Here is a 72,089-nt window from a genome sequence, read left to right on the forward strand (position 1 = left end):
ATTCATTCATCCCTCCACTAACTTAATGAATTTTGAAGGCCTTTTGTGCACTAGGGACCTGTGTTTGTTGTTAAGGGTACAGTGGTGAGCAAAAATAGACATAAGCCCTGCCCACATGTTGCTTGGTCCAATGGGTGAATAATATTGGCTGCCCTGCTAAGTTACAAATTTGAATTTTAAGAACGGTTGTAAAATGATCAGATCTGTGTTTTGAAATGATACATCTGATCATCATGTGGAGGACGGACTTGAAAAGGGACAACATAGAAGCAAAAAGCAGGGAAGTTACTGGTGGGGAATGAAGTTAGGGCAACATAATCAAGCATGCTGGCATATGACCATTTGTGACTATTTTATTCATTCACTTGGGAAATATGTTTTGAAAGGCAGCATAGTGTAGCAGTTAGAACATGGGCTTTGGAGATATACCTTGGCTCTGTCATTGATCATCTGGGAAAACTTGGAAAGTTATTTCACCTCTCTGTCCAGGTTTTTCCCTCTCTAAAACTAACATAATAGCAGTATCTATCCACTGGCCTGAATAATGTTCCCCAAAATTCATGTCTACTTGGAACCTGAGAATGTACCCGTATTTGGAAATCATGTCTTTGCAGATGGTATTGGTTAAATTAAAATTAGGTCATACTGGACTAAGGTGGACCTTAACCCAATGATTGGTGTCCTTATAAGAAAACAGAAACATGAGGGTGGGGTGTGAGGGGTCATCATGTGGCAATGGAAGCAGAAATAGGAGTGATGCAATTATAAGTCAAGTACACCAAGGATTGTTAGCAACCACCAGAGGCTGGACGAGGCAAGGAAGGATTCTCCCCTACAATTTCAGAAAGAATATGGCTCTGTTGACACCTTGATCTTGGACTTCTAGCCTTTAGCCTGTGGACTTCAGAACTGTGACAATACATTTCTGTTGCATTATGCCACCCACTTTTTAGTAACTTGTTATGGCAGCCCTGGGAAACTAAGACATAGTTTGTACAATGATTGCATTTGTTAATAGAGGTAACATGCTTAGGTCAGTGATTGCCATGTAATATGTGCTCAATATAAGCCCTTATTCTTACATGCCTGGCATTATTCTGTGAAGTTCCTGCTGGGATCACTTGACTAGGGAAATATTCCAACCAATTGTCAGTAGTTATGTGTGAGTAGGTGCTTGGGTGGGTAAAAATAGTGTTGGGCAATACCTTTATCAAGAAAACTTTTTTCAGAGAGATGGCCCACTTCACTGGGCATCATGTGCCTTTGAAATCAGCATCAACTCCCTCTTTCATTCACCCAATACTCTGTTGTCTCCTCATGGGCACAGAGGTTCCATTTCTCTGCTGCCTTCCCTGTTTCACTAAGGAAAGCAGCTATAATGACCCACTCAGACTGCCATAACAAAATAGCACAGACTGGGGGCTTATCCATCAGAAATTTATTTCTCACAGTTCTGGAGGCTGGAAGTCCAAGATCAAGGTGTTGGCAGGTTTGGTGTCTTTGGAGGACTCTCTCCTTGGCTTGGAGGCAGCTGCCTTCTCTCTGTGTCCTCACATGGCCTTTTATGCATGTGCATCCCTGTTGTTTGTATGTTCCCATCTCCTCTTTTTATAAGAATACCAGCCAGATTGGATTAGGGGCCCACAAGAATGGCCTTATTTTAATGTACTCATCTCTATAGAAGCTTCTACCTTCAAATACAGGCAGATTCTGAAGTTAGGACTTCAACATTTGAATTTTGAGGAGACACAGTACAGCCCGTGACATTCGGTTCATAGCAGTAGCCTAGGGACAGTTCAAGTTCTAAGTCTCAGTCATTGGCTGGAAATGGTTTGCTCATTCTATGAAGTTCTTATAGCTTAGAAAGGCCTGGTTTACAGATTTCAAGTCCTGTTCCTGGATTGGCAGAGAATGGGGTGTCAGCACAGGGAGGGACCCTGGTGTGGTTTCTGGTGAGGTTAGGGGGCTTCAGGGCCCTGTGTGGAAGAGATGGGACCCTGACCAGACCCCTTGCTGTAATTGCCCATTTCTGTGTCTGCATGCCTTCTAGACTGTTATTTTCTGGAGGGCAGGGATCATTTCTATCTTGTACATCTTCAAATTCCCCAATTCTTGGCACATAATTGACATATTTGTGGAATGAATGATTCAGTTTCACAGCCTTTCCCTCTGTGAAATTTACTTTCCATGTGATGAAAGCAAATTCTTTTTGCCTCTAGAAAGCTTTAGCATCCTCCTATCTTGATCTTAAAGGGCCCTTGTTTTGCCTCTTTGGAAACATTCAATGCTTGCAGATGTAGATACCATTTATGGAAGTTTTACCATGCTCCAGGCAAAGGGCTTCACAAACATCTCAATTAATCCTCTGTGGCAGGGGTCCTCAAACTTTTTAAACAGAGGGCCACTTCACTGTCCCTCAGACTGTTGGAGGGCCAGACTATAGTTTAAAAAAAAAAACAACTATGAACAAATTCCTATGCGCACTGCACATATCTTATTTTGAAGTAAAAAAACAAAATGGGAACAAATACAGTATTTGTATTTGCATGTGGCCCGCGGGCCGTAGTTTGAGGACCCCTGCTCTATGGCAACCCTGTAAGGTAGGTGTTTATAGGTAAAATATCCATCACTCAAAGAGGTGAGTTCCCTGCTCAGGTCACACAGTTGGTAAGTGACTGCTGGGTTGGGTTTGAAACCCAGTTCTGTCTGACTATAAGCTCAGGCCCTTACCACTAAGCTTTACTGCCTTACAAAGAGCATTTCTGTCTCATATTTGATAGTGCTTATAGTTCTTTGGATTCCCAAGGATAGCTGGGCATCCTAATGATTTAGATCAAGTGACCATGGAAAAATACAATAATTCAAAAATTTACTGATGAATCAACCAAGAGAGTATGTACATTGTTAAGCCAAATAACAGTCAAACTTGTTTGATAAAAGCCTTTGCTTAGAACCCAGAATGCTTGGGAAGAAATCTCCTAGTTGCACCAAGCTTCACTTCCCTTTCAGCATTTGATACTTTCTGGGTGTTGAGATGGGTATATAGGTTCACACGTGGTGATGAAAATTCACAAAAGGAGGCTGGTTTGTATTTTCTTTGTCAACCTGACTTAAACTACAAGATTTTTTTCTTTCTTTTTATAAACCAATTTGACTTATTGTCTCAATATTCTGAAGACACAGCCCTGGCGATACTTGTGATGAGTTTAGTATTCTGCAAGATCTAAACACAATGGGGGTGACTTAAGGACAGGGTTTCAGCTTTGCTTCTGACTCTCCTTGGTTTTGTGGTTTTAAGTTAATGTTATTTGAAAGTTTTTGTGTGTGTGTGGTTGAATATATACTATAACTTGTTCTTTTGTGACAACAAGATTTATACTGGCGGTGTCTCCCATCCCACTGGAAACTGGAAGGAAACCTACAACATGAACCTCGGAGAGTTTTAAAAAGACAGCAGCTGTTAGTGTTATTCAGCAGTGATGGCTTCAAGCTGCCCTTGAGCCCAGTTACAGGCTTGTGCTCCATCCTAGCTCATTGGTGAGGTCGGTGTGCAAACGGCCTGTCAGATATTTATTACATCACATATGCATTTAGACCAATTCCTTGTCTTCTTAATTAAGACTTCTTCAGTGAATAAGACTTCAGGGGAAAGAAAAGAATCTGATGGAGTTGTATTAAATACCAATTTACTTCCCAAATTTCTGATTTTTTTCACTTAAGATAACTTGGCCTGAAAGGCGAAGGGATTTGAACAAAGTATAGAAGCTGGCATTCCATTGTGTATATCATCTTGGCTCCAGGGAGCTGCTCTGGGTAAAAATGAGCCTGTGAGATGTAACTGTTTTATGCAAGGGCTAACAATACTAGTCTTTTATAAATCATAAATCCTCTTAACCTCAAACAGTTTGGAGCCACCAACTGTAATCTATAAGGTTACAACTCACTGGGATTCCATTTCTTCTCAGTGCCTTTCAGGCCATTAGGCAAATATTTATATGAAGTTCTCAGCTACTAGGGGATTTAAAATCATTTGTGTGGAACAGAAACTTCTTGTCTACACCTTCTCAGCTAAAATTTTTGATGTGAGTTTTATGCTTTTCCTTTTGTTGAATACTTTCTGTAATTTTGACTGCCATTTGATTTCATTTCTTTTGGATGGAATTTATAATAGATTTGATTTTATTTTTTGATGGGGAGAATGGTGAGGTGGACAAATTATAATTCTGTCATTCTTTCTTTTGGTTGTATTTTCCTGCACCGTGTGTGTTGCTTTTCTTGAAAATAAATAGGAATCAATGACAATTATAACTTGATAATCTTAGCAACGAGGATCCTTTGGTGTAAACAATAGTAAACAACTCTAAAACACTTGAGCAGAAAAGGAATTTATTAGGATGATATAGGGCACTTACAAAATCAAAGAGAGGGCTAAAGAGTTAGTAGTGAGTAGAGGAATCTGAGCATGTCTTTGGGTTGGGAACTACTGAACGGGCCCATCAGGATGCCACTGTGGATGAGACGACCAGTGGGCACCACTGATTACTTCCTGTCCCCTCCTGTTGCTATCACTCTGATAAGACTCACAGTAGACCTGGGAGGCAAGATCTGATGAGCATAGCTTGGTCACATGATCCATCCTTATCTGGGGAAAGGTGCAGCCTGGTTTTAGGGACACCTCAAGACTCCAACAATCCATGTAGTGGAATCTCCATGAAAGAAGACAGGACACTGTTGGGAATGAGAACTGAACAGTGGGCAGCCAAAAACAATATCCATTTCTCGATTAACATCACACCTAGAGAAAAAAGCAAAACAATTCCATTTTCTCTCGAACCTAATGTAGGAATTCCAAGAGATTTAATGTCTCTTTGCAAATTCATTATATATCTGATCATCTTAGATTCAAGTTCATTGAAATATTTGTGAAATCCTTTTGCTTCAAGATGGAGAAAATCCTGAGAATAATACCCTTGATTCAATTCCACACTGTAAGTTGGGCAGTTTAGAAGAATGGCCAAGGTTTTTCTCCAAGCCCTAATGAAAGTTAATGATGGAGAGCTGGGCTGCATGGTTTTATATGGTTGCCTATTATGAGCTATTGAACTTTTATAGCTTTATTTAACGTTTTATGAAAAGGTTTATTTCATGTTTTATTAGAGCTTTGTTGGATAGCCATATTTGGCCAAGAAGCCTGACAGATGAGCACAAATATTTTGTAGATATCTCTGGTAAGCAGTTTCTGGTTAAAATCATGTTTCATTTTGACATTTTGTGGAGGCGGGGTGGGCATGTTTCTCCTTAATGAAGCACAATAGAGCCCAGTGATTATGAAGGGAGGGGAGTGAAGAGTAGAAGGAGGAGTATGCTCAACATTCTAATTTCTTATGCAAAAAATAAGTTGAAATGAAAAATGTTATAGAGGTCTGCTTTGGATAAAAGTGAACATTTGAGTTAGAAGCCCCTCCCCCACTCAAAATACATCTAGTTGGTATTAAATATACTTTGCAAAACTAGAAATATTTTATAGTGTATTTATTTTACCTTTACAATAAACCTATGAAGTGGGTAATAAATAATAGCAGCTAGCGTTACTAGGGGTTTTAAGCCTTGTTCTAAGCACCATATAAGCAATATCTCATTTAATCCTTATAATAAGATACTAGATGAGTACTAATATGAAGCCCATTTTATAGATGGGGAAACTAAGGCTTACAAACATTTCCTAAGCATCTGACTCCAAGTCCAATCTATTTCTCACTCACAGAGACCTCATTGCCTGGTGATCTGATGCATGTCAGTCAAGTTATCAATTGACCTTTGAAACATCCTTTTCTTATTTTCCTAAAAACAGCATAGAAACTATTGAGGACATGCATTCTGATGTTATAGTCACATTGGCAATCTGTCCCCACTCTGAAGTTTGCCTTTTGAATGTTCTTTCCCCCCTTACCTGGCTTCAGGTTATTATCTTTTTAGAAAAGAGGTCACATCAAATTCCTGGTACCTATTTGTTAACTTTTCTGGGAAATCTGGGCTTTTTCTCCCTACCCCCAAAATTTAAATGGTTATGTTAAACTTCTCCCAGCAAAGCAAAACTCTTTTCTTCTGTTTGGAAATAAAAGCCTCATGCAAAGGATTTCTAAATCCATGACTAATTTGTATCAAAAATCCAAATTTTGATTTTTCCCTCTTAATTTTTTTAAATGTTTCAATGAGGAATCCAGCTGAAATGCCATTTCTTTATAGACCACACCATAAATATCCCATAGACAAGCTGACTTTGTATAACATCTCATGTTCTGTTGAGTATAATATGACATTATGTGTTCTATCATTAATTGAGAGCCTACTATGTGTCAGAGACTCTGATGGGTACATTATATATGTTTCATATTTCATTCTAAAACACTAAGTGGTGAATATTGTCTCCTTTTTACACATGAGGAAACTGATGCTGAAAGAGATTAAGAGGCAGATCTAGGCTGCAAACTTAGGTCTCCGTCTCCAGTTCAGTGGTCTCTCCTCTATTCCATGTGGTCTTTTACTGGGGTAAAAGAGAACCCTAAGCATGTCCAAGCTCAGCTCATCAGGAAATTTCTCTGAAATATTGTGACATCTGAGTCAGGAAGGCTTTTGTGGGAAGGCTTTTGTGATCTTGACTAGGATATTTTGTGGCTTCTGACTTTGTTATCAAGGAAGTTTCCATCTTTCTCATTGCTATGGTGCTGCCCTATTCCCCTACTTTAGGGTCGAAAAATCCCCCCAGCAATATCAGTCCCTAGGGTAAGTTCAAAGAATTTACCAGGCACATTCAGGACCTGAAAGTTGATATAACTCTTAATCATTGTGAAACTTGGAACAATTGTATGTGCTTATTTAATTAAAGAGGTGTGGGGTAGAGTATGAACAGAAGGAGAGGTGCTATCCAGAACATTACAAGTATGTCTTATGTGTCCATATGTGTCCTTCTGTTGGGGAAGGGGAGTAAAAAATCAAAAGATGTGTGTGTGTGTGTGTGTGCGCGCGCGCGCGCACGTGTGCACATGTATGTCCAAATAAAGTCTGTGTACACAAGGGATGATTATGCTAAGTCATATATCTATTTGTTGTGTTCTATATATACAAGCACTGAAGCAAGCATGGAAACTGGGGGGAGTACATGTGCTCAGGAGGAAGGAAAGAAATAACCAAATTCCAGGCTCAAAGTTTAATTGAGAAAAGTGTATAAATTCATTTAGCTCTAAATACATCTCCTAAAACACAAGCCATTTAAATTTACCCCAGGCGAATGGCGCAGGACTTCACATTCTTGGAGAAATGCACCTCATACTGGAAGTGAAGCTACTGTGAATAAAGCATGACCAGGGATAAGCCAGATCTGTTTTTGGACACTTCCCTGAGCAATTAGTACAAAAGGGACAGCATAATATGGATTTACTGCTCTTGAGACAAGTCTAGAGCTGTCTAGACATGAACTAATTATTTCTAGTTATCTTTCTTGATTTCTTAAGAGTGGATTAACTCTCTAATGGCTGTGGAGTCTTTCAATTATATCTATGTATTGGTTAACAAGGGGAGTAGACAGAGCAAAGAATAAAGATTTAGGTCTGTCACTGACTCACTTTGAAGACACCTGGGGAAGACACCTAGTCCTAGGGGAGCTCTTGATACCACCTAAACAGGCAGAAGGGTATTTGTCCAATCTACGTGCAGGGCTGTTGTATAAAGCAAATGAAAGGATGTGAAACCTTCTGAATAGCATATATATTGTAAACCAAATAAATTGTTACTGATATTGTTGTTGTCTGGGAACCAGGATGTTGAATGTATCTGTTACTTGGGTTTCTCTACTAACTGATGAAATGTAATGAGCACCTGAATTAAACATAAGCATTTAATATTTGAATTTGTGTACTGTTTTCATTGCCTTTTGGCAGATTTACGGTAGGTATCTTTGTGTATATTATTTTACCTCTTGAGCCTTAAAGGTAGGCATGTGATTCTCTAACTCATAGGATTGTTTTAAATATTATCTTGGATGTGAGAACAATTTGTAAGCTTCAAAATGTTATACAAATGAAGAGAGTGTTTATTAGTATTTCACCCTCAAGCTACTAGAAATATCCATTTTTCTCTTTGTTCTGGTGACAAAGGGAAGGCTGAAGAGCTTTGACAGTACATATTTTATTTAACTCCCTGTCCTGACCACATAATTAACAGCTGGCTGGGTTTCATGTCTCCAGATGTGTTCTTTTTAATTAGGATTAATAGACTCTATAACTACTCAAGCATCTTAAAAATTAATTGATCATATAACACTGAACAGTTGGCTAGTCAATTAATCATTTAACGAATGACTTTGACTTACTTTGCCAATTTTGTTTGTATACTTCAAGCTTAATATCTAGACCAGGGGTGGGCAAACTTTTTGACTCGAGGGCCACAATGGGTTCTTAAACTGGACCGGAGGGCCAGAACAAAAGCATGGATAGAGTGTTTGTATGAACTAATATAAATTCAAAGTAAACATCATTACATAAAAGGGTACGGTCTTTTTTTTTTTAGTTTTGTTCATTTCAAACGGGCCGGATCCGGCCCGAGGGCCGTAGTTTTCCCATGGCTGATCTAGACACTAATTGATTTGTTCATCAAATATTTGTGGAATTCTTACCTGGTTCCAAGAAGCCAGATATACAGAGATGAAAAATATGTGGACTCTGTCTCCAAGAGCTCCCAGTCTACTTAAGAAGCAGAGAAGTAAATACTAACAAAGTGACTCCAACAAGTTGCATAGAGACACTCATCAAGGTGTTGTAGGGTAAGTGACATGGGGGTCTAACTCTGACAGTTTCCCCAAATGTTGGAGGTTATGATGAGCCTGAGGCTGGCAGGCTCAATGGGGGTTCACCAGGCCGACAGAAGAAGGAAGGGAGGATGATTTGAGGCAGAGAGAATGGCTAGGTAATAGAAAGCAAGTGCATTATCTATACTGGAGTTGCAGGTAGATTATTATGATCTATTAGGATGCCCAAAAGGATATAGTTAGAGTTTCTCCCCTACGAGTGGGAGAAATGGGGGCCAATTTATTAAGGACTTGGAATTCCAAGCTAAGAAACTTGAATTCTTTCTGCATCTGGGGCACATTAAAGGAATATAAGTTGTCAGGTAAATGACATGATCAAATTTGCATTTTAGAAAGAGGCAAATTTAAACCTTTATTGAATATCTACTATATACTCTGTGAAACTCTGACAGATTAATGATTAAAAAAATCTTAAGGATTCTGATCTGATCTTCTGAAATGTGGAATAGGGTGCCTATTGGGGCCTATAGATTTTTCTGCCCTAGAGAGTAAGGGGGAAAAGCACCAGGGTGGAGAAATTCATTTATTGTCCATTAGAACAACAACTAAAAAGGTCCAGCAGATGATGGTATTTGGGCAAGAACTTCTTCACCCTAATTTGTGCCCCCTTCCAATTCCTCTCCATAGTATTTTGACTCTTCCAAACCTTGTGAGTGGGGACAAGTGCAAGCCACGTATTCTATTATTAACAATCATCAATTATTACATCTCTCCTCTTCCTAGGAGAAGAAAAGAGAAACCTTCAAGGAGAATAAAAATATACTTTGTAATAAAGGAATCCTCTAGGCCTATGAAAATTTATGACAGAAAAAGAAGACATTTCTGAAGATTGGAAGATGAAGATCATTATCTTCAAAAATGATTTTTTAATGGGAACCAGAGATTTTTTAATAAGATGCAAATAGAAATGGACTTTTAAAAGATAATCATGGAGAATCTTGAGAAAAGAACATTCTTTATACAAGATGAAATGTGTAAACAATAAGATGAGCTGAAAAGTGAACTAGGTGAGATAAGGAAGATGCAGCAGCCAGTTTAGTTACCTGTCTATACCTCTTTCCTAGAGTCAGTTCTCCTGTTCCCCATTCTCAGATTTGCCCTGCTCACAGTGGACCAAACCAGGGTAGACATATGACCTGAACTTGGCCAATTTCTTTCTCCTTGAAAATTGGAATAGTGACCCAGAAATGCTCTGCAGGCTCAGATCCAGCTGAAAGAGAAAGCATCTGCAGATCAGCATGGGGGACATTTTCTTTGAAGTATATGGAGAAATAGAGATCTATACTGCAGAGAAGGATGCATTAAGAAGATGAACAAAGAAAAAACAGAGATGAGAATCCATAGAGTCTGGAAAGAGATAGACACAGAGAGCAAATAGCTATCTTGGTCCTGACAATGTTCCAGTTCCTCATTCCAGTCACCCATGAGGCCTCACTAGACTTCCTGACTTTGGGTTCTATGAATTACACTTGTATTATTTAAAAAACATTCCACTCTTGGTTTACCCTAAATTGAATGGGATACTATTATTTGCAACCAAATAGTCCTTGACCGAAAAAGAAAAATTGCAAGAATGCTAAAAACAAAACAAAACAAAAAAACCCAGTCCTACTGTAGACTTCTGTTTTGAAAGTCAGCTGGAGAACAGCTTCTACTGCAGAATTTCTTGATAGCCCCCAAAATACATATACATTAAAGCAGGGGTCCTCAAACTATGACCCACGGGCCACATGCAAATACAAATATTGTATTTGTTCCCGTTTTGTTTTTTTACTTCAAAATAAGATATGTGCAGTGTGCATAGGAATTTGTTCATAGTTGTTTTTTTTTTAAACTATAGTCTGGCCCTCCAACAGTCTGAGGGACAGTGAACTGGCCCCCTGTTTAAAAAGTTTGAGGACCCCTGCATTAAAGGATTTAAAAACAACTCACAATAACATTGAAAATTTCGACTGGTAGTCAACCTACTTCCAGAATCTGGAGAGTTGATTTGCAATATTTATTTGACTTAACCTCTGAATGGCATTTGTCCCCTTTTTCTTGAAGCATTTTCTTCCTTTAGCTCCCATGACTCTACTCTTCTGATAGTTTTTGTACCTCTCTAGCTATGGTTTTGTCCATTTTCCTTGTTGCTTCTTCCCTACTTGACCCTTTAATGGTTTCCTTATGGTTACCCCCCGGCCTTCTTCTCTCTCACTCACTCTACTCAAGGTGGTTTCACTCATGGCCACGGTTTCTGTTATTACCCATATGCTGAGGATGTAGAAATCTGCCTACTGGAAATTGCTACTGGGATATGTTATGACAGGTAACCTAAATCATTTCCTTTCCAGCCAAACATGCCCCTTCTTTAATAAATACTACCTTCTCCATCTTCTCAGTCATTCAAACTAGGAACTTGGGAAACATCCTGAAATATTCCCTTCTCCTTAATATGCTGTCAGTCATCAAGTCCTGTTGTGAAGATGACAGGAAAAATTAGAATCAGCACCGACATTTGATTTAGTGTCAGCAACCTCCAAACATCATCTTCTTCCTCTGTCCCTCATCTCCTGTGTAACCCTGATAGGTTCACAACCCTCCCCCTCTGCAACTCACAGGTCCTGTCTAAATATAAGCATCTTTGTGCATGTGTGTGCATGTGTTTATGTGTATGTGTGTTAGAGGAGGCAAATGCTGAAATAAAGAATTCTAATAACTGTGGATGACGGAAATCGAGTTTTAAATAAATACTGTGAGGACAAAATATCAGAGAACAAGGTCTTATCTCTTTGTGGACTGGTAACAGTTTAGAGATAAGCATACTTATCTTATTGCTGAGCAGTGACAAATAATTGCAGTTTGTACCTATTTATGGACCACATTTTGCATATCACTGCCCTGGTTGTCCATTCTCATTGCTGTGCTTGAAACTATATGCAGAGAGATACAACAGAAAATCCTTCTGGAAGATCAGGCAGCAATTAAAATGTACAAATATGAAATTAGGAGAATACAGTGAAATATGACAGGATATGATTTAAAAAAATAAAAGAGAGAACTGAAGGAGATAAAAAGGAAATAATAAGATACAGATGTTGTTGAAACTTTAATTCAATAACAACCTTAAAATTCACACTGGAGGCAGTAGACAGTATAATTGATGCTGTACAAAATCCAGTAAGTGACATAAGATAAATCTGAGCTGTTCTCCTGGAGTGCAGAAAAAAAGTTCAAAGAAATTTAAAAATTGAAGAGAAGATAACAGATGTGGAAGCTAAATACAGAGAACCAAAAAAAATTATTCTTCTGGAAAAAAAGAAAAAGAGCACAGGTAGAACCAAATTTTAAAGATATAAGACAAAACAATCTTAACCAAAGTGAATTGAGGCACATTTAAAGATTTAAGGATTACTCCATTCCTGGAGAAAAATCAGCAAAAGTATAATTAAACTTATGTTTATCCAGGTAAGATTTTTTTAACCAGGAGGATAAATAAAAATCCATTGAAAATCCAGGTAGAATAAGCAATAATGGGGAAAATGTAGACTCATCTTTTTTATAGCAATAAATTATATGTCTACAGAATTTTGAGGGAGAAAAACAACAACTATTAACCAAGAATTTTGTATTCAATCATGCTATCTTACTCTTTCACATGGGAAAGTACTATAATGTTATTGAATTAATGTGTTCTACAAATACAATCATGTATTAAATATAATTATAACCAAGAGAGATATGTATGTTTATGTAAATATGCTGAAAAATGGACTGTATGCATATATAAATACTGAAAAAATTGACTAACTATGTATCCTTCTTAAAATTTGTATCTGAAGACATTCTTTAACCTACTGAAAAATGAATCCAAACAAAATATCAAGCCTGACAAAGTAACAATATAAATGTTTGGGGCATACGAATTAAAGCCAGTGAAAGTAGATAAGGCCAAATTACTGTAAATATTGTTATAAAAATTAATGTAAATTTCAATTTTTTCTAAACTGAACATTATTATATTATACATAATTTGTATTTAAAGTCCAAGATTATAGAAACTGAAATCATGAAATGAGGGAAGAATGAAGAAAAATTAGAGTATTGAAAAGATACTATCTCATTTCTAACCAAGATAAAAATTACTAGAGGTTATAAAAAGCTTTTGAAAATCTTATACATAACAATTTATAGAATTAATAACAAGAAAACTTCACAATAATACAGTACCACATTATTGCAGATCATATATATGTTATATGTTAAATATGTTGTAAATGTTATCTATATGTATTGTACATACATACATTAAGAAAATTACAGGTTATATATACCAGTTTTAAACAAAAGCATCATGAACCAATTTACTTTATTAAAAGACAGAGTCTCAAGGTAGATTTAAAAAATCTAATTATTCATTTCTTGATAAGGAACACATATAACACATCTTGAAAGTTTAAAAGCAGTCTTTTTAGCAATGGTAGGCGTTGCAAATCTAATGAAAAAAAAAGCAGAGATTGTAATATTAATTTCAAGGCAAAATTCAAGGAAAGTCATTAACTATTACAAATAACTGTTTTTGACCAATAAAGATACACCTAGCATGAGCTTCTTCTTGAAGAATACTGTCATATTGAACTAGATAAGGCAAAGGCATTTAGAAATACAAATAAAATTGAATGAGCATGCACTAAAATCTTTTCTACTCAGCCCAAACCTACAAAAACGAAGTAAAGGATATATTTAAATACTGAAATAATAAAATTGGTATTTGGGAACAGAAAAAGTTTTTCTTGGTTTATAGGCCAATGTATCAAAGAAAATGGAGAGCAGAAGTTACAGCACTAAATTAAGACTACTTTTGCAGTAAGTCACTTACTGGCAGGAACTCAGCCCAGAAAGCCACTTAAGCTCAAGACACAGGGATGGGAATTCTGTTGCAGAAGATGAACTCACAACCAAACATCACTAAACCCCTGAGGAAAAACTATACTTCAACAGGGACTAACACGCCTAAGTAATAAAAATACTCTTATCTCAGGAAGTAGCGTTAGTAATCCAATCAGAAAAGGACTTTAACAGTAAGATCTTTAAAATGATAATGGAAGAAATTATGAGATAAAAACAGGACATATAAGACAGTAACAGGTGAATATAAACAAAAATATTGAAGACTTGAGAGGATATATTTGTGTATGTGTACGTGTGTGTGTGTGTGTGTGTGTGTGTGTGTATACACAAAGAAAAGTAAAAATTCATTAGGTACAGTAAATAACATACTGGATAGATCTGAAGAACAAACCAACAAATTGAAATGAAAGCAAAATCTAATTTTAAAAAATGCACAAATACCAAAAGTTAGAGTTGATTAACAAAACTAAAAGCTGGTTCTTTGAAAAGTTCTGTAAAATAAACAATACTCTTAGACAAAAAATCAATGAGTAAAAAAAGCACAAATATACAGAATCTGGAAATGAAAATAGAGACAAACAAAAATGCTTAACAATATTTTTTAACTTATAAAATTTTATGGAACAACTTAGTACTAAGGAATTTGAAACCTAAAGAAGCAGAATATTTTAAGGAACATATAAATTATCAGATGAACTCAACAACATATGCCAATAAACATAAAAAATGGAAACAGAAACCAAAGATTTTTCCTAAGAAAATGCATCAGACCCAGCTAACTTTATGGGTGAGTTCCAGCAAACCTTCAAGGAACAGGTAATTCCCATTTTATACAAACTGTTCCAAACAATATTTAAAGAGGTGGGAAACCACCCAACATATTTTGTAAAGCTAGCTGAACAATGATATCAAAACCAGACCATATCTCTGGTGAGATTTGGTGTATGCTTTTCATCGTTTTTGTGTTTGTTCATAGGTAGTTTATAGGTTTTGTTGCTAATATGAACGGGAACTTTCTTCCTATTACTTGTTCTAATTTGTAGCAGTTCTAACTGCTTCAAATAAAATTTTAACTGTTTAATAAAATAATTCTGGCCCAGCTGGTGTGGCTCAGCATCAACCTATGAACTAGGAAGTCAGGGTTCAATTCCCGATCAGGGCACATGCCAGGATTGTGGGCTTGATCCCCAGTAGGAGGTGTGCAGGAGGCAGCCGTTCAATGATTCTCATTCTCTCTCTCTCTCTCTCTCTCTCTCTCTCTCTCTCTCTCTCTCCCACTCCAAAATCAATAAAAATATATTTAAAAAATAAATAACATAAAACAATTCTGAAATCAGCAGAGCCTGCTTGTGTTTGATAGAAGGAAAGTTTGTTCTTGAAGAGATTTATTAAGTTTCATGCTTAATTTCAATTGTTCTCCCATAACTTCAAGTTTATAGTTATTCATTTACTCCAATTTATGAGCCTTTCATTTGGAAAGGAATGAAAGGATAGGAAAGCAGTCTCTAAGGTCCCAAGCATCATACATCAAGATTTCCTTTCATGTTTCTACATTTTATGGATACCTCCATAAGTAAGCTATAGAAAAACTATACAGGTGTTAGTCATTACAAGAAAGGTCTTGCTGCCCTGGCTGGTTTGGCTCAGTGGATGGAGAGTCGGCCTGCAGACTGAAGGGTCCCAAGTTCAATTCCGGTCAGGGGCATGTACCTTGGTTGCGGGCACATCCTCGGTGGGGAGTGTGCAGGAGGCAACTGAATTGATGTTTCTCTCTCATCAATGTTTCTAGCTCTCTATCTCTCTCCCTTTCTCTCTGTAAAAAATCAATAAAATATATTTTTTTTAAAAAAGAAAGAAAGGTCATGCTGTTGTGACAGAATTAGGAAACAGTTCTGTCTCCAATCCCAGAAAACCATGTTTTCTCTTTATAGTTCCTTCTCTACCAATGTTTTCTGGGGCCATTGCTAGAAAGAGCACAGATATTTGACTGCTCATGAGTGACTGGGAGACTGAGGTGGGTACACACATTCTCTGAGCTATCACCACCTTTTCTTGCCATTTCTTGGTATTCATTTTCCTATAGACTCAGTTTTATAAGTCATGAGGTAACATGCATATACATGTAAAGTAGTACAAAGAGCACATAGCATCCATCCTGGGTTCGAATCCTGACTCCACTGTCCACTGTTTTCTAGTTGTGTGATCTCAAGCAAGTTAATTAGCATTTCTGTACCTCAAACTCCCTATTTGTGAGATGAGAACGTCTCTTATATTTAGTCACTACTTCATAATATGTTGGCTTCCTTACACTCAGACAATTTATAAGACAATTTGGACCCTGATCACTTAGACATAGTGTCCTATTGAAAAATTTGTTTTGAATTTCAAACAACTCATTGACAAATTAATTTTGGAAACAAACAACCAGGAGTTGCCAATAAAGTGTCCAGCATCATGGCACTTAAGAGGAAGGTCTAGCTTTGAAGCTAATTTGAAAAACATTAAATATAGTTATGAACCTATATGAGAATGAGCTGAGTTCTCATCTGGTGCCTGATATATAGTAGACACTCGGACATTTGGTGAATGAAGGTGACTGATTTATGTCTGTGTTTATTAACAAAAATAGTGAACATGATCCAGCACTTTCTAGTTTAGAAAACTCAATCACTATCACAGTTTTGTTTGTTCATTAAAGCCCAGGGGATAAGATCAGAACAGTATTATTATTCCTATTTTACAGTTGAGGAACTAAGACCCTGAAATTCTCGGTGACTGCCTTAAGGCCACATTAGAACACCGGTTTGCTGATACTCTTTTGCAAAATCCTGTTACTTTTCTCATGGTGCCTTGCGCTTTGGGAGAGTGTGTGGAGTGAACAGAGTAAGGATAAGAAGGTCATCCAAGAGTGATTTGGCACTATCCCGTAAGATTGAAAATCCATGACTCAGCAGCTCTGCTTCTAGGTATATACCTCAGGGAATCTCTACAGGTGCATAAGGACATATGAACAAGAATTTTTATTGCAGCATTGTGTGGTAATGGCAAAATTTGGAAGCAACTTAATGTTCATCTGTAAGAGAATGAATAAACAGGGTTCACTTCATATGATGAAATGTTATACAATTAAGATAGTATGTTAGCTCTCAGAAATGTGATATTGAGTGAAAAAAGAAATTTTAGAATGATACATGTAGCATGATAGCATTTACATAGCATTTAAAAATAAAATGCTAGATACTGTTTATTTAGATATTCCATATCTAGACAAATAGATGCCAGATACTATACATATTTATGCTAGATACTATTTATCTCAGAAATATATATATATATATATATATATATATATATATACACACACACATGACATATGTGTAAAATAGGAAAATGTGAAATACCAATTTCGGCATAGTCCTTGCTTCAGGGAAGGAAGGAGAGAGATAGACAAAAAGAACAAAGGGGGCTCTCTGCTCCTCCTGTTCATCAGACAGCCTCTCTTCCTGCCCTGTGCCAGCAGCCACAACCCTGAGACACGATGGTGAAGGTTGGAGTGAACAGATTTGGCCACATTGGGCGCCTGGTCACCAGGGCTGCTTTTAAACTCTGGCAAAGTGGATATTGTCACCATCAATGATCCCTTCATTGACCTCAACTACATGGTCTACATGTTCCAGTATGATTCTACTCATGGCAAGTTTAAAGGCACAGTCAAGGATGAGAATGGGAAGATTGTCATCAATGGAAAGTCCATCTCCATCTTCCAAGAGCGAGATCCCGCCAACATCAAATGGGGTGATGCTGGTGCTGAGTATGTTGTGGAGTCCACCGGTGTCTTCACTACCATGGAGAAGGCTGGGGCTCACTTGAAGGGTAGAGCCAAGAGGGTCATCATCTCTGCCCCTTCTGTGGATGCCCCCATGTTTGTGATGGGTGTGAGCCATGACAAGTATGACAACTCCCTTAAGATTGTCATCAATGCCTTCTGCACCACCAACTGCTTGGCCCCCCTGGCCAAGGTCATCCATGACAACTTTGGCATCATGGAAGGACTCATGAACACAGTCCATGCCATCACTGCCAACCAGAAGACCTCTCTGGGAATCTGTGGCATGATGGCCAGGGGCTGCCCAAAACATCATCCCTGCTTCTACTGGTGCTGCCAAGGCTGTGGGCAAGGTCATTCCTGAGCTGAATGGGAAGCTCACTGGCATGGCCTTCCATGTCCCCACCCCTAATGTGTCAGTTGTGGATCTGATCTGTCACCTGGAGAAAGCTGGCAAATACGATGATATCAAGAAGGTAGTGAAGCAGGCATCAGAGGGCCCCCTCAAGGGCATCCTGGGCTACACTGAGGACCAGGTTGTCTCCTGCAACTTTAACAGTGATACCCACTCCTCCACCTTTGATGCTGGGGCTAGCATTGCCCTCAATGACCACTTTGTCAAGCTCATTTCCTGATTTGACAATGAATTTGGCTACAGCAACAGGGTGGTGGACCTTATGGTCCACATGGCCTCCAAGGAATAAGAGTCCCCTGGACCACCAGCCCCAGCAAGATGAAGAGAGGCCCTCAGCTGCTGGAGAGTCCTTGCCCCAGAACAATCCCCCAACACACTGAGAATCTCCCAACCACCATTTCTATCCCAGACCCCCTAAAGAAGGGGAGGGGTGTAGGGAGCCCTACTTTGTTGTGCACTATCAATAAAGTTCACTGTACCCAGCCAAAAAAAAAGGAAAGAAAAAAAGAACAAAGGGGACTTTAATTTTATCCATAATGTTTTATTTTATGTACAAACTAGAGGCCTGGTGCACAGATTCATGCACCAGTACGGTCTGTCAGCCTAGCCTGCACCCTCTTGCAATTCAGGACCCCTCCAGGGATGTCAGATTGCTGGTTTCAGCCTAATCCCTGCAGGCCAGGCTGAGACCCCACCAGTGCATGAATCCATGCACTGGGCCTCTAGAATGCATATAAGATCTTTGGTTAATCTTTTCCCACCTTCCCTCTTCCCCCCTTCCCTCTGAGATTCATCAGTCTTTTCCATGTTTCCATGCCTGTGTGTTGAGCGTCTGTCCCCTGGTCGTCAGTGCACATCATAGCTACTGGTCAAATGGTCTAACAGTCACTTAGGCTTTTATAAATATATATAGATAAGAAACAAACATGACAAAATGTTAACATTTGTTAATTTCTGGCACTGGGTGCATAGATGTGTTTATTTCATTATTTTCTGTTTGTATGTGTTATTTAAGCTTTTCAAAATTAAGAAAAAATATTCATTTAAAAATGGAGCATTATGGCATAGATGAGTAAAAGCATAAGCTTCAAAGGTAGACCAGGTCTGAATACCAGTTCTGCCAATTTAAATGCTGTTGAAGATCTCTATACTACAGGATTTCTCAGTGCCTTTTTTAAAAAAATATATTTTATTGATTTTTTACAGAGAGGAAGGGAGGAGGATAGAGAGTTAGAAACATCAATGAAAGAGAAACATTGAGCAGCTGCCTCCTGCACACCCTCTACTGGAGATGTGCCTGCAACCAAGGTACATGCCCTTGACCGGAATCAAAACCTGGGACCTTTCAGTCCACAGGCCAACGCTCTACCCACTAAGCCAAACCGGTTAGGGCTCTCAGTGCCTTTAATAGGCTGATGTGTATTATGGACGATTAGGAGAAGAACATAGCATTTAGAATTTCCCAAACTTATTTGACCATAGAATGAGAGTTTCTTAGAATGGTTTGTTAAAGGCCCCTTTTAGAGATAATCCATATTTAAAGGGTAACTTGATCAATTGTCTTCAGACTGGAAAGGGTCACCCTTCTCCTCTTTTCTACTTAATTCGACTGTGTGTCCTTCCTACTCCCACTATATCCAAGCCCCCTCTCTTTGAAAAGGCAGGAATTCACCTTCCTTTTTCTCTTCAGCAAGTGGCTGTTCAGAAGACAGATTCTTCTGAGTAGCCCAGAGTTGAGATAGACTCTGTCAAGAGCAGCAGGGCTCATTTGATGCAGGCAATTTCCAAGGTCTTTTAAAAAAAATTCTATTTATTTTTCAGTAACATTGGTCATTTCCAGCTTTGGGCAATGTGTGGGCACAGCATTAAGTCCAATTCCCTCTCAGTTACTCACAAATCCATTTTTATTTTATTTTGTTCAGGGTCCATGTTTCATTTCAGCATGAGGACCTGCTTGGCTCAAGACTCCTGAAGAATATCTTAAACTAGTATCTTAAACTATGATTTTCCACAAATCTGCAGGTGGCTTGCCTATCCCTTAGGAATTTTTATCAGAGACACATGGCACACACAAGATATCATCTCATTCTTACCCCTCCAGCTCACTAAATCTAAAGGTCAATTGTTCAAAGATGGGAGTTTTATGAGTCATTGAACTTGTTTCATTTTACTCAAGGCTTACAGATTTCTGATACAATGCTTGTTTTAGCCTTGGGTGTAATCTTCAAACTGGGCCTGAGGCTGTAGCCTACCTATTGGGAATTAAGTTCTATTCCAGGTTCTGCCTCTGACCTTGGTATCCATTTGACCTTGGGTAAATTCAGATCTCCTGGAGGGCAAGCCATCCAGACAGGGAACATTTAGCCATGGTTTACCTTGGATTTGAAATGTTTCCCCTAGTAATTTATGTCTCTAATATGGTCTTATTTTATATAACCCCAAATAAAGCCTTGTTTGTTTCCCTTGGACTCTTCGAAATCACCAGAACTGCTTGGTCCATATAGTCAAGTTTTGCAAAATTCCCCAGGATGTATCCCCTTGTATGTACCAAAGCCAGCTCTGATTTATCCATTAGTTTAGAAATCTTCTGGGATTTCAGGACTTGCATTCTCATAATAAAATGTGCCAAAACTGATAGATAGAACATATAAATCATCTTTTCAGAACAGAAAGGGCCCCTGTACTTACTTGTTTGAAGTTGGGCTTTGAGCTCTAGGTATTTTTCTGTATTGATAAAAGAGTATGGCATGAACTACATTAGGGCTTGGAACTACAGTGACCAGGCCAAGTCACTTCTTCACTGGGAGTATATTATTACCCACAAAATGCCAAGTCCTTAGTTGCAAAAGCCGTTGTTAAACCCTTTGTCTTTTAAAATTAATTTGTCTAGTCGGGCCATATCCTGAACAACATATTGGGTCATGTCAAAGACAAGCATGTGTTTATGTTTACCAATTAACTCACACATAAATTTCATTGCACCTGTTTCATAAAACAAGTACTTTGCTAGAGAGAAGAAAAGTAAATAATAAAAACCCAGTCTCTGCATTCTAGGCCCTTCCAGTATGTTGGAGAAACTTAACCACAGGAGAAAATAGATTATCATTTAATATTATTTAGTACTGAGATTTGGTATGAAGAAAACAGATTTAGTCAGACATCTGAAGGTCCAATCTGACTGTCCCTATAGACTATAGATGATAAAAAAGTAGAGTTATTCTGTGGTAAAGTCCATTAACCATAGCTTTAAAAAATTTAAAACAGTATTGTCTGGCATGTATGTCTGTGTGTTTTTCCCCACCACCATCGGTTTCCTTTGTTTAAGAAGAATATTTCTAAACTTTATAACATACATTGTAAGCAAGTTACAAAATTTTTGCTTGTGAGTGAGATTTAAAAAATATTTTATTAACTTTCTTGGGGAGACATTGATTAATAAAATTATATGGGTTTCAGGTGTACAATTCTAGACTACATCACCTGTATATTGTATTGTGTGTTTACCATGCCAAGTTGAGTCTCCTTCAATCACCATTTATCCCCCCTTTGCCTTCTTCTACTTTTCCCCATCCCCCTTTTCCCTCTGGGTTGTGTACTTCTGAGTGAGTATTTTGGGCCATCAGGATACTTCCTCAGGACCTGGACAACTATCCATAGATGGTGTATGTTCTGGATGCCTTGACATTCTCCTAAATGTTGGGGTAGATGAGTGACCAAGGACTCTGAGAAGGAGGAGAAGAATGGCTAATATCCTGGCTTTCCTTGTTATAGTCTTTGACCTGATGTCCCTCAGTTGGATTATCTGTTCTCTGAAAATTCAAATATATTTGTGCCTTGACTTGTTCTCGAAAAATTCTTCTGAGATTCTTAATGCATTGTGGTGGGCTACATAATGGCGACCTTCAAAGACTCCATTCTTGTTCAATCTTGGATGACTTTCTTACTCTAGGCCCAAGTGACCAAATTCATTATTGATATCCTGGCAGGCACATTGCTCACATTCTTCCAGGTTAAATAGGATTTAAATGTAATCATTCAAGTTTTCAATTTTCTTTGCATTGGAGGGAACATGTTTCTGCTTCATGGAGATGGGGGATCTGTAGATACTCAAGAGTGACAGTAAAGTTAAAAGCATCTCATATCCCCTTTTCCTCTCCTATTGATTTTTCTGAAGCTGTTGAAAAAAAAAAAAACTTGGACTGTGTTGGGAGGTCCACTCCTCACCTCAAATGTTAAGGTTTTTACTTAAAGCAGTATTTCTTGGATAAATATAATTCAGAATTGTGTATATATAGTCTGGTGATGTGGAGAATTTCAGATAATGCAAATAGTAAATGATGTTTCCCTCAATCATCCAAATATTTTAGGTGAATGTATTTTTTTTAAAAAAATTGGCTGAAATCATGTAGATTAAGAACTCAGTGAGCCACAGTACTTTGTATAAATACAGGGTGTATAAAACTTTTATTAAGGGTTATTAATCATAAACAATCCATCATTGGAGTTTTAATTCATTGTTATTCCAGTTTCTTGTAGAAAGAATTTAGCAAAGTATTTTGTGTTCCTTCTTTACCTCATTATATTCTCAGAAGCAGCTGCTGTTGCCTTGGCCACAGTACAGCATTTATTTGCTGATTTGGGGACATTTATGTCCAAAGTTGGCTAAGCTGTGGAGATGCTGATTTTCTTGGAATATAAAGCTACAAGCCATGGGTCTGGGCCTGTGCACACCCATGAGCATAATACCCTTGCTCATCTGTAAGCACAGACCCCTGGTTTTCCACTGACCACGGCTTAAACCAAGGGGAGGTCCTGGTGGCTTTAAGTATAATTAAGATGGATAGACTAAGACCAGGCCCATGAAACAAAAGACTTCTCCAAAGATCTACCTACAGATGCTTACTTTGTCTGACCAGCTTTTGGGCTTAACTGGGGGAAGAAGGAGGTTAAATGAACATTTCTGGAATTCTCCATTCTTAAGAGTTTTAGCCCAAACCCAATCCACTCCCAAAGACTAACTGCTAGCACTCTTAGTTCAAGAGCAAAGTGCTTCCTGTGCCCCCTGCCTTGAGCAGATTGCCATGGTTCCACCTTATGCTCCTGAGAACCCGGCTGAAGGAGAGAACCCTGAAGGAGAGAACTTTGCGACTTATATGATTCAAGTCTGTTTTCAAGCCTTCAGTGGCTCATGCTCTGAAATTTCCTCTGTGACCTAGTCCCTGTCTACCACTCCCATCTTACCTCTTACCACTCTTTGCCTTATACTTTATATTTCAGCAATTCCAAACCACCAGAAGTCCCCATTCTTCACAAATAAACAATGCTCTTTCTTGCCTCTCTGTTTTTGTTTAAGTGTTCCTTCTACCTCAAGCATCTCAAACTCGTGGCCAGAGGGCTGCATGTGCAACCCGCCGGCCAGGAGTTTGACATGCTTGTTCTACCTGAAATGCCCTCTTCTCAGTAACTGCTCATAACTGCCCCCCTTTGTCCATTGTCTTCCTGTGTCATTTCAAAAAAAGTCCTCTCCGAGTTGATCAATCCAGCCTTGTACATATATGACCTTGCTTCATAACCATCTCCCTCATTAGACTATGAGTTTCTCCAGAGCATAATACAAGTCTCTTTTATCTTTATTTTTCTGATGCCTGATTCAAAGACTGGAGCACAGTTGGTACTCAAAATAAATGCTGAATAAACTGACTGGATAAATAAGGCTCCTGAGTGGGTAGGAGAGGATGCTTTTTGGTTGAGTTTTATTCAGTGGTGGGCAGGGAATAAACAACATCACAATAATAATAATAGTCATGTTCTATTTGAACAGCTATTATTTGAGAAGTATTTAAATATGTGTAACCCATACAAAAATACCATGAGGTAGATACTATGATTATCCCTATTAAAAGGTAAGGGGATGGTTATGATAATTATAATTATAATAGCAATAACAAAGAATTTAAAATTAAAAAATAAGAGAACCATACAAAAGAGAAATTAAGTTACTTTTTTAAGGTGACACATAGTCACAAAAGGTAGAGCTATGCAATGCCAATTGTAATATGATGAATCATTGACATCTTATTAGTTGGAGGTGGATGTAGAAACGGGCATGTTGGAGACCAATTGAAATTCCCCCAAATGGAATTAGAGCTTGAATTACTCTGCTGGGAAAATTCTAAAAGCAGTAAAATCAAGAAATACTTCATTCAGTCTGGAACTGGCAGTCTGTGTACACATGGGCTCTAAAGACAGGAACAGCTTGTTAATCTGGCCTTTAACTACCAGAAACTTCTATTAACAATTATTGCTGGGAAGAGTTATTGATGCATGATGATGGCCTTAGACTATTGCTTAGTCATTAAATGCCTTCTGAATCATCAGAGCAATTTGAAATTATGTTTAGCCTAAGTTTGGTATTAAGTCTGTTTTATTGTCTTCGAAATCTTTGGATATTAGTACTCTCTAAATAGCAAAGGTACATTAAACTATCTTGAAGAGACAATTTATCATTTCAAATATGGTTAGTTTTCTTTAAAAGATATGTGGGTATTGATCTAATTTCTAAAATTCAAATTCATGAGAAAATATCAATTCATAGTAGCTTTTGGTTACTATATACTTTCTGGTTAATAGATATAATTTGCTCATGCCAAAACCGGTTTGGCTCAGTGGATAGAGCGTCAGCCTGCGGACTGAAAGGTCCCAGGTTCGATTCCGGTCAAGGGCATGTACCTGGCTTGCGGGCACATCCCCAGTAGGAGATGTGCAGGAGGCAGCTGGTCGATGTTTCTCTCTCATCGATGTTTCTAACTCTCTATCTCTCTCCCTTCCTCTCTGTAAAAAATCAATAAAAAATATATTTAAAAAAAATAGATATAATTTGCTCATTAATAAGTATTTACCAAGTACCCACCATGTGGACAGGCACTATGTTTGGTACTGGAGGTACAGGTGTGGTTAAAACAAATACAGTCCCTGCCCTCTATAAATCCATGAATGTTTTTGATGCTAAAGAACAGAATTCTGATTCTCAAAGATGGATGCTATCATGGATAAGACTAAGGCGCCAAGGTTGAATTAAATAAATGGTACAACTGAATTAAAAGCAAACTGCTAAGTACAGAAAATGACTGAGACAAGAAAGTGTGCTGATTTTTTGGGGATAAATAGGGAAGCAGGACAAAATGTTAGACAAGCTTTGGTCAGATTGTTGGGGCTTAAGAAGTTTGCATATGATCCTATAAAATGGATGGTAAATAGACTTCCATCTGTGTGTCAATACATTGGTAGTGTCTGCTTGGAGCACCATTTGGGGAGCCTTTTAAATTCCCTTCTGCATTTCTGAGAAAGTGCTATGAATGATTTTTGAGGTCCACTAGTGGTGTTGGGAGAGAAATGACAATTCCAGTGCAATGAGTGTATTTGCCATCCCTTCTGTGGAAAATAGAAAACCATCAATAAGTCAATCAATCATTGAATATTTATTTATCAGCTCCTATAACTTGGATAAAGTATTGCCCATAATCCAGCTTGGTACTATGGGAAAATAGAAAAGGTCTCCAAATGTCCAATGTCTAAGTGTCTATTATAGTTGACATTTCCCTTACAATATAGCTGTGAAGACATATATCCATAGCATAGCCTGATTGCATTACAGGCTCAAGAAGAAATGAAAGTCTTACTTTTATTTATGCATTAGGCTTTGTTGTATGGAAATATGTTGGTATCCTTCAGGACTATTCAGAGATAAGGATAGTGAGTTAGAGATAGCTCTTGCATCATCTCCTAAATGTCTGGTGACAAGACACAATCAGGACACTGGGGAGGGAGGTCAACAGCCTGAAACTACCATCCAAGCAGGCCCTCAGCAGAGTGCTGGTCAAGCAAAGGGCACATGAAGAGGTGTGGGCTATGAACTGAGGTTTTAGGTCTCCAATTCCCTTCTCACTAAGAACCTTCAAGTCAAGGATCCAAAACTTGAATTAGCTCTGGCCGTGGATTGGAAGTATACTTAGACCACTGGAGAGCTGAGATTTGTTTGCTTTAAAGTTTCCTCCAAGACATATTTAAAGGCAGATGTAAACATATATGTTCTCATTCCAACAACTCCTAGATCCTTGTGTTCCCTGACGTTTCCACTGCTTTCCCAGGGTGTCTTTAGCAACATAATCTTTACTTTGCTGAAGGAGAGGGGCCTTGGGTTGTATGTTTTCCCACCACCCTGTGAGTTATTATGTCTGTTTTCCTGAAATGGCTTGCTCCCACTTGTTTATTTATGATGGGCCTTGTGGTCAGCTGCAAGCTTAGTTTGCAGTTTTTGGGTAACATTTATTGTTTTCATCTGATTAAAGGAAAATGCATGCCAATGGTTGAAAAACTGAAAAATGCAGGGAAGTATAAAAATGAAAATTTAAATCACTCATAATTCCATCACCCAGAGTTAATTACTGTTGACATTTTAGAATCAGGCTGTTTTTGTATGCATATATATGGTAAGCATGTCTCCAAGTCTTTCTAAAAAATTTAATAGCTGTATAATTTTGGTTGATTCTAACTTTTTAAAAACCATTGTAACTAGCATAGGCACCTAAGCCTTTGTCCATATTTCTCATTATTTCTTTAGGAATAGATTCCCATAAAAGAAACTAGAGTCTCCATTGTATAAATATTTTTAATGACTCCAGATACAAATATACCAATTTAAATCTCCACAAGCATGATAATACTAATATTATTTTACTATACCCTTGCAACCATTGTATATTACTAATTTCAAGTTGATAATTTGGTAGAACAAAAGTTGCATATTCTTATTTTAAATCCAATTTCTTGAATCCCTAGTGAGTTTTATAACCTTTGATGAGGAAGTTATTCCAAAGGTCCTTATCCTTATTTTCTGTATTTATGTTTATGTATGTTCCACTGATGTTAAGTTCCTGGCTTTCCTAAGTAGGGCCTCTGCACTCTTTTTTTGATCCATAAGACATAGTAACCCCCTGCACTACTGCCGGGGTGTTATCCTGCATCTAGAAGGGTTTAGGAACCTGGGGAAGGGCTGCAAGTAAATTAATAAAGGGACTAGACATGAAATATAAATTTGGAATACATGGCGGAGCCAGATGGAGCTTAGCTTTAGTAACTAAGTTCTCCCTGAATCTCCGGACCCAGGGGTTTTTATTCACACATTTTTGCCCTAAAGCAAAGCAAACACACATATCATATCAAAGGTAAAGTTTGGTAAGTAGTAAAGTATCAGGTTGGGGGAACTGCCTTCGTCTGTTCAGCTGTTTGGCCAGCAGCAGGTAACAACATGTAGATTTTCAGGTTTGGGGAAATACCCTCAGCTGTCTGGCAGCAAGCAATAATATGTATCTCCAACCCTGCTGAAGCCTTAAGGTTCACCAACCTTTTGATGAACTTCTTGCATTTATGACCTGCTGGAATTAGCCTCCAGCACACTACATATTTTCCCTTCACTCAATAATCATGTGCTCATAAACTATTTATTGAATCTAGAGATAGGTAAATGAAAATTGAAGGTCCCTGACTTCTAGAATCTCAAAGCCTATACCCACACATAACATAGAAATAAAATAGTGTTTTGATGCCTTGCGGTCAATATTTATTGATTACCATCTACAGGGTGGGGCAAAAGTATGTCTACAGTTGTAAATACACAGAACACAGAGTTTATTCTTACATTATTATTTATTAATTATTGCATTATTTTCCATGTGAACAACTGCAAACCTATTTACTTTTGCCCCACTCTGTATGTGTCATGGATTAGGCTAAGCATTAAGAATACAAAAAAATGAGCAAGATAGACATAGTTTTTTCCTTAACAAAGCTTAGACTATTGTTACTATAAAGAAGGACATAAAGGTTACTATAATTCAGTAGGGTAAGTTGAAAGCAGCTTTAAATAGTGGCTAAGGACATGGCTCTGAAACCAGATAGTCTGGGTCAAATGTTGGTTCAACCACTATTTAACTGTATTCTGTGATTATGGGCAGGTAAATTTGCCATTCAGTTTTTCAGTTTCCTCGCTGGGAAAACAGGGGCAATACAGGAGTACTTCATAGAATCTCACAAAACATTTACTGCAAGGCCTAGTGTGTAGTGAGTGCGCAATACATCTCATTTTACTTTAAGAGCTGTGATATGGAAAGCACAGTTTGTAACTGTAACTTGTAAAAGGGGCTCTTAATTTAGACTTATGGAGCACAGGCGGTTGAGGATGCTCTTTTAAGAGGAAGAAATAGTTAACTTGAGAAATGAGTGGGTAATATGGTCTATTTGGGAGAGTGAAATGGAGTTTCTATGCATGTAAGGATATGGTTCCCATGAAGATATAATGACATGTGAAAAATCCAAGAAAACAGAAAGTTAATGACTTTCATAGAACAAAGTGAGGTTCATTATTACCTAAATAAAGAGTTTGAGGGTCTTTCCGTTATCTCTTGCTGTGTAAAAAACCACCTCAAAATTTAGGTGCTTTAAAATACTAATGTTAGAACAAGAATTTAAATAACTGTGACATTTTCATGAGAAAGCACAGAAATTAGAAGGGAATGGAACATCTTTAGAGTGCTGAAAGAAAACTATCAACTAAGAATTTGATATCCAGCAAAAATATCCTTTAGGAATGAAAATGTAATAAAAGCTTTCTCAGATGAAGAAAATTGAGAGAATTAGTCACCAGAAGATCTACTCTAAAATAAATGCTGAAGTAAGTTTTTCAGAAAGGAAAATTATGCCAGAAACGTGAACCTTCAGGAATGAAGAAAGAGCAACAGAAATGGCAAATAGCTGGGTAAAAATAATACACATTTTTTTTCACATCTTAAAATTCTTTAAAAAGTGGTATGACTGTTGAAAGGAAAATTTATAACACTGTCTGATGAAATTTTTAATATATTTAGATATAATACATGTGACAACTATACATGAAAAAGGAGACTAAAGAGATGTATTTGGTTGTAAGGCTTATATGTTTTACTTGAAGTTGAAAAATATTAACTCTAAACATACCATGGAAGGCTATGTATGAATATTATAATCTACAGAACAACCATTAAAAAGTACAGAGAGACATGTTTAGGAAGGAGATAGAGAAATAAAGATGAAATAATAAAAATATTCAGATTTTAAAAAGGCAAGAAAAGGGAAACATAAAAACAAAAAACTAGAAGGGACTAACAGGAAATAATAAAATGGGAAACATAAATCCAACTGTTTAAATAATTGTGTTAAATCTAAATCAATTACAGGATAGAGGTGGATTTAATAAAAACACATAACCATATGCTGTCTACAAGAAATGCACTTTAAATATAATAGGTTAAAAATAAAATGGTAGAAAATATACACTATACAAACACCAATTAAAAAGAGAGCTGAATGACTATGTTAATATCAGATGAAGTAGACTCAGAAGAAGGAAGATGACTAGGGAATAAAGAGGGACTTTACATAATGAAAAAAGGGTCAGTTTGCCAAGAAGACATAACAATTCTAAATGTACAAACACCAAATAACAGAGCTTTAAAATACATGAAGCAAAAACAAATAGAACTAAAAGGAAAGATAAAAACAGTATCTCTAAGGTTCATTATTGAATGCCTACTTGTGCCATACACTGTTCTAGGTACTTGGGCTATATTATTGGATAAAAATACACCTTTTCTGTGTGGACCTTATATTCTTTCTAGCTGGGGGGTGGCAGAAAAGCCAAAAGCAAGTGATGTAATCTGGCAGGAAGTGGAAAGTATTTGATATATATATGTTTAAAAAAGTGTTGGTCAGGGTAAGGAGATATCAGGGGTGATCATGAGGCAGAATTTTAAAATGAAGTATGGTGATTAGAGAAGGTCTCATATAAGAAGTAACATTTCAGCAAAGGCTTGGGGAGATGGCAAAGCTACCAACAGTGACTTCTTTCTGTCATTAAGATCTAATGTATCCTCTCCCCTAATATACTTGTCTTAACTCCATTTTTGGTAATTGTACTGTATTACAAATTAGAATTTCTTTCCTCACTCTCCCACTTTTCCCTACTTACTTGGGTGCATTTACAGTGTAGGTGCATCTTTTCATGTTTCTGTGGCCTTCAGAGCACCCCTCCACTATAGAACTTGCCTCGGAGTGTGTAACTGCCTCTTTTCTTGGCTGTTTTTTCCAACTGGATTAAATTCCTCAAGGATTTTGACTACCCCAATTGTTATTTTTTATTTCCAATGCCTGCAGCATGCCTGGCACAAAAGAGGTACCTAATAAATATGTCTCTAAAGAATGGAATGGATCTAATATTCGAAAGACTTTCTCATTGATAAGGAACCCTGAGATTTGAAGTTAGCTCTAATCATGGGTTTTGATGGGAGGTGAGAAGTTTATCTGATGTCATTATCATTTTTTTGTCCTCTTCATCTGGTTTTGCCACTTCTCTGGGATCGGTTTTGAAAGTGCAGATAAGAAGTACGTATAAGTCTATGCCTGTATGTGAAAGGCCCATTGTTGTGTGTGAGTATCTCCAAGCTAGAAGTAGATAACTTCTTTGGAAAGAAAGAGAATGAATATAATAGTTTAATCTGCCTTGAGTACTGAAGTCTTAAGCACCTTATAAATGCTTAGTTACATAAGAGGTAGGCTAGACCAGTCAAAAATTAGAAACACTTTTAAAACTAAAGTAGGCAGGGGAATTTTTCTTTATTTATTTTGTGTCTTTTTTTTTTTTTTTTTTTTTTTTGAGGGGGAACTTAAACTCTTGAGGAATGATTGAGCTACTCAGGGTACATAGATTTATGCTTTGTGTTTTGACCTTCAATAATAGAAATTTAACAGTGCTATCAAATGACAATTAAAACACTTATACATACATACATGCACACATACATACACTAAAGACTGGGGAAGAAAGTATGAAAGCAGGGCAGCTTGAGTGATGGCTACCACAAGTAAGTATACTGAGCAGAGTAATTGGCTGATGACCGATCCGATATCTGTTAGCAGAGCATTTTATAGCTTTTGAGAATTTATCTCCGAGGAATTCATGAGAGGCCAAGAAAACATTTCTCTTGGAGGAAGAGATTGTATGCCCTGAGTACCCTTAGTCTTGTCAGAATCCCAAAGGGATAAAAGAAGGATGGGTGAACGAAAGATCTTGGATTTCACATAACATGATTCTTCTGATCAATGGTCCAAGGAATCATTTCCAAGATGAATATTTGAACACTGGTTCGTGTGACCTTAATGGAGTTTTCACATCAGTGATCATGATATCCATTAATTCAACTAAGCAATTTATACTGAGTACTCGGTATTACTAGGCACAAGGGACTGAGAAACACAGTGATGAACCAAGGCACATCCCTGTCTTCTCGGAACTTATACTTACAATATAATGTAGAAAGTGCTAGGATAAAGATATGAACATAGTGTTTTGGGAACACCATAAGTGGTAACCACTTTGGGGTCAGGGAGCTAGGAAGACTTCAGAAAAGAAGCAATACACGATCTATGTTTTGAAGAATGAGTAGGGTTTGGCCAAGGGAAAAAAATGGCAGGAGGGCTGGGAATGGCATTCTAGACTGAAGCTGCCTACCCAAGGGCACAGAATGGGGAAAAGTTCTGTCTTGATTAAAGAGTGATATGATATTAATAATGCCTCAAGACAGCCCTAGCTATTTTGGCTCAGTGGATAGAGTGTCAGCCTGTGGACTGAAGAGTACCAGGTTCTATTCTGGTCAAGGGCACATGCCCGGGTTGCAGGCTCGAGCCTCAGGGAGGAGAGGGGGGAGGCTGCAGGAGGCAGCCAATCAATCAATGATTCTCTCTGATCATTGATGTTTCTGTTTCTTTCCCTCTCCAATATATATATATATATATATACATATATATATATATAATCTTAAGACAAATGTGTGGGGAAAGGAAAAGGGAGATGTGAAAAGAACAATAAATTTGAGGTCTAAGGGGGCGGAAGTATGATTGAGGAAGTCTTATTTCAACAACCAAGGAATTTGGAGTTGTAAATGCTTTTGAGTCACTCTCATTATGACAGTAACCAGTTATTGAGCGCTTATTTCTTTAAGCTAGGGAAGAGTTAGATATGAAGATGGAAGAATGCAACAGACAGGGAGAGGAGGGTATCAGAGGCCTGGAATCAGACAGGGTCTGATATCCACAACCTGAAAGGGGGTGGTACAGGATTATCAGTATTTCCCTTGTGAGTGGATGGGTCAACAAAAACAAGTAGGATAGTCAGAGGCTTTATGGGGCAATCATAAAGAATGAGGCTGGGGTTCTACTTCTGTAAAATTTTAATGTAACCCCTTAGTCCTGCCAGGGAGCAAGTTCCAGTTCCTTTGAAAAGGAATTTGCACTTGACTGGTGTAGCTCAGTGCTTGAGCGTTGACCTATGAACCAGGAAATCATGGTTCAATTTCCAGTCAGGGCACATGCCTGGGTTGCAGGCTCAGTCCCCAGTAGGGGGCGTGAAGGAGGCAGCCATTTGGTGATTCTCTCTCATCATTGATGTTTCTATCTCCCTCTGTTTTCCTCTCTCTGAAATCAATAAAAACATTTTTTTTAAAAAAAAAAAAAAAGGAACTTGCATCTGATACCTGACAATCATTAAAAGTCCTCAACTCTGATGGGGGGGAGGGGGAGTGGTGGAGGTAAAAAAAAAAAAAAACTATAAAGAATAAATTAAAAATTATCTGATCATCTCATTGGCATATTGTGCTCTCTGGTGCAGATCTCAAGCCTTATATATCCTAATGGTGACAAAAGCCAGTCTTGTGTGTCACCACCCTCCTCCCTCCCATTTCCCCAGAGGGAGGGAGGAGGATGGAACCACTGGGGACAGCGCTTCTTCAACTGTGGTCAGTGGGATGCTGGGAATTCTTAGGTTACAAGAGAATTTTTCATTGTTTCCTTTATTCAAGGATAATCTTGGGAAAAACAATTTTACCAGTTGTAAAGAAAAATATCATTTTAAAATTGACAAATCAAAAGTTTGCTTATAGGATAAGAGTTTTCTCAAAACAGAACTGTTAAAACCTAAGCCCATAGATTCTGAGGATCCTAAAATGCATTAGTGGCTATCAGAGATAATTTTTCCCTTAAAAGAGAAGTCAGCAAACTATGGGCCCAGATAAGATCCAACTCTCTACCCACTTTTATAAATTCAGTTTTATTGGAACTCAGCCGTAGCTGTTTGTGCATGTATTGTCTGTGGTTACTTTCTGGCTACAAAAACAGAGATTGTGCAGCTCACAACACCTAAAATCTTCACTATTTGTTCCTTTACAGAGAAATAAACCAATCCATGCCTTCAAAGATGCTCTACATCTCTCAAGTTTGAGCAACACTAATCCAGACATCAGAAGTTTATTAACTAATTGGCATTAGAGGTATGTAGCTCTCAAGGGGGAGATCTGTCATAAAAATTTACATTTATCATAATTTTGTCCTCACCGCTGTGCATGCATTTTTCTATGCATGAAAAAAGAGAATTATTAAAGTACTTGTGACTTATTTGTGCAGAAATTCTTAGTAGACTGCAATATGGCTGCTTAGTGACATTTCAGGATATTGTTTGGGCTTTAAAGAATGACATAAATGTATTATTTTTATTATCCTTCTCATTTAAAATAAGGGGACCATAGGCTTCCACTATCTGAACATCTGCTATCCAACAGACTTTTAGGAATGCATTAAATTCCAGTGAAGAGGTAGGCTTATACTCTCCTCTTGGAAACTGAATTCCTATCTTATTCTCGAGTGTGAGCCTCTCTCTTGCTAACCAGCCACACCGCAGGGCTTGCATTGTTGCCAATAGCCTCCCAAGAAGTAGAATCATTGTGTCTGGTGGGTGGCCTCTGCTCTCCAGGTGCCAGCTGCCTCTGCCTGCCTGCCTGTCTGCTCACTCCTGTATTCTGCTAATTCTCTCCTTTCTGCTCCAAATGTGTCTACTTTGTTGTTTTTTAATTTAATTTTTTTTAATTTTAATATATTTTATTGATTTTTTACAGAGAGGAAGGGAGAGGGATAGAGAGTTAGAAACATCGATGAGAGAGAAACATCGATCAGCTGCCTACTGGGGATGTGCCCGCAACCAAAGCACATGCCCTTGACCGGAATCGAACCTGGGACCCTTGAGTCTGCAGACTGATGCTCTATCCACTGAGCCAAACCGGTTAGGGCCAAATGTGTCTACTTTGAATGCCTAGGCAGAGGTCCCATCATTTTGTCAAGCAAGTTCAAGTATTCATTGTTCCCAACATCCCCTTTCCATATGTTCCTTGCATGGGTCAGGACATGCTGGGCCTAGCCTGAGACCGCTCTGATGCACTTTGCTTTATTGACCCACCACCTATAGTCTGTTGCTATTCCTTCAAAGTGCTGTTCTGCATGTGGAACTGAACTCCCTCACATCTCCCATACCAGTACCTGTTCTCCTACCCTCACTCTTCTCCGGTGATGATTCTGATTCCAGATTCTTGCATTCTCGACTATCTGCTATGGATAGAACAATACCTAACCATGTTCAGCTATATACCAGGCTACCCTTATGGGACTTGTTTGCTTCTGTTGCCCTCCGTTGGTTCAGTTTAATATGATTTGTTACATATAAACTCTTGGGTAGAGAAACCTGGGTAACATGATCTGATATCTGCGTTTCTGTAATATTATTCTGGAATAATTAGCCATATGCAATGAACTCCAGCAAAGCTCCATCCAGTCATGAACCCCAATCACACAAAGCATCTGTGACATGAGAATCTTGGAGATTTCTGGCTTTTCCTTTCTACTCACTAAATGTGTGGCCTCTCTGAGCCTCAGTTTCCTCTTTCATAAAGTGAGAGAGATAATACCTTTGAAGACTGTTATGAAGATGTAAAAAACCTAACATAGTGTCTCATTTGCCTCAGTGATTACACAAGACCAAGAAACTGTGTTTATGCCTTTCTCTGCTGGCCCCAGGAATTTTTTTTGGCAGCCCTTACCTTCTACAACTGCAACGGGCCCCCGATGTGTAAAGGTGCCCTGTTGTTCTACCTTGGAGTTCCAGAACTGAGACAAGGGGCACAAAGATGCCTTTGAACTAGAGTTATTCAGATGCAGAAAGACCAGCCTTATACTCCTTATCCAGGTTTCTTTCCCCAAGAAGAACCTTTCCTCCTGTCTATTCTCCCCACTGGCCTCTCTCTTTTCCCAGTGGTGAATGGGCACATGGTTTGAAACACTTTGTTCCAGACTTAGCAATTTGCTGTTTGGCCATCTTACCTCTTTCCAACAAGAAAGGTTGTTGTTATTATTATTATTTCTTCCCCTTTGCACATAGGCAAAAATAATATCAGGATTAAAGTCATAAAACCTTACCTATCTAGGATCTACTTCCTTACCAATCATGTCATCTTTGAAAGTAATTTTACTTCTCTGTATGTCATTTTTAACAACTCCCAGATTTTGAAAGTTGAAAAACTCTATACAACTCCTAATTACAAAAAGTTATTTCTCTTCATTGGCTCCAGAGCCTTGCACAGTCCTACAAAAAGGAGAGAAACTCAATCATATACTTGTTGGTAGATGAATTGAAGAAAACCTATGATGTTCTAATCCACTTCATGTTATTCAAGTTGAATTTTTCAGATTAATGGGTCAACTGGAGATGGAGACTCATGCATGAGAAACATGCCAAATCCATCTAAAAAATCGTTCTAGCTATTTTCTTCCCTGTCCACACACACACCTTTTTAAGAATAAGTGGGGGCTCTTAACTTAATTCTTCCCTTCTCATGGCAGCTGTCCACCATTTGCTATTTTAGCATGCTGAAGACTCAAGAGTGGAGGACAGTTTTCCGAGTGGTATGGACCAAGTGGGCCTTTTCAGTGAGCTCAGTGGGTGAAAATTTCATCTGCCTTTGGTCCTTGCATGAGAGCATCCTCAAGAGACTGACCTCCCTGGAGGGCCCATATCACTTTCCTTTAGCCACATCATTTCTCTTTAGCTTGCAAATGACTCTGCATTCACTCTGCTTCCTTCCTCATCAATTCCCCCAATCTTTCTCCATTTACCACACCAGTGGTGGTCTGGGGTGTGTGGCCCAGATGTTTTCCCCAAGCCATTAGGAGTACTTTTCAAGTGTCTTCAGAGCAGATGTTCCCATTCTTCCAGTTCTGCTCCAGTCCCCAATTGCTAAAACCTTTCTTTGCCCCAGAGAGCACATCGTATTGCTGCCCTGTGGTTGATCAGGAGAGTATGAGCAGGAACAAGAGAATCCCACACTGATGACTGTTTGGCAGGCAACTCCTGGGTGTGTGTATGCTTGCTCCTCCTCCCTTTGTTCCCATTATAGTTGCGAGCAGATGTTCTGAACTGGCCAACTGGCTGTTCTTTCTCTTCCCCCTTACACCAATGCTTCAGCCCATTTGCCTGCTATGGACTGACCACAATTTACTCAAGACTACCTTTCATTGCTTAGAATAAAGCCACTTTTTTAAAACTATATCCTGAGCTTAGCGTGGTCAGCCTAGGAAATCTCTCTTTAGTAAAGGAGTTTGCTCATAAGCCTAGATTTCAGTTACAGGTTGCTCCCTACCCTTTGCCTCCCTTGAGTCTATTATTTTATGTATCCTGTGCTTCCCTCTCCCTCCCACCTCTCACCTCAAGCTCCAGCCCTACTGAACTCTCATGATCAGCCATGCCCTCTCTCACCTCTAAGCCTTTATGTGTGCCTTCCCTTCTTTCTGGAACATTCTTGTTCTTATTTTCCTGACCAATTCCTACTCATCCTTTAGATCTTTGCTTAAGTATGACTTTCTCTTTGACCTCTACATGTCAAACATGAGTTTCCATTGAGCTCTTGTGTTAATTCCAACCCAGTCCTTATTTATCTGTACTATAATTATCTTTTTCCTTGTATCTCCATTTTGTCATTAACTTATTTTAGAAAACTGAGGAAATATGTTCCCACAGTATCAAACAAGAGGGTTAGAAAAGCTTCCAGATTCCTTCTCTCTATCTCCTTACTGACAGTGTTCATTGAACATCTACTCTGTATTAAACACTCTTTTAAATCTTGGAGTCTTAAACCCAGGGAGGAATTGTCCAAACAGGTAAGTCCTACACACAGACTTCCAAAGTAATATGAGGGATGAGATATCCAAGACCACATGGAAAACTGACCCTTATACCGCTAACGTAACAAATCCTGAAAGTAGAAGCCACAAGGAATATGGCAAAGACAGGTTAGTACTGAAAATAAATTGGAAGAAAGAAATGCTTTAGAACAGGGACTGGCAAACTACTGCCCACCAGCCAAATCCAGGCTACTTCCTTCTCTGTAAATAAAGTTTCTTGCAGCCCCACCCACTTATTTACATATTGTTATGACTTCTTTCATGCTACAATGATAAGATGAAGTATTTGTGCCTAAAATATTTACTATCTAGCTTTTTATAGAGAAAATATGCTGACCCTGGTTCAGAGCATGAATAATAAAAGTGGTCAAGCAAATTTCTGAAAAAAGTAAAAAAGGTACGAAATTCCTCAAACAGATTTTAAAATGTATTATAGAGCTACTGTAATCAAAATAGTATGGTACTGGTTTGCCAAAAGGCAAATAACTTACTGGGCAGATCAATTGACAGTTCAAAATAAATTGTATATGTCGGAATTTAATATATGATGAAGATAGTATTTCAGTTCTTTAAGGAACATAACTTAGTTAATAAGAAATGTTAGGAAAATTAGCTATTCATTTGAAAAACATTTTTTCCACTAGATTTTTAGCATTCCTCACCAACCTCCCCTCTCCCCAAACTAAGCAATGTATCATTATTTTGTGTTCAATACTTATTTCTTTCCTTACTATTGTTTCTTATTTCCCACTCCTTTCTAGGTTCAATCACTGCCTTACAGCCTTCAGTAAATCTTTCTGCTAAGGTACGTAACTAGTACATATTTTTACTTGTAAGAATTCTTTGTTTTATCCATACTCTTGAATGATAGTTTAGCTAAATATGCAGTTCTTCTCTCAGATCATTTTCCTCATCACTTCGAAGACATTAGTTCGTTGTCTGCTGACAAATTTAGTGCTGAGAAGTTTTCTATGATCTAATTATAAAACTCCTTCATCTGCAGAATGGGTAATAGAATATTAGACACATGAGATTTTTTTGTATATATTGAATGGAAAATTGGAGGAGAGGGTTTAAGAGTCCAAAGATTCACGTTAAATCAGTCAGGGATTTTAGAGTATTTCTAAGGTATTCCAATAATAACCTGGCCTGGTGATTTAATCAAACAGACCTCAGTTTAAAGTCTAGTTCTGCTATTATTAGCCAGTATGAACTTGTAAATGTTTCATAAATTCTCTATATGACTAATCTCTTACCAAAAACAGTGGATATAACAATAGCACTGACCTCATAAAATTGTGGCAGAAATAAATGAGATAGCCTATGTCAAGCTCTTAGCACAGTGCCTGCCATATGACAATCCAGTTATAGAGTTTATCTGGTATTATCATCTATTAATTTTCTGGCTGTCCCCAAAAGGCAACTTTTCTCCTCCTCCTCCTCCTCTTCTTCCTCTTCCTACTCCGCCTCCTCCTCCTTCTTCTCCTCCTCCTTTTCCTCCTCCTCCTCCTCCTCCTTCTTCTTTTAGAATAGAGACCTAGTATAACCAAGGTAAACATGGTTAACTCAAGGTAACCAACAAGCCAACTTCTAATTGTAATCTGTGCCCACAGCACATGCCTTCTTTGTACTTTTGATTATTTACTGTTAACTTTGTCACAGGATTTTCTGAGAACTGCTCTTCAGCTAAGGTCAAATTCCAATCAGTGTTGTGCAATTAAGAAATCCCATGCTCTTCAAATTAGGAAAACCAGTTTTAATTGCTTTTAGTCTGTCAATCATTGTAGACTCTCCTTCCTTGTCCTCATTTTTGCCAGGTCCCTGGCTTCTACCACTTTCTATTCTGTGTCATCCTCTAAAAACATCTGTCCACCCAACTAAACAAAACAATCTTCACTGAGTAGAAAAATGTTAATTGCACTGACGCTGAAGATTAATGTATAACTTCTACAATGTCTTCCCCTCAGTGTTCAAAGCCCTAATAGCTTCATACATTTTGACTAAAGATAGACAGTTGGCTGCAGGACTCCATTTGACCATGAAGTCACCCTGTAATTCTAAGCAACTTGAAAGAGCATTATTATGTAATTTGTCTCTTAGATATCACAATAACAATTTACTCAGAAGCAGAAATAACCATTTGTTTATTTTCCTCCCCATCATAGTAGCTGTCATCACGGAATCATAGTAATAACTAAACAAATGGAGAATTATTTCTGTCAAGACTGGAAATTGAGTAGGCAATACAAAATAAATCCCTTTTTTGGGGGGGGGGTAACTTTTTTTTGCAGTTAAAATATATGGCATAGTTTTGAATTGATTTTCAGAATAGTAGCTGGACACACAGTGAAGGGATACAATCATTGCACTTTTTTTTTTTCTTTTTTTTTTTTGGACTGGTTTCTGCATGTTTGACTGTGATCCTTTTGGTTATTTTAACCTGTTGCATCAGATCAGAAAACCTGCTTTTTCCCACTTTGCTCGAACTTATTCCTCCTCCACCAAACTGAATGCTGATTTTCCAAGTATAGATTAGACCTTTAAAAACAGTGCTAGATGTAAGATTAATTTTAAACCTGTATTACATTCAAATAAATTTGATGGAAATTTATTTTTTAACTATTGAATGTTGTTATGGTTGCTTGTTTTTAAAATTCATTTTGTTTATCAATCTACAAGTAAATCTCAAATTTTAATGCACATCAAAATCACTCAAGACACTTGTTCAAAAAGAATACCTGCAAGTTCTAATTCAGTAAACCTGGAAGTACCCCTGACTTTTAATGGGTTTAGTCTTCAGGCAACACTAAGAAACATAATTTTTCATGGTGTTCACCAAGAGATTAGATCATTTTTTATTTTTTAATGCTTTTTCCAGTATTATATACAAAAAAATGAAAGAGAGTGAAGGTGAAATTGACTTTTCCTGCCTTTTTCAAAGCTTCCTTCAGAGCAAAAGCACCCAGGAATTTATACTTCATTTGGGTCCTCATCATTGATGGACACACATCTTCTCACACCTTCCTGTCTTTGAGTTTTCTCTGCAATTGTTGCTATGATCTAATGAGGGACTCACTGCTGCCCCTCAGCCCTCCAAGGAGCTCCCTTCCTCACCACACTTTGTGAGATGACCAGTGGGCTCAGCTGCTGCAGCCTAACTGGATGCTTATGTACTCTACATACTGTTAACATAACCTGTGACCATAACTTTGCTCCTCCTGATGGGCAAAGATCTCCTGTAAAAGACCAGATAGTAAGTATCTTAGGCTTTGTGGGCCATATAATCATCTCTACTGCTGCAGTGGGAAAGCAGCTATGGACAATAAATATATGAGTGGGCATGGCTCTGTGCTGATAAAACTTTCTATATAGACTAGGAGCCTGGTGCATGAAATTCGTGCATGGAGGGGGTGTCCCTCAGCCCAGCCTGCCCCCTCTCACATACTGGGAGCCCTCAGGGGATGTCCTAGTGATGGCTTTGGCCTGCTCCCTGCTCCCCTTGGGGATAGGGCCTAAGCCACAGTCTGGCCTCCCTTTGTGGGAGGTGACCGGGCTGATCAGGGGAAGGCAAAAACCCCATCACCCTGCTGCTGTAGCCACTGCCAGTCACCACAGCCAGCAAGGTTTTTTCATCAACACAGACTCCAGTCCCTTCACCATGAAAAAATGACAACTTTCTTTAGGCATTTTCAAGATATGTCTTTCATATAATAATAATTTCTTTATTTTTTTTTTTATCCTCACCTGAGGATATGTTTCCATTGATTTTTAGAGAATGTGGAAGAGAAAGGGAAAGACAGAGAGAAACATCAAAGTGAGAGGAACACTTTGATTGGTTGCTTCCTACATGAGCCCTGACCTGGGCCCCAGCCAGGGAGGAGCCTGCAACCTAGGTACATGCCCTTGGTCAGAATTGAACTCAGACCCTGCCAATGGCAGGCCAAGGCATTATCCACTGAGCCAAACCAGCTAGGGCAGGATATGACATCTCTTAGCCCTCCAGCAGTGGACCTTCATTTTTTTTTCACAAGGAGTGTGTTGAAAAACCCTAGATCACCTTTTTTGGATTCTTATTACCCAAGTTACTAAGAATATCACCAGTGGTATACAGGGAGCTTAACCAATGAGCGGTCAGAAAAGGTGTTTCCTCTGTAGTTCACATCAATTGCCGGCTTGGCACCCCCCCACCCCCACCCTAGGCCTGACACCTCTGGCCCAGGCTTCAGGCCTGCGCAGGGGATGCCCATATCCCCCCAATCACCGGCTCTTCCCTCGCCCAGGCCTGACACCTTAGCCAGAAGCGTTGACCCCCATCACCCTCCGATCGCCAGATCGGCCCCTTGCCCAGGCCTGATGCCTCCGCCAGAGGTGTCAGGCCTGGGCAGGGGACCTTCATCTTACCCCGATCACTGGCTCTGCCCCCCCGCCAAGGCCTGATGCCTCTGGCCCAGGCATCAGGCCTGGGCAGGGGACCTCCATCTCCCTCTGATCGCCAGCTTGGCTTCCCCACCCAGGCCTGACACCTCTCGCCAAGGCATCAGGCCTGGGCAGGGGACCCCCAGACCCTTCTGATTGCTGGCTCCACCCTCCTCCCAGGCCTGACGCCTTGGCCAGAGGCATCGATGTCCATCACCCTCTGATCACCGGATCGGCCCCTTGCCCAGACCTGATGCCTCTGTCAGAGGCGTCAGGCCAGGGCAGGGACCCCCATCTCCCCGGCTTCTGGGTGGCTTCTGGGGCCGGCCTGCAGCCCAGGATGGCACCTCACGCTGGCAGGTGAGCTGTCCCACCCTGCCTGCAGTATGAAAATTAGCCACCATCTTTGTTGGTGGTTAATTTGCATATCGTGCTGATTAGCCAATGGGAGGCGTAGCAAAGGTATGGTCAATTACCATGTTTGTCTATTATTAGATAGGATACTGAAATTTGAATTTTGTGTAATTTTTACATTTCAGAAATTATTCTTCTCTTTGATTATTTTTCTACCATTTAAAAATGTAAAGACCATTCTTAGCTCTAGGACTTGAGCTATGAGCCAATTTGGTCTGTGTATGATAGCTTGTCAACTCCTGTTCTAGAGGATGGGGGAGTCCTTCCTATGCAAGTGCAACCCTTCCACCCAATCCTGAGTTCTTACTCCTTCCTGCTTCTCTGGAGGTCTCAATAAACCTTCCATACCCTTCTATCTTGTTCCTTCCTGTCCTCCTCACTTCTGGCTACTCCTTAGAATATAAACACTTCCCATGGCCCCATATCATCCTGCTAGCTGCTTTCCACTCTCTGTCACCTCTTCTCATCTAACTCCAGCAGAACAGTGTTGAGAATTGGGAGTTTCAAACTGGATACCTGAAGGCTGTCTGGCCTTCAGCTATGTCATTCGACTAGCATAGTGTTTAAAAAACAAGATTGGAATTTAATGACATCATTTAGACATTGGAGATTTCATTAAACAGTCCAGATTCCCACTTTTTTTTTTAAATTGGGAGATTGGGAAACTGATATCACATTCTTAAGTGGGCTGAGTAGATAATGTTACCAACTGTCCACTTTAAGTAACAACAGGCTCCCTGGTCTGTCACGGTCCCTACCACTTTCCATCTCTCCAGCATAATTTATTCTCATGCTTGACCTCTGGCTTTCTGAACACGTGGCTTCCGAGGCACAAATTATCATGACCTTTGCCATAGCTCCTGTCTAGCTTTCCTACCTCATCTTTTGCTAACGATTTCCTTCTTTTTGCTAACAATTCCCAACCACACTGCTATTTGTCCCTCAAATCCACCAACCTCATTTCCACTTCAGGGTTTTTGCATTTATTGTTTTCCCTTGGCATAGAGTATTCTTTCCCAAAATATTTTCATGATTAACTTATTATTCATGGATAAGTTTAAATATTATTTCCTCTGAGAAGTCTTCCATGATTCCCCCATTTACTTTGCTACTGTCCTCCATTTCCCTGTCTTATTTTCTTCACTTTCAAATAATTCCAAAATTATTCTTTTTACTACTTTGTCTGTATTTCCTCATATCACTACTGACAACCCTGCATCTATTATAGCACCTGGTACATTGAGGTCTGAACACATGAACTATCTTAGTTTACCCATTTATCCCACTTGAAGATTTAAATCTCTGACCCTTGATCTGTACTCACCTCACCAACACCACTCCTCATCTTCCATTTATTCCTTGGCTCACCATTCTTGTTTATTGACCCACAATTCTACTTCAATGGCTCTTGCTAAGGTCATCAGTGACCTCCAAATTGCCTCATCTCTCAGCCCTTTACTTCCTGGAACTCCCTCTTCGTTCTTTTTATCTCCTTTTCCTCCTTTCTAGGGTTTTCCTCATATTCCACTACTCTTACCACTCTGTGCACTCTCACTGAGTAATCTTGCCTAATTTCATAGTTTCAACTATCACTTCTATGCAGGTAACTTCCAAATGTATTTCTTCAGTCCCACATCTTCATAGAAGTTCAATATACAGTATCTAAACTCCTCCTAAAGATCTCCATTTAGGTGTCCTACAATCCTCTCAACCTAAATTGAACTCATTATCTGTCTTAAATTGTTTTTTTCTGGAAAACAGACCCTTAGATGGAGACCCACAAGCAATAAGTTTATTGGAAAGAGCTCTTGACAATAGCCCTCACAAGTGAGTGGTTCTAGAGCTTCAGAACTGTCTGAAATTGAGGGAATGGAGATAGGTTTTTGTGTCCTTACATTGACCAGTCATTGGAGGTGAGTTGCCCCTGTGGAAGAATATATAAGTTTGAGGCAACTCCTTTAGCAGAGGATAATTCTTGGAGTGAGAAGAATCTGTGGACCATCAGCAGATAATTCTTCTGGAAGATATAAGAAAGAAGTTCTCTGTACTGAGGGGGAGATTTGGGTAGGTCAACATACAGTTCACCTCTTGAGATACTAGATTATTTCAGCTCTAATGAGCTCTCCCCATATAGAAACAGCCCATGCCAAGATTCTGGTTTATCTTTTGTCTTTGGGAAACTTACAAAAGGAAGATTAATAGGATGAAATCATCAACTCCTCTGCTTATCTAGTTTTGACACTACAACTACACTTAACATCTCCCTCCTCTACTATCCATTCTGAATTCCCTTCACTTAGCACTTTTGCTCAATAAACATACCCCCAGGCAAACATAAAAAAAAACAATCCATTGTTTAACTAAACTTTTGAATAATTATTTGCCAAATAAGACCCTGGGCCTCCCTGAACCATAAATAGATTATTAGGAAGTAGAGTGAAGCAAAGTGACCAAGGTAACATTTGGTTCATATGCACCTCCACCTTCCACCATATTTTGGGGGTTGGGATAAACTCTGAAAGTTTAGGGTGAAATCTTAGTAATAGCAAAACAATCACTTGAAATACTTAGAAATTAACTTGGATAATTCATCATTGTTGAGGACACAATGAGAATAGGCAAAGGGAAATGGAATTTGGCTACAACAATTCCTAATAATCCTCCTTAACTTACTTAATAGCACTGCTTGAGTAGAGCCATGGAATGTTAGATTTGGAAAGGGCAGTAGCGACCATCCAATCCAATCTTTTCCTTTTACAAGGGAGGACAGTAAGACCTGCTAAAGCTAAGCAAAGTTACCTAATGTTTCACAGCTAATCAGTAATAGAGTGGGACCCAGAAGCCAGTGTTCTGTCTAGATCAGGAAGCATCAATTGAATGACTAATCTATTTCAGACACTTTGTTAATTTCTGGTGCTACAGAAATCAATTCCCCAATATCTAGTCTCCTGAATTATAGAAGACAGACACATAAACAGACTTTAACACCGTGAATTAAATGATAGGATACAGATGCAACCACAGCTAATAGTTAACATTTACTATGAGCACATACTATGATCAGGATTTTGCTGATCACATTACACAGCTTAGTTCATTTAATCTACTCATCAACTGCTTTATCTATTAATTCCTTTCCACCTCCAAGCTGTGAGACTGGAAATGCACCTTGAGAAGATACTTTTCAAGTCAAAATTCATGTTCAGGTTGTTCCCCTTAACCTTAAGTCTCCCCCCTCTCTGGTCCCTAAACCCCATCAACTCCTGCACATTTATCCCTCTTATACCTGTGAAAGCATGAAGACTTGACTGTGTAAAGATCACTAACTCTCTCTCCTATTAGACTCTAATCACCCAACATCCTTTTGTTGGTTGTAGTTACGTTTGGGGAGAGCACAATTTAATCCATGATATATTGTATTCTTGGTGATAATGAGCTATAAAGAAGGGGGTCCTATTGGAATTTATTTCAATAAAGTTCAAATTACTGTGCAGAAAAAAAAACCCTTAAGTCTGGAGATATCTAGTAGGCAGATTGTGGGAGAACACCAGATCCTTCTTGTCCTGTGGATAGGGGCATAAGGGAATAATAAATAGCTCTGGGAACCTTTAAAGGACCAGTACTAGGGAAAAATCTGCAGTGATCTTACAGATGTAGGGGCAGCTCACCATCTGAGTTATGATTTCTTTTGGGATTATATAGGAGTGTTATAAGACCATCATTTCATATTTAAAGCTGGTAAAAGGCTTTTTAAGGTTTACAAGGCACACAGAAGAGTGTTGATTGGAGTTTCTGACACCTAAGCTATGAACATGGCTTTTACTACTTCATAGGGATTGACTGCTGAAAACCTATGACATCAATTTACATTTTGACAGTTCCCCAAATACATCATACCCATCTCTTAAAATGATTTACAGGAAGGCTTGGCAATTGGCTGTTAAAATCCAGGCATTTCAATGAAAACACAATAAAAAAGCCAAGATTTACTTTAAAATTTTACTGATCCACATGGAGAATATGTGTTTCCTGTCTCCTCAACCATTCTAGTCAGCTGATGTCAACTCAAAAAGTTCAAGAGTTTACTACGTAATGGTCTGCATATTTTTAGCACTTATCTTCCTAAAACTTTTGCTACCAAAAAAAAGTTTACTATATAATTAGATAATAAGAGCAATGTCTTTAAGAACTCTTATTGTAGGCTCTCCCCTTCTCCACTTGATCATTTATTGTTGATTATGTATTATTTGCCAAACACTATTCTAAGTGATAGGAAGAAACAAAGAGAATTAGTCATATTTCTGAACCTGAAGGAGCTTTCATACTAATTGTGAAGATGTGTGGGTGCAGAAAACAAATAAGTACAATGATACTGGTACTAAGTAAAGTAATGAGGAAGGGAAAGTTGGGTAGTGAAGTAGAGAGGTTTGTGTCTATGTGTTTAGGGCACATGGGTGGTGTTTTAATTAAGATTATTAGGAAAAACCTCTCAGTAACTGAAATCCTAATAAAGAAAGGGTACAACCTTATAGAGATCTGCAGTGGAGTAGTCCAAGTAGAAAAACAGGAAGTGCAAAGGCCCTGAGACAAGAAGCAGGAAGGCATTCCTTGACTTTTAGTTTTATAATGTTGGGTCCTTTTTCAACATTTTGAAGTCCTAAAGATTGTATAACTGTGATATTCAGAAAGAACTCATATGCAAATAGAAAGAAAACAAGAATCGCTGAAATGAAATAATGTGGGAGGAAGGGGACAGGACTGGAATGAGAAGAGTGGCCGCCAAAAGCTACATCATATAGGGTATTGAAGACTATCTGAGGAATTTAGATTTCACTCTAATTTCACTGAGAAGCCATTGAAAAACTTGAGCAAAAAAGACACAATCTGATTTTTACAAAGATCACATAGTTGCCATATGGATGGGATAGGGTGGTAAGAGTAGGTCAGGGAAGCCATTGAAAAGGCAGGTATCTCCAGGTAAGAGATACCTGGTGAAATCATTATTACTCTTTAAGGACCAATTTAAAGGTCACTTCCTTAGTGAAACTTTTTCCCTGACACTGCATCTCCCTCCCACAGTAGCTATAGCCAGTCTCAGTGCTCCCATGCCCTCTGCACATGCCTCTCTTGGGGACCTATTAGTTGGGTCAGGGTCAGTGATATGTTTGCCTGCATATCTCCATGTAAATTTACATGTTATGACAAAACAAAGATTGTGTCTTATCCATCTGGTCTCCCAATAATTAGTAGTGGGCTTGATTCATAATAAGTACTCTTGCTAATAAGTATCTTAAAGTAATATATGTGTGAGTGAATAGATGAATGAATGAATGAGTGAATGAAGTAGCACTGTGCTCAGTATTCTACAGACATAATCCTATAGCTTATTGATTATTGAGGAAAGTCTCATATTAATTTATTAATTTATTTCATGCAGAACAAGAAGGTGGCTTATGCAAGTATGTGGGTAGGTATGTTTCGTAAAGATAGAATTTTGTCCAAGTGATATTTAGCAAAATAATTTTTAAATCTCTGTTTGATGGAGTAACTAGGAAGTTATGAAGAATCAAAGTAGAACATACTCATCTAACCAGCTGCTGTCTTGTTTTCATCAGTCATTTGGGAGTCCTGCCACATGTTTCAGAGACACTTCCTCAGACTCCCAAGGTGAATGGACATCCAGTGATAGAGGTGGTTAAGACTCAAACCCAGAATCCTAAAAATCTCCAACTGGCTGAGTCATTTTTAGCAATAGGGATGCTGGCCAATTTATGGCCTGTTGTAATTTTGCTCATTCTCAACAGTATTTTAAAAATAAAACTTTCCTATGTCTAAAACTCCCACGTTTCCTCTTCTGAACAGTAGAAAAAATTCAAGGGTTAGAGTTAAGCAGTTCTAGGTTAGGGTTAGGGTTCTCTGGACATGTGATCTTGTGCAAACCACTTCACATCACTGAGACTCATTGCTTAATCTACAAAGTGAGAATAGTGGCTGCCTTATGCATTCCTGAGCACACTGAATGGACTAAATGGATGGAAAATGCCTCGACTATTGCATGGCAAGTTGGAGAGTTCTAATGAATGCTAGTCTCCCACCATTATATATCATGGAAATCTCTACCTACCTCCCAAACATGACCATTGCATGGGTCCTCACTTGCAGCTTCTTCCTGATCATAAGAGACAGTGTGGTTTAATGGAGAGGCACTGGGCTAGGAACTGAGGAACCTGGCTTGTAGTTCTGACTCTGAACCAACTGCTAACCAACTCTAAAACTCCAAGTTAGTCATTAACTATTTGGATTTATTTAATTTGTAAAAAAAGTAGTAGTTTAGAATGGATTATCTCCAAGACCTCTTTGATCTTAACAACGTTCTGCTTTTATGAACACAGTGTCTAGCGGAGCAAGCCAGCTAAAGGAAATGTCACTAGCAGTCGTTGCCATATTCTTGGTGATGTTCTCCACTGAGGAAATTCCTTACGAATCTAAAAAAAAACAAACAAGACAAATATCACATTCTTTGCTTTATTGATCATTAAATTTTGTGATTATGCAAAGTAGTTTTCCCTTGAAATTAAGAATACCTCTAGGCATAGACATATTTATTAAAAATTTGAGGATATACTCTAATTGGATTAGAGCTGTTTTATTATTGCATGAGGTGTTACAATTGTTGACTTTAGGGGCATTGAGAACATCTAGAGCTGATGAATCCTTCAGATCCAGTTGTGGTTCATTCAAATGCCAAACCACTGTGCTGATGGTGGCAGGAAGAAAATTAAAATCAGGAATTTGGTCATGGTTTAGCTATCCAGAGACATTTTCTCTTTCCTAAGATAGTGCAGTTGTAAAACTTGTAGAGAAGATAAAACCCTGCTTTTAAAAATTACTAGGTTCAGAATCAGCACTTAAATTCAGCAAAGTCACTGAAAAAAATTAATAATGTTTCTATATTCCAGAAACAGTGACAATTTTTAAAATATGCCATTTGCAATAGCATCAAATGACATCAACTATCTGGAACTAAATCTAACAAAAGATGTGTGAAACCTCTATAGAGAAAATTACAAAATATTTTTTAGGGAAGTTAAAGGAGACCTAACTAAGTAGAGGTATATACTTTATTTACAGATAGGTAATTAAACAAGTGAAACAAAATGAAAATTTCAGTCATAGACCCACAGGCGAGGTATATTGCCACAACACTAGTAAATGTAACACTGCATGTAGTGCAGAGAAATCTTTTCAATAAATGTCACTGGGCCAATTGACTATTCATATGTGTGTGTGTATGGGGGGACTTGACTCCACACTGTACACAAAGATCAATTCTAGATGCAATGCACATCTAATTGTTAAGGATAAAGTAATGAAACATCTAGAAAGTACTATATTTTTATGACATTGGGGAAGGTGAACATTTCTTAAACAGGATATAAAAAAATGCTAACCACAAAGGAAATGATTGAGAGATTGGACTATATTGATATTAGAGATTTTTTACAAGAATAGTTTATTGATTTTTAGAAAGAGAGGAAGGGAGAAGAGAAAAGCATCCATGTGCAAGCATAACATCAGTCAGCTGCCTTTTGTACCCCCTACCAGGAATCAAGCCCGCCAACCAGGGCATGTGCCCTGACTGGGAAGTGAACAAGGAATCTTTTGGTGCACCGGACAACTTCCAATCAACTGAGCCATACCGGCCAGGGCAATATTAGGAATGTTTATCATAAAAAGATTACCTTAAGAGAATGAAAAGGCAAGTCAAAGAGTAAGATAAGATAATAATGTCTTCCCCGTCCACACTTCCCACCACCAAGTTTTCTCATCATCCTTCATACCTATCTTAGCATCCATCTCCCTGTTCATTCACCACTCAGGAACCAAGGGGACACTTTCAGCAACTCTTTCATGTTCTCTAGCCCATATTTAATTACTTCCAAGAACTGTCAATTTTATTTTTTAATATACCTTAAAACTACCCTTTTCTCTATTCCAGCCACTGTTGCTTTAGGTCAGAACTTCATCTTCTCTCTTCAGAACTGCTGATTAGTCTCTATATGCTCTTTGTGTCTTGCTGTCTTTCAAGTCATCTACAACTAGAGCAATCTTGCTAATGAGGAGATTGGACAGCCCATTTGTCTCTGCAAATATGTTTATTTTACTGGTAATAGTGGATTAATAACAAGATCTCCCTTTCTCCTTTCTATTTAAGCCAGGATTAAGTATCAAATTCATAGAAAATAATCTCAGTAAACATAATTACACCCAGCAGTGCTTCTCATGGTGATAAAGTTCTAAGTATTTCACCCTTCTAATGATGTATAGTTTTGTTCTTCCATACTACTCATTCATTTATTTGTTCATTCTGCTTAAAAACATGTACAGAGCAAGGCAGATACTGATACTTGCTGGCTCAGGGGCTAGCCAGACCTATTCATGTAAATGACATAGGGTGAAAATTAATTCGTATCCATCACCTAGAGATGTTCAATATGGTAGCCACTAGCTACATGTGGCTTTTTAAATTTAAGTTCGTTAAAATTAAAGAAAATTGAGAATTCAGTGTCTCAGTGGTAGTAGTCACATTTCAAGTGCTCAGTCATGTGGTGCAGGTGGGTATGATACTGGCAGGATAGCTATAGAGCATTTTCATCATCACAGGTAATCCAACCAGACAGTAATGCCAATAGCTACTCATGGAAGAGTATTTGAGTTCCTTAGCATGTCCCACAAAGTATTTTAGTGTATGACCTCTGCCTCGATCTTTAGTCATCTCTTGTCACTCCCTTCTAGAGCTCTATATTTCAGTGATTGTGAAGTGCTTATAATTTCCAGGAATATAACACTGTTTATGCCATCAGGCTTTTGCATGTGCCTCTGCCCAAGAAGCTGGTCCTTATGGCAAACTTCTATTCTTTCAAAATCAAACGTTACCTCTTCTAGAAAACCTTCCTCATTCCTCTTCCTTTAGTCCTCTCTTAGAAATGTCTACATCTTAGGCATACATATTTTTGTTGGTTGTTGGTGCACATATAACATTGTATTGAAATCGGTTTTGTATTTTGTTTTTTGTTTGTTTGTTTGTTTGTTTGTTTAATCATTCCTCCACTGTTGACTGTGAAAATTTGTTGAGGGTGAGGGCTCTACCTGGTTCAGGAGGTAGCAAACTTTTTCTACATAATAAATATGTAGCCCTTAAGTAAGCCCAAAGTTTTACTTTGAAAGCTATGGAACCTCAAACATGATTATTCAACACTGCTGATAACAACAGTGTGAAAGTAGTTACAGACCAAATGTAAATGAATAGCCAACTTTCCCCAATTACTGTAATTTTCTGACCCTGCTCAGAAATGACTAGAATGCCTTGCGCAGTACATGTTTTTTGAGTAAAATGAACAAATAAATGAAATAAATATGTAGCCCTTAAGTAAGCCCAAAGTTTTACTTTGAAAGCTATGGAACCTCAAACATGATTATTCAACACTGCTGATAACAACAGTGTGAAAGTAGTTACAGACCAAATGTAAATGAATAGCCAACTTTCCCCAATTACTGTAATTTTCTGACCCTGCTCAGAAATGACTAGAATGCCTTGCGCAGTACATGTTTTTTGAGTAAAATGAACAAATAAATGAATTAATAGGGCAGAAGGACAAGACAATACATCATTAGGAAAGTAAAATGCTTAAAACTTGACCACTCCAAGAAATAATGGGTGTAGTTATGTTTATGAGATTCATTTTCTTGATCTTGAAACTTAATTCTGGTTTACTAAGAAGGAGAGATCTTGTTATTTAATTCACTATTAAACACATATATTGCTGCATGGCAAATTTGATTTTTCTAATTTTTATGATTATCCTATATAATAAAGAGAGAATATGCTAATTGGCCCTCACACCATCACAAAGATGGTGGTGCCCACAGCCAATAAGGAGGGAATATGCTAATTGAACACCACACCCTCAAAGATGGCAGCACCCACAGCCACAAGATGGCTTGCAGGGGAGGGCAGTTGTGGGTTATCAGGCAAGCAGAGGAGGGCAGTTAGGGGCAACCAGGCTGGCAGGGAAGGGTAGTTAGGGGTGACTGGGCCAGCAGGGAGGGCCTAAACTGGCAGTTGGACATCCCCCCAGGTGTCCCAGATTGGAGAGGGTGCAGGCTGGGCTGAAGGACACCCCCCTCCATGCACAAATTTCATGCACCGGGCTCTAGTTTTAATATAAGTGGCTTTCTTTGTAATCTTACACACTTTATTTTAAGCCTTTAAAAACATTATGGCTATGGGGACTGAAAAGTTAAGGACCTCTGCCCGTGCCTGCACTCCGTCTGTGGGTACTGGGTTCCTGGAGTGCACCAAGGGAGGGACTGTCAGCTCCATCTGTCTAGACTGAGAAGATTACAGTGCAGCTGCAGCAAGGAGACCCAGCTCAGTCGGAGTTGCCCCGTATGGTGCATGAACAAATACCAAGTTAGGAAACTGCCTGCTGAAACCCTCCCCACCAAAGAATGCTTGGCCGTTTTCTGGGTGTCTGTCTGGATTTGGATTCCCCAAGGGTTGGAAAACCTGCCATCCCAAACACTTTCCCATGCCTTTGCCATGGAGTGAGCTAATGGGACCGGGGCTCTACCTGAAAGCTCTTTTTAGCTCCATTGTGTGTCTGAGCCAGGGGATTGGTGAAGAAGAGGGAGAAGCTCTGAGCCCTAGGGTTGTGTACACTGGCTAGTACTAAATGTGCATTGATTAATAACAGGGTAAGAAATTGTGGTTTGAGAGTCTATGGCAGGGTGAATGCTAATTATGTTTTTTTCTCACATCCTGCCCCAGGCCAGGACTCAGGCTGCCAAGTGTAAGTATGGGCTGGGGAACTTTTTCTTGTTGTTATTGTTTTTAAAGACCTTTGCATGTTCAAATCCTTTATAACACATTCAGATGCACATTGGGTGAATGAAATCAATTAGAGACTCTAATGGATTGAGATCCAGAATTTCACAATGGCCTAACAAGTTCCCTTTGGAGGAAGAAGGCTCAAATTCCTGCTCAGAGAAGATGGATTCCCATTCTCTCAAGTCTCGAAATGTACAACCCTTTAAGTTATCTAGACTTAGCACCTGAATTGTGTTAAGGGTCAGGCCAACCTGGGTTTAAACCCAACCTATACCACTTGATAGGAATATAATCCTGAAATAGTCATTTAATCTCTGTGAACTTCTGTGTCCTCATGTGTAAAATGAGTATGTACCTCATATTCCAATGACAGGGGAGAGTGTAAGTGTCACACTCCAGGTAGAGTGTAAGTTCTCAATTGCTTTGTGTTGAGATCTGGGTTTTTCCTGAGGCTCCTGTTGGGCAGGAACAATGCAGGAATATCTATTCCTTGTCTCCAGAACATAGACCTACAGTGGGGAAGTAGACACATAATAGCTACTTGATTAAGATTATGTTTTAAAGCAGGGATCCTCAAACTTTTTAAACAGGGGGCCAGTTCACTGTCCCTCAGACCGTTGAAGGGCCAGACTGTAGTTTAAAAAAAACAACTATGAACAAATTCCTATGCACACTGCACATATCTTATTTTGAAGTAAAAAAACAAAACAGCAAAAAATACAATATTTGTATTTGCATGTGGCCTGCGGGCTGTACTTTGAGGACCCCTGTTTTAAAGTCTTACTTCCCCATTCTTTTGAAGAGGTGTTTTGTTCTTGCTGAAATAGACACTTACTCTGGATACAAATTTGCCTTCCCTGTAGCGATTCCTCTGCTAAACCGACCACCCATGGACTTACTGAGTGCCTCACCCACCATCATGATAGTCCACACAACACTGCTCTAATCAAGGAACTCCCTTCGCAGCAAAAGAAGTACAACAACGGGCCCATCCTCATAGAATTCACTAGCCATACCATGATCCCCCCATCCTGAAACAACCATCTTGGTAGAATGGTGAAATGGCCTTTTGAAGATTCATTACAATGCCAGTTAGATGGCAATACCTTGAGGGACTTTGGCAAGGTTCTCCAGAAGGCTGTGTATGCTCTGAGTCAGCATAGAATATATGGTGCTGTTTCTCCTATAGACAGGATTCACAGGTCCAGCAGTTAAGGTGTGGAAATGGGAGTGGCACCACTCACTATTACCCCTAGTGACCCACTAGAAAAATTTTGCTTCCTGTTCTTGTGATTTTTGTGTTCTGTTGGCCTATAGGTATTAGTTGCAGAGGGAGGAATGCTTCCACCAGGAGACACAACAGTGATTCCAGTGAACTGGAAGTTAAGACTGCTGTCTGGCCACTTCAGGCTCCTCATGCCTCTGAAACAATGGGAAAATAAGGGAGTTACTTGTGATTCATCCCAGTTACCAAGGAGAAATTGACTACTACTTCACAATAAAGGTAAGAAAGAGTATATCTGGAATTCAGGAGATCCCTTAAGGCGTTTTAGTATTACTGCACCCTGTGACTAGGATCAAAGGAAAACTGTACTAACTCTTTCCACAGAAGAGGAGGGAAAGCCATAAATAATTTTTGGCAAGATCACCAATGGCCCAGATCATTCAAGAATAAAAATTTGGGTCACTCCACTAGTTAAAGAAACAATAAGTTGAGATACTTGCTAAAGGCAAAGGAAATACAGAATGGGTAGTAGATGACAGTAGTTATAAATTCCAGTTACAACCACATGACCAGTTATAGATATGAGGATTGTAATTATCATGTGTATTTCCTTCTTGTTTTGTTATAAATATGTATTTCCTTCTTTTTTGTTACAAATATGTTCATATATATATATATTTTTTTCCCCTCTCTTATCCCCTTATTAACATAAGATGTATTGAGTTTACATCATAGTATTTAAGTATATCAAGGAGAAGAATAAAAATTATTTCTGGCCTTCCCTCCTCTTCTGTGGAAAGAGTTGGTACATTTTTGGTTGTATACAGAGTAGTTGCATTATATTAGGTGGAATTATGACCTTGTTATTGTCTTCATTTGGAGATTAAGTATGGTATAAGGAGATTCATGTGGGTGCCAAGTTGACAAGGGTTGAAGTTGGATGGCTAATTTTATGCATCAACTTGACTGGGCCACACAGTGCCCAGAGATTTGGTCAAGCATTTTTCTGGGTGTTTCTGTGATTGTGGTTTTGGATGAGATTAACATTTAAATTGGTAGACTGAGTGAAACAGATTGCCTTACCTTATGTGAGTGAGTCTCATCCATTCAGTTAAAAGCCTGAATGGGACAAAAAGCTGACCCTGCCCTAGCTGGCTTGGCTCAGTGGATAGAGCGTTGGCCTGCGGACTGAAGGGTCCCGGGTTCGATTCCAGCCAAGGGCACATGCCTGGGTTGCGGGCTTGATCCCCAGTGGGGGTGTGCAGGAGGCAGCCAATCAATGATTCTCTTTCATCATTGATGTTTCTATCTCTCTCTCTCCTTCTCCCTTCCTCTCTGAAATCAATAAAGAAATATATATTTTTTAAAAAAAGGCTGACCCTTCTCTGAGTAAAGTAGAATTTTTCCTGGTTGAATACTTTCAAACTAAAATATTGGCTTATTTTTCTGCCTTTGGACTCAGACTAAAACATTGTCTATTCTTGGGTTTCAGGCCTGCCGGTCTTCAGACAGGAAGTAAACCAAGTCTTCTGCATTCTTAAGTCTCTAGCTTGCCAATTCACCCTGCAGATCTTAGGACTTTCTTCCATAATTGTGTGAATCAATTTCTTATAATCTCTCTCTCTCTCTCTCTCTCTCTCTCTCTCTCTCTCACACACACACACACACACACACACACACACACACTTTAATATATGAATCCATAATGTTGCATGCCCTTAAGAATTATATGACCATATTAAATTGGAATTAGATTAAGATAGTCAATAGGATTAGACTATAAATGTCTTCCAGAAATCCTAGACCTCCTTTTGCAGCCCTGTCTCTTTTTCTCCTTGAACCAATGAGGCCACCAACCTCGAGGCTTATAAATTATCTTTTATTTGTATCTGCTTTGTTTTCATGTCTCTTGGATCTTATTTTCGATGAGGTGAGTCTCTCTCCATCATGGATCAATGACTTCAAGTTAGCATTCACAAGAATGTACCCAGTTGCCCTAACAGATTTGGCTCAGTGGATAGAGCATCAGCCTGCAGACTCCTGTCAAGGTTCGCTTCCGGTCAAGGGCATATACCTTGGTTGTGGGCACATCCCTAGTAGGGAGTGTGCAGAAAGCAGCTGAATTGATGTTTCTCTCTCATCAATGTTTCTAACTCTCTATCCCTCTCCCTTTTCTCTGTAAAAAATCAATAAAATATTTAAAAAAAAAGAATGTACCCAGTACACAAAACATTCAGGAGACCTCCCTGACAGCATGGGGTTATCCAAATGCATGCAGGGGTCTCCCCAACAGGCACACTATCCTCACAACACCCATTTAGCAGTTGACTGGTTATGCCTTGAAGATTATTCCCTTAACATATTTCCTGATGGTTCTGATCAGTCCTTTTCATTTGTATATTTGTATAATGCAATGAAGCATATCTTTACTGGGATTTCAGAGCAAATTGGTGGCATGTCTTCTGAGAGTTCCAAGGTTGTCATGGGGATGATAGCAATACTCTGATTTACTAAAAGTCAGTTCTAAACTCCCCAGAGAGTTCCAGAGGGTGCATGTTCTTCATTCTTTTGTATGTACAAAGCAGACACCCAGAGTGTCCTGAGGTGCCCTAATAACAAAAGTCCATTCCCTCCACATACCAGGGGCAGAAGAGGACCAGGTCGGTTTTATTTCCTTAGCGATCTGCTGAAATCTCTCTCCAATTGAAAGTCATCTTTTTTCATAACACTGAAAAGATGTAACATTAGCTTAATCATTCCCAAATGAATCTTGAAAAATATTTGGAAACAGTACACTTATACAAAATCATTTCAGCATTACTAGAAAGTTTCAGCCATTTGCTATAAACTTGTACTTTTAAGTGGCGACCATGTGGTCTGCCTTTGGAACATTCAGTTCTTTCTTTTTTATAGAATTAAAACCCCTGACACTTCTTTTAAGACCCAAGGAAACCTTTAGTGCTTAGCAAAATGTAGAACCTGGCAAGGTCATAAAGAAGATATATTTGATTTTACTCCTTGAAGCCATAAAAGAAGAAGAAGAAGAAGACACAGGATGCTGTCTGTAAGGAAACTAAAATGGTAGCTGCAACGTCTTCCCAGAAGTCTCTGGGAGGAGACATCTAAGGTCACTCTTTATCCTCCCAGGTTCCAGGAAAGCAATTTGTCCACTCTCTCCCCCTCCACCCCATCTAAAAGCAAAAAGCACTAGGGAGAGGGCCAATTCTCAACAGATCCTGTCTTGCTGGAGGAAGTGAGCACTTCAAGAAAAAGATTCTGTCTTCTTTCAGGGCTCGTGAAAATATCCTTGACAAACCCAACCCCCAGATAGAAAAAAGTATTTTTTCTAAAACTTGGGAATTAGTCACCAACTTGCATTAGCAATTGAACCTTTGATAAAAATGCCATCAAATCGTGCAGCCAAAGGGTCTAATCACATCAAGAATAACCAGTTTTAGAACAAAGAACCCAGAAATTGACACAAGCCATTATGCTCAATTAATATTTGACAAAGGAGGCAAGAGCATACAATGGAGACAAGACAGTCTTTTCAAAAAATGGTGTTGGGAAAACTGGACATATACTTGCAAAAAATGAAACTAGACCACCAACTTACACCATACACAAAAATAAACTCAAAATGGATAAAGGACTTAAATGTAAGATGGGAAACCATAAAAATCTTAAGAGAAGCCATCGGCAGCAAAATAGCAGACATTTGTCATAGCAATATCTTTACCGATACAGCTCCTGGGGCAATGGAAACTAAAGAGAAAATAAACAAATGGGACTACCTCAAAATAAAAAGCTTCTGCACAGCAAAAGAAACCATCAACAAAACAATAAGAAAGCCCACTGCATGGAAGAACATATTTGCCAATGTTATCTCCAATAAGGGTTTAATCTTCAAAATTTACAGGGAACTCATACAACTTAACAAAAGGAAGATAAACAATCCAATAAAAAAAAATGGGCAAAGGACCTAATTAGACACTTTTTGAAAGAGGACATTCAGAAAGCCAAGAGACATGTGAAAACATGCTCAAAGTCACTAATAATCCAAGAGATGCAAATCAAAACAACAATGAGGTACCATCTCACACCTGTCAGAATGGCTCTCATCAACAAATCAACAAACGACAAGTGCTGGTGAGGATGCAGAGAAAAAAGAACCCTCCTTCACTGCTAGTGGGAATGCACACTGGTGGAGCCACTGTGGAAAACAGTATGCCGTTTTCTCAAAAAATTAAAAATGAAACTGCCATTTGACCCAGTAATACCACTTCTAGGAATATATCCCAAGAAAATAGAAACACCAATCAGAAAGGATATATACACCCCTATGTTTGTAGCAGCACAATTTATAATAGCTAAGATTTGGAAACAGCCTAAATGCCCATCAGCAGATGAATGGATTAGAAAACCGTGGTACATCTACACAATGGAATACTATACTGCTATAAAAAAAGAAGGAATTCTTACCATTTGCAACAGCATGGATGGAACTGGAGAGCATTATGCTAAGTGAAATAAGCCAGTCAGTGAAAGATAAATACCACATGATCTCACTCATTTATGGATAACAAAGAACATTATAAACTGTTGAACAAAAATAGACAGAGGCAAAGAAGCATCGAACAGACTGTCAAACTACAGCAGGAAGGTAGGGGAGGATTTGGGGGATAAGAGATCAATTGAAGGACTTGTATGCATGCATATAAGCACAACCAACAGACTCAAGACACTGGGGTGGGGTTGGGGGTGAGGGCCAGTGCTGGGGGGTAGGGGAGGTCAGGGGGAAGGTCAACGGGAAAAAAGAGACATATGTACTACTATTTGTAATACCTTAAACAATAAAATAAAATAAAAAGAATAACCAGTTTCAAAATGTGAGTCTAGCTGGGAAGTCAAGAAGAGTCAAGAGCCATGGAGAGATGAAAATTCACAGGGCTACCACATTGGATCCCAGTACCTGTGAAATGAGAAACAAATGCTATGAAGAGGGTAATTCTCTTTGTGGAACATGAGGGGACAGTTCCAATCTACTTATAATTTAATACTATTTTGAAGGGAAGTTTTGATGTGTCATTAGCAAAATGTTGCTACCAGTCTGGTTTTACTGTCTTTTGGTTTGGGAAAGAATTTAGGAGAAACACACACACACACACACACACACATACACACACACACACGGTTGAGAGGGTGAGAAATAGATGTATAATAATTCACACAATCTTTCTTCACACAACCTCTGCTGTGTGCTGACTTTTTGTGTGCCTAGCATAGTGCTTTGTACAAAAGAAACATTCAATACATACTTGATATTAAAGGGATTATCTAATTTTGCATTTCTATAGAATCATCCATCAGGCAAAAATATTTCAGTGTAATTTTTTCCCTTTCAAATAAATAAAAAATGTGCAAATGTAAGAGAAAGTGTGAGTTAATTTGAACAAATGCTTGCTAACATTTTTAAAAGACTGTGCCATTCTTTGCAGCTAGTCACTTCAGTGGTCCAAAGAACAAAAGGACTACACACCAAGAAATGAAGCAAAGGCAATTAAGACTTTAACAGGGTGTTAAAACTGAAGTGATGACCAGGCCCAAAATAAGAGTGATGGGAAATTCCAAAAAGAAGTACCAAATTGCCAATTGCATATTGACAAAGGTAATAATCCTAAAGAACTCGTAGATGAATTTTTGACCCCTTGGCCAGACGAAGACCATAGAAAGGAAGAGGTAGAGGTGGATCTATTATTCTTTCAGCTCTAGTCTAGTGAGGAGACTTCAAGGAAGCCACTATGTAATACCTTAAACAATAAAGAAATCAAAAGTCAATTAATTAATTAATTAATTAATTAAACAACAACAATAACAAAAAAAGCCACTATGCAGTTAGGAACCAAGTGTGATGCTTGCCTGGGACATCTATGAGACAAAGAAGGCTGCCCAGTGTTTTTATGCTGGAGTCAGGAAAGAAGTACTGTGTTGTGATTGGCCTGTACTCCCAAGGCATGTTGGAGCAAAGGGTGGAAGAGGATTTCCTAAGGATCAAATGCTGGTAAACCTAGAGAAAGAGAGAGAGAGAGAGAGAGAGAGAGAGAGAGAGAGAGAGAGAGAGCCACTCAAATGAGATGTGGATCCTGATCAAGGGATCTGTGGAGAAAAGAACCCAGTGGAGAACCTCCTATGAGCCTTTTAAAATTCCCCCATAGAGACAGATTCTGCAGGCCCAGAGAACAGGAACCAGCTAATGTGGTTCCATTAAAACCTTCATCACTCCTTTCTGACCTTGGAGGGGTCAGAAACTGCTGGCCAGGTAGAGAGGGAGGGGTGGGGAGGAAAAGCACAAGTTAGACAAATAGAAGAAATCAAACAATCTTCCCCTTATGACTGTAGTTTTCCAAATATACCCAGTATATATTTCTGAAATATACCTAAACTAAGAAGAAAAGAAGTAACCCTAAATCAGTTGGGGGTTCTTAGACTCTCAGTAAACTTTCTGTGCTGAGAATACATTCTCAATTTAAAGTAATCATACAACTGCTTATTGACTAAGTGTGTATAGAAAAGTCTTGGGGCATGTCCCCAGGCAAATAGCTCCTTGTTTGGGGGGACCATCATTAAGAAAAAGAATATAAAGTTGCCATTACAGAAAAAGAATCACAACAAATTATTGATTTTTAAAAGCTGACTAATACACATATATCACAAAATAAAATCTTTGTTAGCTTCTTGGCACACTGATGCAATAATTTTTCTCATTGAAATTTTTTTTATATATTTTATTGATTTTTTTACAGAGAGGAAGGGAGAGAAATAGAGAGTTAGAAACATTGATGAGAGAGAAACATCGACCAGCTGCCTCCTGCACATCTCCTGCTGGGGATGTGCCTGCAACCAAGGTACATGCCCTTGACCGGAATCGAACCTGCGACCTTTCAGACCGCAGGCCGACGCTCTATCCACTGAGCCAAACCGGTTTCGGCTCATTGAAATTTTTATAGCATACTTTTGTTTCCTCATATGACAGTGATTTCATATTATTTTCTGCAAAGAGAATAGAAAAATGTTGTCTTTGTGCTGATCAAACTTTATTTATAGTGTCAATATAGGATTATGCCCTACAAATACAGGTGTAATGATAAATCATATTCCCCTTGTTTTCTTTTTTAAAAGAAAAAAATTATAAATGCATGTGGCATTTATACTTATATATACTGAACTTTTAAGTTTGTTGTGAGAACTGAATTCTCTGCTTACAGTTTTATGTGTAAGAGGATTAGAAAAGTTTTCAACAGACTAGTTTCTGATTCTGTACAGTTCAAACCTGGTTTCTCCCCTCCAACCAGGCACTGTGTGACGTGTTTATATCTAGATGTAACATCTATTTTTGCCTTATTTTTGTACCCCCAGTTAGTTGGCTTGGCAGCCAGTAGATGCCAAATTCAGATATGCTCCTCTTTCATGGAGCTTTCAGGCAACAAGTGATTTACCAAGCTAAAAAGATGTGAGATAAAAGTTTCAGAGGAAAGGAACATTATTTTGTAAGAGTGCATGAGGAAGGAACCTCAGCAGTAACTATTATATAGTGTATATTGGTTAAATACAGCAGAGAGGCCCTGATCATGTGGCTGCAGTCAGAGGAAGCCCTTCTGACTCCATCCAAAGCCCTCCATTGAATAACAGAGACCCTCTCTCATTCCTGAATCTCATTTCTCACTCTGCACTTTTTATTGGGCTTTCTAATTAATTCCTGTTCTCAGGCTCTGCTACCACTACCAAGATGGGATCTACTCCTCTCATCCAAAGTGTTGTCTTCCTGGGGTAGCTGGGGAAACATAGCAAAGCCTAGGCTGGTTGGCTTGAGTCTTTGCATACTTTGTTGAATTCAAGCTACCTCTTGGTATCTCAAAGCCCATTTGGACATAGGCTGGGCTTCTTTCCAAATTACAGAATCTTTTACAGTCACCTTCCTATTCCAATCCCATCACCATAACAACCTCCCACTCCATAACACAGAATGGGGGGATGGCATTATCAAGAGAGATGGGAAGAATGAATTAACCAATGAACATTTACCTTAAATTGTGGGTTGCTTTTTCCAGAGAATGTATCTACCTCTTGTGGACCCTTTCCATTCTATAAGTCCAGGAAACCAATATTTGGAAAGCTACTTCAGTGTGTGTGACAGATCACATTGCTTCATAATGACCTGAGGTGCTTGTTTAAAATACAAATTTCAAGCTCTACTCTGGAATTATTTCTCAGAGGACCTGGAGAATCGGACCTAGGAATCCAAATTTTTATTTAGTCCCCACTCTCCAAATTAATGTTTTGTACTTGAAAGTTTGAGAATGATTGCACTAATAATAGTGCATACATGTCTGTCCCAATGTCCAGCATTAAGAGATAACTTGGATACCCAATTGTTGAACCAGCAAGTGTCCATGTATGAGATACTGATTAAGAAAACTATAGCACAGCCCTAGTTGTTTTGCTCAGCAGATAGAGCATCAGCCCGCAGACTGAAGGGTCTCAGATTCAATTCTGGTCAAGGACACATACCTCGGTTGTAGGCTTGATCCCCATGTTGGGGGCAACCAATCGATGTGTCTTTTTCACATCGATGTTTCTTCCTCTCTGTCTCTTCCTCTCTACTCTCTCTAAAAATCAATGGAAAAAAATATCTTCAGGTGAGGATTGACAACAAGAAAACAAACAAAAACACTGTAGTATGTTCACACAAAGAAATATTAATCACTTGTTTAAAAGAATAAAAAACTATATACTTCTCAGACTTGTTGTTAAGTGAAAAAAATCAAAGTCCTGAGCAATACATATAGTGTACTGTGTTTTGCATGAGAAAGGGGGAAAGTGACATATGTGTTCCTATTTGCTCATGTTTCCATAAAGAAATGCTGGAGGAAGACAGAAGAAACCAACCAACATGGTGTGGTATATTGTTTGTAGTAATAAGCTCATGTGCTCACACTTCTCTTCATCCACTCTTTGGTTAGTATCTTATCACACTGTCTCTGAGTTGGCTGTGTAATCTGCTTTGGCCAATGTGAAGCAAGCAGAATTTGGCAATTGCCTTGTCATGCTGCTCTTGGAAGCCTCTGCCTGCCATGTGAAGAAGTCCAGGCTAGCCTGATGGATGATGACAGGCACATGACCCAGATGCCTACCCAGTTCCCACCCCCATAACCTAGCTGGCAGCTTATCAGCTGCAGAGTGATATGGAATAAAAGATGCATTATAGGGATTAGATCTTGCACAACTAAAAGTCATTATCCAGAGACCACAAAAGAGCTGGTAAAGAAGTCTATGGAAGGCTGCTGCTCGTGCATCTGGTGCTGATCCTGAAGTGTCTGAAGGTCAGCAGGGCAGGAGGCAAACACAGAACAAGAGAGATTGCGGACAAATTGGAACCTGTATCTATCTTCCTTTGCATCTAATTACTTTGCTGTGGATCGGAATATGTGCCTGGGGACTCAGAGAAGCAGAAGGGGGAGATCCATTGGAGCTGCTGGAGGTGAGGGTCTTACTGCTGCCCCATGGCCAAAGGCTGAGCCAGTGGATCCACAACAAAGTGCTGGGGCTGCATTGGGGCCTAGGGCACTGCACCAACATTCCGGACATATGGCTCCTGCTTCACTTCCACCCACCAGATATCATGCAAATGTTTGGGTATTGTCTACACTAATCCAGAATTACAAATGGAAGGGGATTCTCAAAAGTGTACTTGCAGTTAAGCTAAGTGAATGCAATATAACCACCACACTAACCTAGATCACCAGACTCCATCAGCCAAGTGGCCAACTGACCCCAGAAGCATGGCGTGTTCTGCCAAGATCACCCAAGCCAGAGCTATTTAGTTCACAGAGGAATCACAAGCTAAATTGTTTTCTAAGCCACTAAGCTTGTTGCACAGCAAAAGTTAATACAAGTGGTTAGCTAAAATGCTAAAATGAGTGGATAACAGAGTAAAAGTGGACAGGGGTAATAACTAGACTTCTCAATGTATACCTTATTCTATAAGACCCGTTTCATTTCATTTTTTTTACCCATGTGAATGTACTACTTACTAATCTATATATATATATAAAAGCCTAAGTGACCATTACGACCAAACAACCGGAACGACTGCAACGACTGGTCAACCAGTCCCTATGATGCACACTGACCACCAAAGGACAGACACTCAATGCAGGAGCTGCCCTCTGGTAGTCAGTGTGCTCCCACAGCCAACCTCCTGCTGGCCAACCTCCCACGGTCCCTCCCCCCAGTTGCCCTCCACCCTCTGATCAACCCCAATCAAGGTGGGCCAGCTGGATACCACCTGTGCATGAATTCATGCACCGGCCTCTAGTTAAGAATAATATTACCTTTAAAAATATCTAAAGGGATTGTGGGATGCTACGGGGTAGCTTGCCAGCTATCACAAAAGGCACTACAGTAATTAAGGGAGGTAGGTGTGATTCAGAGAAACAGAAGAAGCGATGTGTGCAAGTCAATTGAGTCCTCACAGCCTTGTCCACATCAGATATGGAACAAACATCTACCCAAGTCCTCTGTCAGATACTCATGTCAGAGTCAACCTGGCTCCTCTCTCCTCCATTCCTTACTCCAATCTATGAGCAAGGTGTGGGGCTCCATCTCTGACATGCCAGCTTCCTTTTGTCTCCACTGCCATCGCTATCATCCAGGCTACTCCAACAAACTCATCACCCTGCTGCCATATTGCCTCTCTCCAATCCCTTCTCTGTATTTAAGAATATCACTTAAAATATAAACTGGACCATGTCATCCCTTTTCCCCATCTTCTGCTTGAAGCCTTCAATGTCTTCTCACTATGTGTTGAATGTATGTAAACTCCTTGTCCTGATTTATAAGGCCCTGCAAGACTCTTCTCCTACCAAGCTCTCTGACCTCCTGTGTCACCCTTTCAGAGCCATCCACTAGACCCCAATTCCAGTGGATTTTCTGTTTCTCAAATGCTCAAGCTCTTTCAGACCTTTGGACTTTATAGACAATGTTTCTTATGCCTGTCATTTCTTTCTCTTCCATAGAATATAATCTCTATGAGGGCAGAACCCTGTCTGCCTTGTTATCACTGTATTCCCAGGTCCTAGCACAGGACATAAACAAATACTTGACAGGTGAACAAATAAACAAAAAGCAAGGTGGTTGAAGTAATATATCTCCTTCCAATTCCACTTGAGTATCGTATCCCTATTTTTAAGCATTCCCAGTTTCTTCTTAGTTTGTCTATCTGACTTTACCCCTCACTTCACTCAAGTCTCTGGTGCTCTGTCTGTGCTTCAGAAAGGACTGCCTTCTGAGGGTAGTAGTCACATGTAGTCTGCACTTGACCCTCTCCAAGTCCCTATCTATTTATCATTCTCTTAAGATATATATTTGTGTGTTTACATCATTGGCAGGATGGCCAATGTCTGCAGGAAACATGATCACGTGTACAAGTACATAAACGCAAAGAAACAGTCTGTTAATAGTAGTTACTTCTGGAGATCTGGAGAAGTGTCAAAGGGAACACTACCTTTTCTATGATATTTGCCTTCTCTATAATATTTTAGTTTTATATTAAGAAAAACGCAAACATGCATTGCTTGTGTAATTAAAGATGATTAAAAACATTAATGAAACAAGTTTTAGCTGGAAATAAAACTGAACCTCCTTTTACCAAAGCACCTTTCTTGGGGGTAGTAGGAAGTGATAATGCAAATGGACTTTATCCCCTTCTCTGGGTAGAGATGTAGAATGTTGCAAAAGACAAGCAGGCAGGCTGCTCTGGGAGGAGGTCCTCTGAGTAGCCCAATACCCAGTTTAGCAGCATGGTAACTCATCTTCCTTCGGTGTATTTTAAGGACTTTCAACTTTTACTTTGAACTCAATCTCTTGCGTCAGGAGAGTGGAGTCTGATAAATGGAAAACTGTCTCAGCATTTTATCACAGAAGATTTCTGGAACAAAGCTGCATCCCTGCAAAACCTATCCAGGACTTCTCAGAAAAGTCCAGGCCCAGATCCTGCAATTGCATCATGGTGCAGTGATTGGGTTCCACAGCTAAGTCAGCGGGATGTTATGCAGCTGTCATCTGCTATCTGGGCCACAGAGTCACATAGAAAGGTGTGATAACAAAGAAACAGCATGCTCCTCGTATTTTTTATTAAGTTTATTGGCGTGACATTGATTAATAAGATCATGCAGGTTTCAAGTGTATATTTTTATGATACATGATCTGTATATTACATTGGGCTTTACTTTCTCAAATGCTTCCTGACACCTCACTTATCTTGGCAACATAACTGTGATAATTTAGGGGCAGGTGTCACCATCCCTGTTTTCCTGAAAAACTCTGCTTCACCAGTGCTGGCTGTTTAGTCTCTTGGCCACCCCTCAGAGCCTTTGCACTTGCCGCTCCTCTGCCTGGGAATGCACTTTTCCTAGATGCTTTGGCAGGATCCTTCTGTCATTCAGTTCACAGTTCAAAATTCATGTCCTTGGAACAGCCTTCTCTGACCACTCAGGTTTCTCGCCAGTTACTTTCTGTTACATCATCTTGTCTTATATTCTGCACAGTACGTAGCATTATCTGGGACTACGTGTATTGCTTATTTATGTATTGCATGATTACTTATTTATGTGTTGTCTTCTCTCCCCTCCAATGTAAAAGGGAATAGGAATTTGTCATGTCCATTGCTGAATACTCAGCACAGTTCCTGATACTCTGTAAGCACTCAAGAATATCTTGAATATATGAAGAAGTGATTTTGTAGAGATTCAGCTAGAACAGTGATTCTCAGCCCATAAAGGCTCATAGAATCACCTAAAGGGCTTTTAAAAAATACAGTGCCCAGGGCCACCCTCCAGAGATGGCCATTTAGACATTTAACTGGACTGGGGTAGGTCCAGGCCTCGGTATTTTTTTTTAATGCTGCCCAAGTGATTCTAAAGGGTTTCCAGGATTGGGGACCCTGGGCCAGATGATCTTTCCAGTCCTTTCTGTTGCAAGACCCCTCCCCCCGAAGATGAGGAAGATATGGTGGCGAGGACCACAATGGTCACAGGGAATGCAGTTGTACTTGGGCTGGGATGCAAAATGTGCAACTGACATCAGACAGGTGAAGATGTGCCCAAGGTCACTCTATCAGCAGAACTGAGACAGCAATCCACATTTTCTGATCACAAAATAGCAGACCTCTCCCTGGAATGTGTAGCCTCTCAGGTATTAGATGCCCATTACTCCATGATATTCTAAAAGACCCTACAGAAATCTGCACACAGATTTTGGCTACCTTTCTCTTAGTATTGCATTTAGGTGGCAGAACTGCCCAGGGAGAAGCTTTTGAATATAAGCATTTGCTCATTATTATTCCTGTCCTCGTTTTCCTTCTGCTTCTATTCTCTTCTTCTCTCCATTTCTTTCGCTCTCTAATCTCACCACTTTCTATTTCCCAGCACTTTCAAAAATGCTTCCTCAAACATTTCAAAGTTTTTCTTGTGTTTTTTATTATTATTATTATTTCAAAACTTGGAGAGTTCTCTGCATGGCATTGTGGGCAATCTATGGATAAGGGGAAAAAAAACCCTCTTCATCCAAATATTCCATCTCATCTTCATACAAACAGGCCACACAGATTATACTTCACCACAAATCCCAGATGAGATTGTCTTCTCAGACCACAGAAACAGAAAGAATTGGAGTCTGCATTTGACCCTTCTCCAGACTGTGGAAGTTGCAAAGTTCCTGGGAAAACAATAGACCATCAAGGCCTTCTGGGCATTTGGGGAAGATGGATCATATAAAAATTTGAATTTTGTGAGCCTCTAAACAAATCTTCTCTTCTGTCAATGAAGCAATTGATTTATGAGGAGTGAAGTTGCCACGTGGTTTGGATACACCACACTTTAGGGCTGAAATGAGAAGGAAATGTGATTTTGTTTGGAAGACCTTTTAGACTGTTGGCTGTCTAGCGCCGAGAATAAAATCTGGGTGCAGAGAAGATGGAGAGGGGATGGGACTGATACAGGGTGGAAAGATGGATTGGACAGGATGTAGGGTCTGGCCCTGAGTGAAGCATTACGTTGGTTGCAGCTGTGGGGTGGCTTGGAGGTCCGATTTTCCTAGATTCCTTTAGACTCTCCTTTCTTTTTGAAGAGATGGTGAGGGGACACAGGGCATGCTGGGTTCAGCCCTCCTGGCACTGGGAAGAGCGTGTGTTTTGTGCCTGTGTATGTAGTTGTGAAACTCGGCAGATCTGACACTCTTCTCTGCAAGGGGGTTCTGGGGAAGAGACCAGGTGCTACATGACACGATTATTACAATGACCACACAGCACACACTGTCCTCCCCTGATTCAGCACTTGGTATTCTCCAGTGGAAAATGAGTGAGAAATGCTCATTTGTGTCAGGCTTCCCTCATGATTTAAATGCTGTATACTTCACCCAGGACACCTGTATTTGTTGAGCAATAATAGAGGAGGCTTTTGAGAGGTTTGCAAAAGACCAGGCAGTGAAAGGGATGAGTAATGAATCGGAGGTTCCCTCTGGGGCTGAAGAGAGTGAGTGTGTGGGAAGATGTAGTTGGGAGGAGGGAGAAGAGAAGAATGGGGCTGTAGGAAAAACTAGCCTTTGTATTCATCTGTTCAGTAATTTTATAGCTATTTATTGAGCATCTTTGTGGACAAGGTACTTTTCTAAGTCTAATGGATATGTCAAAGTGAATCCAAAAGACCTGTCCTTTCCTATCTTTGCTCAACATATTCTTCCTTATCTTCTGTGCTAACTTTCCTGACTCCTGGGTGGACATATTGCTCTATTCTCTATGCTTCAGTAGCCTGTTCTGAAGACTTCTCTGGCACACACCACATTTATTATATCCTGATTTTCTGTGTACTCTTCCATCTACCCCATAAGGCTCTGAGCTCTGCAGACAAGGATCGTGTCATAGTCATGTTTGACCCCTGCATATGGGAGGGGTTCAATAAAGGTTGAGTAAATGGATTTAACAATCAATATTTAGTTTGGAAAGATGAATTGGCCTTCACATATTTAAAACTATGGTGATATTGTTTGAATTTCCCAATCTGTTCCAGGAACTATGACTGTGGAAGTTGCAAGGTTTCTGGGGGAAAAAAATGACCATCAAGGTCTAGGCATTTAGGGAAGATGGGTCATATGAAATTTGAATTCAATTAAAATTGAAAGTGATATGTTGAGACCCATGGATTTTCATTTTCTTTCTCCAGCCAATGTCAGAACTATCCTATGGAGGACTGGTATGTGGGCCCAAATTACTGGTCATTATTTAGGCACAATTGATACCATTTTTTTTAAATCAGTGTGACCCTTCTCTAACTCATTGTTCTCTCTCCTACTGTCTCCATAGCATACCCTTAATATGTGCCACATTTAGGAAGTACTCAACAGCAATGACAGTGATAGTAACAATTAATATTTATTGAGTCCTTCCATGTGTCAAGGTCTATTCTAAAGTGTTGCATGTTTCATTTCATTTATTCCTCAGATAATCCCATGAGGCTAATACTATTATTATCATTCTAAAACAAGGGAACTGAAACACAAAGAGTTGAAGTCATTTGCTCAAGGTCATACAGTTTATGAGTGGGGTAGAAGCAGGATTCCTGCCCAGGCAGCTGGCCTCCAGGAATTTTTTTCTTTACTATATTGTCTCCCCCATTTGGTTATGACGCTATAGGAGATTTATGCATAGGAGGGATAAACACACTTCATCTCTTGTGCTAAAGATCTGTTGCTAGAGACATACCTTGAACTGATTTTTTTTCTCCCTATTTTTCAAGACTGGGCATCACTCCTTCTGGGACGTCATCCTTGAGCTTTTCCAGACTAAGACAGATATTGGTTTCTGTATTTCTATAAAACCCTTCGCTCTTCTTTCTCAGGTGGCATCAATTATAATTGTCTAATTTCTTATCTGTTTCTCACATGAGTTTGTGAGTTCCTTAAGGACAGAAACTTTCATTTTTTAGTGCCTAGAACCTGTTGCTCAAGAAATATTTGTTTAGCTAATTAATTAATTAGGAAAAATATTTTCAGTTTACTTCCAGCTTCCCAAGACCCTTACCATATGCTTATTGCTATATCTATTCATTCATTTCATACACTGATTTATTCATTTTTCAATAAATATTTATTGAGGGAAGACCTTTATGCATTAAGAATTCCTCTGGGGGCTAGAGTGATAAAACATACATGGTTCCTGCTCATAAGAGGTTTATAGTCTATTGTTGGGGGCCTAGATATTAATCAAAATAATCTAATTAAAATTGGACTATTGTTATGGGAGGAAGGCACAGGATGCTATGTAAAAATATAAAACTAAACAGAAGTGTCCCTGGGTCCCAGAGAAACCCATGATCTGACCAAAGGGTCAAAGAGGTCATCCTTTGACTCTCTAGGGTAGTGGTTCTCAACCTTCCTAATGCCACGACCTTTTAACACAGTTCCTCATGTTGTGGTGACCCCCAATTTCATTGTTACAAATTGAACATAATTAAAGCATAGTGATTAATCACAAAAACAATATGCGATTATATATGTGTTTTCTGATGATCTTAGGCGACCCCTGTGAAAGGGACGTTTGACCCCCAAAAGGGTTTCGACCCACAGGTTGAGAACCGCTGCTCTAGGGGGTATGCCCCTAAGCCAATATTCATTACTGATGACAGCAGGGCAGTTGAATGCAAATTTGGAAAGTCTGGACAAGCCAATAAGTTATTCTTACAAAAAATCTTAGAATAATTGAATGAAAGAGACCCCAACAATCACTGAATCCAACTTTAAACACCCCGAGAAAGCTCACATTAATATTCCAGGCAACCTGTGCAAAGAGAATGCAAATCAATCCCAGTTTATGAGAATTTCCTCAATGTCCCAACACTATTCCTGGTAATAAATAGAAACCTACCGAGAAGGGTCTACCTACAAACCTTAGGGACTTATCCTGATGTTCTCAGGTACTTTAACACAGGATCCAGAATGAATCATCTCAAACCAAGGTTGAGTTTTTCCAGACATTTATTCCAAATTCACCTACGTGCTACCTTCTGGTGGGTAAAGATAGCAGAGATCAAACTTCTAATCCCAGAGAGTATTCTGATAGAGTGCATTTTTGTTTTATTTAATAGAGGGATCATAAGATATTGTTAAAACAACTCGAACATCTGGTTTGGGAATAAAGTCATTTTATTGTGTGAGTGCCAAGCTACAGAGCCAAGCTTACCAAGAAGGCCTCCCTCTCTCCCCGCCTTCCGAAAACCCTAATACCCAACTATAATAATATGTAACCTCCAACACAAATGAAGAGCAAAGGAGAGCAAAGTGAGGTCTTCAAGCAAGACTCAAGGAAAATTCACCTGGTGGTTGGACAACCAGAGCAATATGGAGCAGCTAGAAGCCCTTTTGAATCTTTCCTCTAGCTAACTGCCACCTTCTCAGACTCTCAGTGAAAACATTCAGAAAGGAAGCATATCCAAAAGGAGTTTTCATTGAATTCCAGTAAAATCCGTCCTCCCGTTATTTCTATCCTCTCCTCTAACATGTTGAATGTCTGATGTTCAGTCTTAGCTAACATAAGAATCAGAGTTGGCAAGGATGCTTAGAGGACACAGAATGATGCTGTTCTCTCTACATGTGTCCAGAGCTTATTTCATCCTCTCCTGCTATTGCTCTTTTGCTCTAAACATGCTCTTAAGCTATTTAGATTTATTTATTTATTCAAAAAATGTTGGTGAGCACCTATCAGGTAACAGGCTTTATGCCAGGCACAGTACTCGAGGACAGTGATGGCGAACCTCTTGAGCTCAGCGTGTCAGCATTTTGAAAAACCCTAACTTAACTCTAGTGCCGTGTCACATATAGAAATTTTTTGATATTTGCAACCATAGTAAAACAAAGATTTATATTTTTGATATTTATTTTATATATTTAAATGCC

General features: G+C 39.0%; 1 pseudogene; it reads left to right on the plus strand.

The window, feature by feature from the left end:
• The first annotated feature begins 17,291 nt into the window (after positions 1–17,291).
• LOC139005738 (glyceraldehyde-3-phosphate dehydrogenase-like) lies at positions 17,292–18,283 on the plus strand (annotated as a pseudogene).
• Positions 18,284–72,089: the final 53,806 nt, after the last annotated feature.

Source organism: Myotis yumanensis, unplaced genomic scaffold, assembly GCF_028538775.1.
Source record: "Myotis yumanensis isolate MYYU_CA2020_CCGP unplaced genomic scaffold, mMyoYum1.0.hap1 SCAF_3, whole genome shotgun sequence".
Taxonomy (NCBI): domain Eukaryota; kingdom Metazoa; phylum Chordata; class Mammalia; order Chiroptera; family Vespertilionidae; genus Myotis; species Myotis yumanensis.